Raw genomic sequence first — 72089 nt, 5'->3', positions numbered from 1 at the left:
TGAAGTCCCAGAGCAGTTTAATTTTATCATTTTCTATGACTTTCTCTATTTTATGATCCCACCAGTTTTTGCTTACAGGCAAATGATATTTTTTGCAGATCTTCCAATGCACCATTGTTGCTACTTTGTCATGCGCTGCTTGTATCAGTCTGTGCAATCTTCTTGCAACAGCTTACCAAGTGGTCCACTGTTTCTTCAGCTTCTTTGCATAGGCGGCACTTACTGTCTGTTGCTGTCTTCTCAATTTTGACTTTGTATGCATTTGTCCTTAAGGCTTGGTCTTGTGCAGCCAGAATTAGTCCCTCGGTCTCTTCTTCAATTTTCCTGCTCTTAGCCATTGCCAGGTTTTATTATTATCTGCTTTCCCAGCTATTTTTTTAATGTATTGGCCATGTAGTGCTTTGTCTTCCCATGCCTCTATTCTGTTCTTCATTTGGTCTTTCTTGTAGGCCAGTTTGGTCTCTCCAGTAGTCAGTAAGCCTTCCTGATATACTAATTTCAGTGCATCTTCATCATTGTTCTTCAGATATTCTTCCAAAGCCATTTTTTCTTCTTCAACCATCTGATGTACTTGTAGCATTCCACGCCCACCTATTTGCCTTGGTAGATAAAGTCTATCAATGTCACTGCGTGGATGAAGGGCATGATTCATTGTCATTATTTTTCTGGTCTGCCTATCCATTGCTTTTAGTTCTGCTTGAGTCCAGTCCACTATTCCAGCTGTGTATCTAATGACTGGGATTGCCCAGGTGTTGATTGCCTTTATGGTATTTCCTCCATTGAGTTTGGATTTTAAGATCTTCTTCACTCTCTTGATGTATTCACCTCTAATCTTTTTCTTGACTTCAGTGTGCTTGATGTTGTCAGCTTGAAGGATACCCAAGTATTTGTAGTATTCTTCCTCATCCAGACTCTTAATGTTATTTTCGTGGGGCATCTTGATTCCTTCAGTTTTCACTATTTTTCCTTGTTTGATAGTAAGTGTGGCACATTTGTCCAAGCCAAACTCCATTACAATATCTTGGCTATATATACGGACAGTGTTGAGCAGCGATTCTATTTCAGATGATGTTTTTCCATACAGCTTCAGATCATCCATGTAAAGGAGGTGGGATAGTCTGGCAGATGTTTTTGATGTTTGATAGCCATGTCCTGAGTTATTCAGTATTGTTGACAGAGGAAACAGTGCAATAACAAATAGTAATGGTGATAATGAATCTCCTTGAAATATTCCTCTCTTGATATTAACCTCTCCCAGCTCTCACCATTGATCTGCAACTGTGTCTTCCATTGTGCCATCGATCTTTGCACAAATTTTCTGATGTTTCTACTGACTCCTGTTATTTCTAGGCACTTGATTATCCAGTCATGTGGCAGAGAGTCAAATGCCTTTTTGTAGTCAATCCATGCCACATTCAGGTTGGTCTTCCTTCTCTTGCAGTTTTCCAAGATCATTTTGTCTATTAGGAGTTGATCTTTTGTTCCTCTGCTATTGGGGCGGTTTCCTTTCTGCTCAGGTGGAAAGAGATTGTTTTCAACTAGATGCTGTTGTACTGCATCAGCTACCACACCAGTTAGTAATTTGAAAGTTGTTGGTAAGCAGGTAATTGGCCTGTAGTTACCTGGTGTTGCCCCTTTTGCTGGATTTTTCATTATTAGGTAGGTTTTCCCAGTTGTTAGCCACTTTTCAATTTCTCCTCCTTGTAGTATATTGTTGAACTGCTTGGCAATGAGTGGGTGTATAACAGTTAGATGTTTCAACCAAAACCCATGCAGTTCATCTTCACCTGGTGCTGACCAATTTTTGATTTTCTTTGCTCTTTTTTCTACCATTTTTGTTGTTATTACTAGTTCTTTCATTTCAACTTCTGTTTTATTTGCATCCACCTCTTTTAACCAAGCCGCATCCTTGTTGTATTTCTTTGGGTTATCCCATATCTGCTTCCAGAACTGCACTGTTTCTTCCTTGTCAGGTACTGACTGATTCCTTGCAGTTTCTCCATTGATGGATTGGTAGAAACGTTTCTGATTGGATTGAAATTGGAGGTTCTGCCTATAGTTTGCAATTCGAGCTTCATATCTACTGATTTTCCTGGCTATAGCTGTTATTTGTTGCTTTATTATTTCCAGTGCTTCCTTGATCTTCCTTGTTTCTAAGTGGTATTTCTTGATTAGGTATTCTTTGGTCTTCTTGTTCTTCAGCTTCTTTTCTTTCATCTGTTCTAGCTTGCTTGCATGTGATCTTAACTTGCTGATCTTATTTTCTAGTCTAACCTTCCATTTTTGTGGTGCACTGTTTGTTTGTTTTTCTTTTTGTTGATTTTGCATCCCAGGTATTCTGTTATAACTGCAGCTGTGCTGTACATTAGTTGGTTTGTTTCTTGCAGTGAATTGGTGCTTATACTTGCTATTGCAGTATTTGCATCTTTTAATGCTTGTGCTAGCTGTTTCTTTGGAACAAGCTTCAATGCAGGCAGCCTTATTCTGTTGTTTTTGTGCTGTTCTAGATGCTCAATTATTCTTTGTTTCAATTCTTTTATTTCTTTAGTTAGAGGGTTTTGTTCTTCCTGAGGAAGAGGTGCCTGGTTTCCAAATGAGAACAGTTGTATATCTCTACTGGATTCTTTCACTGCCAACTCCCCCTGGTTTGCCTCTACATTCTGAATTACTTCTTGTAAGGCTTTGATTTCTTTGCCCTGGGTAAACCTTTGCAGTTCGTCTAATTCTGTTTCTGTAAATTCTGTTTCTGTAAATAAATTATTATTATTATTATTATTATTATTATTATTATTATGGATCATCGCACAGTCAGCCAGATGTTCAAACTGGATTTGGCATTTTGTCTACCTATCGAGTCCTTACTCAGGACCTGGAATAGGCAGATGTGGATGTTTGATGGTATTACAGGTATTGTCGCAGGATGGAAGCAGTTCCTAATAAGGCCGCCTTTTGCAATTGACTAATAGCGAATTTGTCAATGCCAATGGTGTTCAAGAGGTGCTCCAGTTGTTTTGGGATTGCACCCAAGGAGCCTATGACTATTGGTACTACCCTTGCTTGCTTCCGCCACAGTCTTTCTATTTCTATTTGTAGGTATTATTATTATTATTATTATTATTATTATTATTATTATTACTCCTGACATCCATGTTCAACAGCCTTATCTCCATCATTCAGGACAACAGCTGCCAATCAGCGTTGGCTGGACTGAATTGCATCAGTACTGCTAATTAATATGAGGCAACCACAATAGGGTCATGAATTTGGCAATGGATATAGCTCCTGGAAAGGAATTCAGGAATAAATGCAAAAGTGTTACTCTTTTTCCTCTCCAAACTGCAAAACCCTTTCAGGCATATATCCAAGCAAGAAGCTGTAGACTTAGAATGCATTTCTTCCCTTCATTTTTTTTTTTTTTTTTTTTGCCCTCCTTTAAGTTTCTATCCATTATACTGTAGTTTAATTTGAAAATCTTCAGACTTCCTATGTGGGCTGAGAGTGAGAACAGTCTCGAGAGAAACCTTAATAGCAATTAACATAAAGGAAGACTTTTGTTAAAATGTCAGAATTTTTTTTCCCTTGTGAAGTGGAATAATAATATTTTCTGTCAACATGATTTATCTCTTCATAGACAAGACGCTGGGACCAATTCTTGTGGCAAAATGGTCCTGTGCAGGCTTAATCAAGGTTGAACAAGCCAGTTATTTTGCCATCCTTTGTTAGTTTCACGTACATTTCGTCTAAGGCCATTCTAACAGTTACTGCACAAAACTGCAAATAATAATATGAATAACACAAATAATTCAAGAAAATATGAAGAGTTAGTTGATTGGAATTGCTACTGGAATTATGTGAAAATAAATAAAGAAGTAAACAGAATGCAGATTTTAAATGCAATGCCCTAGATGCCTTTTTCCCTCATACACACAGTTCTGTACACATTCCTGAGCCAAAGAATAAATTGCAGAATTAGGAGATATGTAAATTACAAACAGCAAAACATTGCAAAGTGGCTTTTAATCTATAAAAGATTGAATTAGGTAAGCTTGTCCAAAATGTGAGCATGTAACCAAACAGGAACTGAGTGTGTATATTTTTGCCCAGGTGACATAGTAGGACCAAGTTGACTTTGGCTGATCTTGAAAGCTATGCAAGATTAGCCTGTTTAATGTTTGAATAAGAGCTAATTGAGAAATCCCAAATCACCTTGGGAAGTCAAAACAGCATTGCAAATAACTTCCACTTTGCTGCGAAGAAGCTGTATGAAGTTACCAGACCACTAACTTAAATTGAAGGAGAATTTAATTTAAATAGAGCTCGCTGTTGAAACAGCAAATGGGTCTTACCCGGCTGAAACATCTGATTCAGCTTTAGCCTTTTTTCAGGAGAGGGAGTATGACTGGCTGGGGAATTCTGGGAATTGAAGTACAAAGGTATTGAAGTTGCCAAGGTAGGACACCCTGGTCTACATTGTTCATACAAATAATGATGAATGGGGTTGACTATAAGAGTTTGTAGGAACTCAGATAGTTGGAGATTTCTGCCTCATCTCCCAGAAACCTGTTTCTTAACCTAGATCCAGTGGTGGGATTCAAATACAGTATGTGAACAACCAGTTCTCTGTGTGGATGCTGCTTCCAGAAGTCAATTCTGGGCTTGGGCAACAAAAAATTAGCTACTGGTTCTGCCAAACTGGTGCAAACTGCCTGAATCCCACCACTGCCTAGATCTGTCTCCTGTCTTGATGTAGTGGCTTTGCAGTTATTGCTGTCACCACCTTTCTCCTATGCTCAAATGGATGTTAACTATAATTAATAATGGAACTTCTTCTAGATGTTTTTATGATTCATCAAGGCATTGCTGATTCTTCTTAACTACAGAAACAAGTTCACATAGGATTTTTTTTTTTTTTTTTGGCAATGTTTTCAGAAGTAGTTTGCATTGCCTTCTTCCTAGAGCTGAGAGAGAAAAAGAAAAAGGCCCCAAATTACCAAATTAACTCATGGTCTTCTGGTTTCTAATCTAGCACTTTTAATCACTACACCAAACTGGGTCTTTTTTTAATATATATTTTTCAAAATGTTTATTGATCATATTACTATTTACTCATATTACTACCTTGTTATTGGAACATCACCAGATGTGACAACCAGTGTTATTCCTATATGCATATCAATCTAATACACTAGCAAAAACTTGCATTAAGTGGAGAATAATTACTGTGAATTTATTGCCTTTCATTTCAGAATTTTGAAATAGAGCTCTTATTGACTGATTTGGGATTTTTTTAAAAAAAATGTGGAAATCAAAGTAGATTATTTCATATACCATTTCTCACCCCTTACCAGCAAAAGTAACGAACCATTGTAACACTTCCCTATTTATTTGCTGACATACATAGTTCGCTAGCTGAAATTATCAAACAGATTGTAAGGTTTGCTCATGGCATGCTCAACTGGCCTGAGTATAGCCCAGTGGTGGCGAACCTATGGCACGGGTGCCAGAGGCAGCACTCAGAGGTCTCTCTGTGGGCACGTGCGCTGTCACCCCAGTCCTAGGCCTTCAGCTGGGTTTTATAAAACCTTTTTGCTTTAGGCCTCCACCATGTGCAAAAAAAAAAAAAAAGGTTCAATCAATCAATTTCAACTTCTTGCAGGAAAAAAAAAGATCTTGCAAAGTTGGAATTGATTGAACTTTTTAGTCCCACTCAGTCAGCCGTTACCACCACAGCCACGTCCAGCCAATGGGCCACGCCCAGCCAATGGGCCATGCCCACCCGGCACTCGACGATGCATAAGTGGGTTTTGGGTTGCAGTTTGGGCACTCGGTCTCTAAAAGGTTTGCCATCACTGGTATAGTCCATTTTAGCTGAGAAATACTGACACTCTGCTTATATAAGACAGCGCTTTATTTATAGAAACTCAAGGCACCTAATCACCTACTCAGCAATAAAAGTTATTTAACTAATAAAATATAATATTTCCATGTCATTACTGTCATTAATTTTTAATTTTTCTCATGCTGCCTATCTTAATGATGTCATAGCAGTAAAATATTATGCCTTGTTAGCAGTAGAAAACTGAGGCAGTTAAATAGCTGAATGCTTTCTCAGGGAACCATAAAAATAAGATTGTCCCTGGATTTAACCAGAAGGATAAGTCCCCACACCTGAGTCAGGTAAGAAAATGCTCCTTGTCCTCACATTGAGTCTTGAAGTCGGTTTACCAAGTCAGTTGGTAACTGGTTTTTATTCTCATAAGTCTCATAAGTATATTTTAGGAACACATTAAATCCTTTCCTGGATGTGAAATAAATTATGAGTATTGTGATTTAATCTCGGGAAGATTCCTCAAATAAAGTAGACTATACAAGTCTTTTCAAGGAACCAATTTGATGTGTTCCATAAGTTTTGGACCAAACTCTCACATCCCTTATAATTTGCCCTGCTGCTGGGGCTGATAGGAATCGAAAATCCAAATTTGTAGAAAAAATTAACCAATCTCCAATTGTACAGGAACTGTTTACCAAAATGACTTCCTAGTCACTGGTGCAGCCATCCTGGATGTGGCACAGAGCGAATATCAGAAAGTGAAGTGGTATCAATCTACTAATGGAAAGCATGTTGGGAATAAGGCTATGTGAAAGAGTATCTCAGTATAGGTAGAAGCTCTTGTAGGTAAAATTAGGCTTGGTAGGCAAGGAAATTACAAGCCTTATATATAAGCCTTATACATATAAAACCCCTCAATTATTAAGTTCAGATTCACAGAACATGGTTACAGTGAAAAGGTAGGTTTATGTAGAAAACTAAATGCCTGGTAAAAAGTTTTCTAATCAGGTTGGTTGTTGATTTCATTGGCTTTGGTGGTTGTTTTGAAAGTTTTTAGAAAGTCCACCTTTTTTTCAGGAAATGATTATACGTAGAGATATAAAGTTTTTCCCAATAAAAAATAACTCCAAGTGAGCTGTAACAGGTATTTTAATTGTCAACTCATCCATTATCTATTTATTTATCAATTTTATAAAGACATCCATCTCGCCCAAAGTGACTCTGGGTGGCATACAGTAATTTGCGGATGGGCTTATTGTATATGTCGTTGGCTTACAGCAAGAAAAATATATTATCAGACTTTTGGTTTGTCCAATTAGGGATGGAAATGACGTTAATAATGAAGGCTTTGCTAATATGTTATCACACATTATATTTATCTACTCAAGAACAGGAAAGTATTTTCCACCCAATACTTAATTTTCAGTAAATGATTTTTTTCCTCATGTCTGTGAAGGAAGTCAGTGAAAGTGGGGAGCCAATGATTTGCACTTGTATGACTTGGGAGTACTCATGGATAAAACTATTGATAAATCATGACAATTGTTTATGGAAATTTACTTTCAATATTTCCTACCTCTCAGAATTCTCTATCCTGCTCAGAATTCTGCTTTTCTATATCATGCCTTTTGGAATGTTGACTAGATCTCAGGCTAACTTAGTTTTGACTTCAGAATTAATTTATCAAATAGTCTTCTGATGGTTTTTTTTTTTTGTGGCTGTAGAATAGTCCTTTTTGGAATTAGACCTTGAACTGTACAATGACAGTTTTGCCTTTTCTCATCTCATGATTTGGGGATTATGGCTAAGCTTATTTTCTTTACTTGGTCTCACCCACGGTTGGACCCAGGAACCACTGCTATGTATTAAACTGGGTATCAAGAACTGTTGAAAATGAATGTAGATCAGACAAGATAGGATAATGTTTGAAGCCATTTCTAATTTCATGATTCTATTTGATACTATAGTTTACTCATAGTTACTACTTTGAGCATTCAGACAGTTCTTACACACGGCCCATTTTAGTGATCTTAATTTTTTCCCCTTATTTACCGTTTGCATAAAGAATACTGAAAAATGGCTTTGGCATATAGTCATAAAATCATTCTTCGATTTTCCAGGCAATTCTTAACTAAGATAATAAATGTAGAAGAGGACTCAGCTGAAAGCTTGGTATTTTATATTACCCTGTATGGTGTGAGAATTAGCACATATTTTCTGAATATGGAATGCTGAAGAATACCTTGAACTTTGCATTAATGACAAGATTTGTCATTATTAAGCACATTCTAAATTTAAAAAGCAGGGAGAAGAGAGAACCTGAATTGAAATTATTAAGCAAATTGGATCATCTGCTCAACTCAAGGGAAAGGCTGTGAGCTAAGTAAGGAAGATTCTGTCTACACAGGGGGAAACTGTAGTAGCACTCAAGCAAACATGTTCACACAGCAACATGCCATCAGCTGTGGGGGAGATTTTTGACTGGCTAAAATAAATATAAAAACTAACATGCATGTTAATGGCAAAGTATCAGTGATAATGATTTTAAAACCTGAACAAAGTCATAATACTGCCCTAACTGGGCCCTCCCAAAAAAAAAAAAAAAAAAAAAAAAAACACCCCCTCCCTTCCCCCCCCCCCCCGAGCTTCCCAGAGCAGAATATAGGCTTAAAAAATAAAAATAAAAATTAAATTAAAAACTTTATATTTATATATATAAAAAAATTATCTATAATATATATGAAAATAAAACTTATGAAAAAACTATATAATATTTTTGTATACCCAATCTAAATTGTATAAATTTTATCCATTTATCCCAAACAGCAAAAAACTTCTCTTGCGTTTGTTGCTTTAAGAAAGCCGAAATCTTTGCCATTTCTGCCAGATAAGCTACTTTAAGAAACCATTCCTGCAATGTAGGCAAAGATTCCTTCTTCCAGTATTGTCCTACTAACAGCCTAGCGGCTGTGATCAAGTTTAACATCAATACAACCTTTTTTTTTGGGAGGGTTGGGGGATGGGTTTTTTTTTTTTATTTAATATATGTATTGTTTAGTTTTATTTTTCTGTATATGTTGTCTTTTGTTTTGTATTATTTTTCCTTTTTTGTAAAATTTATAAAACTTTCAATAAAAAAAAAAAAAAATACTGCCCTAACTGGGGAAAAAAGTGTTCACAATTTTACTACCAGCTTTGCTTGACATACTGTCTTTAGGAAAGTTTGAAGTTTCTCTGCAACTTTAAATGTGTTCAAATATAGATTGCTTAATTCTTCAAGCAAAGTATCTCAATGATAAATTGGCTTGACGGGCTCTTATTGTGCTATTTTTATTAAATACAGAAAGAGAGAGAGAGGCTAAGACCCCATTCTAATCTTAGAGTACACTTAACAGGATATGAAACACTGTTAGCAATTTTAAAAAATGTGTGACATAAATGCAGAAGAATTCACCTGGTGGAAAGTTTGCCTGGCTCTGTAGATGCTTTTCTCTCGTAGTCACAAGATACCAAAAAGTATCCCATGAATGCACATGTTGGCTAGGGACACTCTGTCTCTTCTAAAGGCATTTTCCAACATGAAAACATCATATTCCACCAGAAAAAACAACAGGGGCCAAGAAAGCAGTTTTGTTAAGTTTCATTTCTTAAACCTCCTTATACCTCCTTTTCAGCTGCTTTACTCCCCACCATCCCCTTTGACGCTTACAGAATGAAAAAGAGGGGAAACCATCTTAAGGTATAAATCAAGTCTCAGATACCATAGGTACATTAGTTGCTCCTAGCTAATGAGATGTGCAAAACCAGTTCTTGTGTTTTACATCCTATAGTTTAATGTATTGCAGTCCTATTCAATTCTATCATATTTAACAAACCATGGTTCAATTTCATGAAAGACTCAAGACATTCCTTATCACTTTGTTTCTAGACACTTTGCTAGCACTAAGGAGAATTTGGAACATCAGGTTATCTTGATCCCAAGACAAGTGTCCTGAGGGAATGTCCTTATCTTCTCACAAAATTCTTCATGTTTTGGTTTTTCATCTAGCTACTTTGACTTCATCCCCCCCCCCTTCCTTCTTTTTCCTTCTGCAGCTTTCAAGAGTTTCAATTTATCCTTAATTTGAGTCAGCAGGATAAGGAGAACTAATAAGGTTTGTTTTTATGCAGTCATGTATGCAGTCATAATCCATGGGAGAAATGCCAGCTCAGTCCAATACTCATTAAAAGGAATTCTTCTGTCTCCAGAATCTGGTTTATTTTCAATAAAAGATGACAAGGCAAAGAAAGTAACTTAAGTGGAATTACAAATGAAAGGCCAAGAGAATGATTTGGAAAATCGTTTGCTAGATAAACAAAAGAAACTGGCTGGAGTTTTAAAAATTAAGAGAAAAATGCAAACAAACTAAGAATTACTTGGAAAATGTTTTCTTATTGGATCTATAAAGGATGCTTGTTAAAGCCTTTAAAAAAATCTGTGTGATGGGATAAAGAAAAATTAACAGAAATCAAATCCTATAATACTTGCATGAATTAAAGATTAAGAATGTTAGAACTAAAAAGGAAGAAACATAAAATTGGTTTATTTGGTCAAAGTTAAAATAAGACTTCTTTTTCCAAAAAATCTGGCAATCATTTATGGACTTTTTGCTGAAAACTGAGATTGAAAATTGATGTTTTATTATTTGCTTATAGATAAGACTCAGATATGGGATGAAGAGATATCTGTAACCTATAGGAGGTGAAGAGTTACTATATTTGTTTATACATGATGAAAGTTGGAAGTCTCTTCTTCATATACAGTATTTCTTTTCTTTTTCTTTAGTACTTCTTTTCTTCTTTTCTCTTATTCTTTGTATTCTTTTGTTACATTTTCTTCTAAATTTTCTCTAAAATTGGTTTGTATCTATTTTTTACTACTGTAATCAAAATTCTTAATTAAAAAACAAGGTTCTATACTGTGATGCTATCTGATCTGCACAACATCAGCAGCTTTTTCCCAGGCAAGGAATTGCCTTATTGGTGAGAGGGGCAGCATATATCTTTAATAAATAATTAAATACATTATTAAATATATTTATTATACATTTATTATCATATTATTAAATATATCTTCCTCTCAGGTAAAACTGCATTGGTTTTAGAGTGGAGGCAGCAAGCAGATTTCCTCCAGTCCTTTCTCTTTTTGCTACTTAGAAAAAAAAGTATCTTGTTTGAAAAAAATCAAGTAGAAGTTATTGAAGGAGAGCTTAGAAATGAGTGGGATTTAATCTTCAGCCTCAGATTTAAGCTGGGATTTGCAAGGAGAATTTTTCCAGGTAACTAATTGGCATAAAAATAACATCTATTCCAAGATTCATGTAATTTCCACTGAATGGGGGAAAATGGTTAATTTAGAACTGTGCTAAAGTTACTCATCATTTGTGGTGTCTAGTTTTTAATGCTTTATTGTCTCATATTTATATTCTCTGCACATGGGCAGTAAACAGTATGGTTTTATGCATCTTGGAAATCCTTTGTAGCAGAATTCCAATAAATTAGAGTCAAACATTACCTTCTGTAATATTATCTTGCTCTGCACAGGACCTAATGATGACGATTATCTTGTATCTGCCAAGAGCCTTTTATTGTCCTTTAGAGGTTTTCTACGGGCAATTCTGCACTTTAATCTCCTTTGCAAGTGAATATTTCCATATGGCTATTTTGCATTGTTATGTCTTTTATTTTCTTAAGTTTATTTATGCAAGATTGGATTACCTCCCAAAGAGGGGCTAGGACAGAGGTCCCCAACCTATAGTACACAGCCCAGTACTGGGCCAAGGACTGTTGGTAACAGGGCCCCGGGAATAGCTTGCAAGCCCCCCACCCTTACAGTAGCATCGCTGAGCGGTGCTAGCAGCCCCATTTGCGCATGTGTGTGCGTGGAAGCACAGGCGCCATGGTTGCATGTGACCCGCTTCTGCATGCATGCACATACTAGCACCACCATCATGCGTGCACCCATTTGCTCATGCGCATGTGGGACCATGTGAACCCACACATTTCCCTGGTCCTCCCTTTCCTTCCAGGCTGCCAGGCCCGAATGGTTGGGAGCTCTGATTTCTGAAAGTCAGAAAGTGGTACCATAGAATTTAATGCCCTTTTGTCTTGCTTTTGTTGTGTTTTGCTTTACTTGCCAAAAAGGCTGTGAGGACCCTTTTTCTCCCACTTGCAAGCTTAGGCGCTTAGGAGATAGGTGAGCTTAGGAGATAGGTGGTGATGGCAGTAATTACAAAGCCACTTCACCAAGACAGGAGAAAGAGCTAGGTTAAGAAATGGGCTTCTAGGAGATGAGGCTGAGACCTCCAACTGTCTTTTTGAGTTCCTACAAACAGCCATGCTGTGATAGTCAATCCCATTCATCACAATTTGCATGAACGATGTGGACCAGGGTGTCCTATCTTGGCAACTCTAATACCTTTGTACTTCAGCTCCCAGAATTCCCCAGCCAGTCATGCTGGCTGGGGAATTCTGGGAGTTGAAGTCCACAAGTCTTAAAAGTTAGATACGTCTGATGGAGGCCATTCCAGCTTTTGTGAGGTTAGATACGTCTGATGGAGACCATTCCAGCTTTTGTGAGATTATACCATAATTATCCACAAGTCATCTTCTTCTCCTCTACTCAAACACAAAGTCTATTTAAATGAATTGAATAATTTGAATAAATTCAGTTAACTTACAGTTGAATTTCATACTGATCTTCCCATAGATTACTTAACTGAGAAATATATTTCTCACTCAGTGTTGAGTTTTAGCAAACAGATCTATTTTTTAGCTATCTTCTATAAGGAATTTCTGAACTGAGAATTGGCATCAATGAATGTATTGAAGGATGCATCTGGTTAAGGTCCTAGGTTGGACAGGATTATTATTGATCTCTCAGTCCCCTGACTGCTTGTAAAATCCAATATCGTGCATTTTTCATTCTCTATTGATCCTATGACAGTGGCTTTTAACTAGGACTTTAAAAAACCAGAAATGTCAAAGAAGTTCCTTGAGTTTATATTAGTTGCATAACTATTTCTGCTTCAATACAGAGTATAAAATAGGTAGACTCTGAAAATCTCAAATATAACATGGAGGTAGGGACAAATAGGTGGGGATCTCGGAGTCCTAGTGGACAGTCACTTAAATATGAGCCAGCAGTGTGCTGCAGCTGCCAAAAAAGCCAACACAGTGCTAATGCTGATAATTATAACTGACAGGCTCTTGGTGGATATGAGGACAAGTCCTATCACTTCTATCCCTGACATTTCCTTGTTGAGAGAAATCTATAGAGAGAAATCTCTACCATCCAATGTTTTTGCCTCATAGTCCCTAAAGGAACAGCATACAAGTAGCCATGTACAAAAGAACATGTCGACTCTAAATGACATAGATCCTCCTTCAAACTGAAGCTTGCCCATTTCAAGATTGATGGGGAAGATGAAGGACCAAACAAATTTATGTTTCACGGATGAAGGCAAAAATACATGTCCCAGGATAACATACAGTAACCAATAGGAAGGCACCACGTAAATGCAATGCATAGAATAACCCAAAGCACATTTTCTAGTAGAGAGAAGTTCCTCCAGCACTAGTCCAAAAGTTCAGAAGGCCAAACCTCCGGTCCTGGTGACAAAGCCAGATTGCAACTTGCAAATTTGTGTTTCTTCCCCTTTTTTCTCTACAAAAGGAGAGAGCTGTAGTTAAGAACACAGTATATATCATCTAAGTTGTAAACCACTTAGTGCAATTGATTTAAATTCTCAGAGTTCCACAAAGAATATATTCTGAAAAGTTGTTAATGACACCTGAATATCTATATTTTATGAAATGCAACTAAATGGACATTATTCAAATATTCTTTTTCTAATCCAGCTTTAAACGTTCTTAATAAGAAAACAGGTTTTTCCTTTGCAGGTCTTCCAGGGTTAACATCTTCAGCAATGTCTCATTGTATTGTACATTATACAGACTGGCCACTAGTGGAAATGGCCATGATAGAGCACTTCAGATTCCTGGGATGTTAATATAATCTTCAAGATGGTCTTCCTTGAGTGAAAGACATACAGTGGCCAATTATATTGTGAGACATCTGGAATTTCTTGAGCCTTTTAACATTTTTCTCTAATGCTAAACACCGGACAAAAATATGTTGTAATTGACCTACAGTACATGTCTTAAGCAGCCCATTGGTACAAGAAAAAAAGAATCTGTCACACCCAATAACTCTATGTCAGGGGTGTCAAACTCACAACATCACCTGACGTGCCGTGACATATCCTGATTTTTTTTCATTGCCCGCAATGGGTGGGCGCAGTTTCACCATGATGCATCTGGCCCGTAGGCCGGCAGTTTGACACTCCTGCTCTATGTGAATGGATGCTATTTATAGGTGCTTTTCTCTGCCTGCATTTTCAAAACTCTGCATCCTAATGGAGAGGAACTAAAAATAATATGTTTGTTAATATTTGGGATGCCATAAAATTCTTTATAACTTCCCAAGGCGAATAACATGTACATCCAGACACAAGCCATTTGGAAAAAAAGTATATTTTTATCTAAACTACACATTTCTTGGTTCTAACCAATCCCCTTTCTTACGATTAAATAATTATAGTTGTATTATTCAGGTAAAGAGGAGTAACTAACTAATTAGTTATGGGCCTGTTTCTATCCTGTGTAAAATAAAGGACAATTAGGTATAGATATATTTGTTCCTTAATATTTCTTTTATTTGTTTTTGGAAAATGCTTGTATCTTGCCAAATGTGTACATTTCTATTAAGATTACAAAGATTTTTTTCCCCTGACAGAAGAACTGGTAAAAATTAAAGTATAAATTTAACTCATGGCTAACAAAAGCAATGGTGCATTTAGCTAATAGTTTTCCCCTACTACATTTTTTTAAAATCTTACAAAACTAATGCAAGTTGTAGAATGTCAGTAAAAATCAACATTTCTTCCTTTCACTAAGCTGAACAAATTGTAATGTAACAAGCTACATACAAATACAGCATATGTTTATATAGAAAGGCAATTGATATAGTAGAAGTTGTATTCATATGCAGTGTCTTGATCCACCAAGGTATGATTGTGCAGATAATGAAGAATATTCTTATAAATTTCTTTCTCCAGTCCTCCCTAAAGGCAACCATGTTCTGAGCAAATAACTGAAGGGACGAATGGAAGCAAGAATGGCTGAGTATTCATAACTCTTTCTGAATAATGTAAACCATGATTTGAAAAATCTGGAAAAATATCTGTATAGAAGCTTTAGTTGAATGATTCAGAGAACATTGGAGTATATAGAAATTTTTAATGAACTATGTCTCCAAAGAACCCATCAAATGATATGCTGTGTTCAGATTATGGTAGAAATTAGATAAAACAAAAAATGAAACAAAAACCTAATATTATCGTCTTACATGGAAATCTCACTGTTCCTCTAACTAAAGAATGTTCGTTGATTAATGTCTGGATTTTTCTCATGGCTTCCCCTGAATCTTGGGATTGAAGGAGATAAAATATTAAGTACAGTTATTTGCAAGAGAAAAGGATATATAAATATTAAATGGCTAGCATGCAATGACCGGGTAGTTTAAAGAAAAGTGAAGGAAGAAGCATGTACCTTATTAGAGCAAATGTACCAAAATATTGAAAAATTCTATATTGATGTTCACAATTAAAGCTTTTTGCATCCTGCAATGCAAAACACTGATTTCTAACTGACTTTTTAAAATATTTATTAAAAATGGTCATCAGTGCATCAATAGTCATCACTATGTTAGTTCTCCAATCTCCTTTCTTGAAACTATTTATTGGATAATTGAATGGAACTGAATGTACATTGCATTGCTTGTTAATGAAGTCATGATGGTAATGAATCTTCATATATATCTTAGTTACATTACACCAGCTACTATTTTCTTATTTCTTCAGTGGGATAATAAAACAATCACTTCTCTGCCATTTTAGATCCCTTAAAAGAGTAGCACAAATAGAAACAGAAGAAATAATGGGAAAGGATGGAAGGAGAGAAGCAATTTGATCTAGGAATTACAGGAGCTAGAAGCCAGGAGACCATGAATGCTGGCCCCACCTCAAAGTCAGCTGAGTGACCTGGCCAGATCTTGGGCTGGTCACTAAATCACAACCCAAGCGTCAAGACATAGCACTTCTAAAAAATAAATACAGAAATTTGACAGGAATTCAGAGTGATTACAGTAAGATAATTTTGCAAGACTGAAAGTATTTGTCACCTCTTCTCATTTTACTCTGTGGAAAACTAGGGAGGGTCAGTTTTAAAATGTTTCCCATGCCCTTTCTGGATAAAATAATAATAATAATTGCTGGTTATCCTGTTTGTGGCTCTACCATCTGCCTCCCAAGATCATTCCCATCTACCATCATAATCCTAGAACAGTGTTTCTCAACCTTGGCAAGTTTAAGATGTGTGGACTTCAACTCTCAGAATTCTCCACCCAGCTGTGCATCTACATGTCTTAAAGTTGCTAAGGTTGAGGAAACACTGTCCTAGAAAAATAACTGTCCAAAGTCCACCAAGCTACAACTATTTTTTTTTCTGCACAAATGCCTATAAACAGAGAGAAAACCCGACACTTTACTAGCATTGATGATGTTACTTAGTAGAGTAACGAATTAAACATCTGCAAGCAAACAACCAAGCTCCAAGAGCACCACAGATTCCACTGCCCACAGTTTGCTTTAAAACCTCCAGTGGTGACCCATGACTTCAGGAGACAGGCTGTTCCCCTGCTTAGTAGCTACTCTCTCTTCCTTATTATTTCAATTTTGGATAATACTCTATACCTCATTAAAATTATTATGCTATATTCACAATATGATATATGTTTCGATAGCCTCTAGAGTCCTTACAGTATTTACTTGTGACAGACAATATTCCTGGGGAGAGAATGGAGTAAATGCCTAAATATCCAGAAGGGCCAATGGATTCGGCTATGCAGTTCTCAAGCTCCGTTGGATACAGCCAATAAATAAGACACATTCAAAAAACTGGAGCAACACTCTGATTAAGATCTGCCAGCTGCTGCTACTCCTCAAATAATGACAGCTTCTGCAGGGAAGAAAGCCTTGATAGGAATCCTAGCTGTTCTGGAAGGCACTGCACACATGCACACAGCCACTCATCTTGAAATGGCATCTACTTGTACCGAATGTAACCATGGGTATATTGGAGTGTCTGCTACTTTGAATAAAAGTGTAGAGTATAGGTATCAAACTCAGTCATATCACGTGATGTATCGTGATGTATTATAGCATTTTTTACCTTTGCAGAGCCAGGGTGGGCGTGGCCTACGCATGAAGCATCCGGCCCCGGCGTCCACTAGTTTGACAACCGTGGTATAGAGATAGCTTTTCTTAAGCCACCTCACCTTAGTCTTCATTTCTAACGTCACTTGCACATTCATGCTTTAAAAATGCTAACCATGAAACACCAATCCATTGCTTTCTTTGCAAGTAAATATCAGAAGTAAAGTTAAAAGAGAGTTGGGAATTATAGCAATAGCATTTAGAATTTTATATATCACCCCATAGTGCATTACAGCACTCTCTGTAGTTTACAATATAGAAGCATTCTTTGCATAGTGCCCTCCCCCCCCCACAACAATCATTTTACCTCATTTTACCCACTTTGGAAGGTTGGAAAGCTGAGTCAACCTTGAGCCATGTCAGGATCAAACTCCAGGCTGTGGGCAGAGTTTGTCTGCAGTATTGTACTTTAACCACTGTGCCACCAGGGACTTTAACATAATAGTTTTGGGGAGTAGAAGGAGAGGGGGAAGAACAGATCCCCAAGTTTCTTTCTAGCATTTTGTGGCCAGCCATTATTTAAATAATAAAGTCCTCACCATCATCCCAACGGGTTTTAATACTTATTTTCATCTGCCTTGTATTCCTGGAAGGGTATAAATACATTTCAGAAGCAAAAGACTTGGATCAAAGTCATGTTGGAATTAATACAAGAAAGAAAAAGACTTTTGATTTCAGTGTCAAACAATTCAGAAACAAACAAACAAACAAGCAGGCCAGTAAGTTTCTTTTTTAAAAAAAAAAAAAAAAGACCACATGGAGGACTTTCCAGCAATCTCTCACACAAACAAGTTAAAATTGCCGACTGGCAGCTCTTAGTTCCAAGTTGGAAAGCCAGTTGGTTCCATTTTTCTATTTTTTTTTCCTTTCTGTTAACTACATAATCATTATATTTTGGAAATATCATCCTTCGTTTACCTATTCTTCTTCTGTAAAATGAATTTGTGTTGGGATGGCAACCAATATTTCTAAAAGCTGGGGCAGGAAAAAAAAAACCTGGTTGCCTCTGGAAAGGGAAAACGATCAACTTAAAAACAAAAAGATAAATACGAATATGACGATGGGGAGAAAAAGCCATTGAGTCTTGGATGACATGAATGGGACTTTGCCTCAAGGGGAGAGCAAAGAACAGGTCCAAAGGCCAAACAAAACAGCTTTGGCATTTTCTGAAACAAAAATTAACCCCCCAAAGTCTTCCATCTAAAACATGGATAGGGAGCATGGCATCAGCTCTGCTCTAAGAGGAACATGCAAAATTACTGCAGCTGATACTTTAATCATATAGCTATTTCTGTTTCTGAAAAAGTATTGGGTTGGTGGTGGAATAAACCATTCAAGATGAAATATTTGACAGGGTGTGAATTTGATTATAACAACATCATTCTTTCCCCCTCCCCTTAATTATTATTTTTTTATTAAATTTCATATTATAAAATAAAAATGAAAATAAAGATAGGGAAATGGGAAAGGCAAAGGAGGCAAGAAAAGGGTGGGGCATTGGGAAAAGAAGAAAAAAAGCATCAACTTCCAACTATTTTCAGCGCAGTAGAATAAAAGTAATAAGATATAGCCTCAGCTTCTTACTTTTACCTATTTAATATGTTAGCCATTTCTACAACAGACTTCTCTAATCAGCAAAATCCCAAGTAAAACTTTCATTATGGTCCTGCCTTGAGCAGAAAAATCATAGCAACATTTTTGTTGTTGTTGTTAGTTGTGAAGTTGTGTCCGACCCATCGCGACCCCATGGACAACATTCCTCCAGGCCTTCCTGTCCTCTACCATCTTCTGGAGTCCATTTAAGCTCACGCCTACTGCTTCAGTGACTCCATCCAGCCACCTCATTCTCTGTCATCCCATTCTTCTATTGCCCTCAATCTTTCCCAGCATTAGGCCCTTCTCCAGTGAGTCCTTCCTTCTCATTAGGTGGCCAAAGTATTTGAGTTTCAACTTCAGGATCTGGCCTTCTAAAGAGCAGTTGGGGTTGATCTCTTCTAGGACTGACCGGTTTGAATGCCTTGCAGTCCAAGGGACCTGCAGGAGTCTTCTCCAGCACCATAACAGCAACATTACTCTTGCTTAGTTCTGAATCATTCCCGCTATTAAAAAATGACTATTCAAAATGCTACAAATTAAGAATAATTTCTAGAAAAAATCAAAAACTTACACAAAGTGATTGATTTTTTTTTTAACAAAATGCCAGGTTTTTTATTATATATTGGAATAACTCCATTGAGTTGAATAAGTACCGAAATTGATAGACAACTGAAGTATTTATATATACTTAAAATATTGGTAAAAATAAGAACAATAAATAAACAGCTGTGCAGTAGGAGAACTGTCTTTCTCCTTCATTTCCTGGCAAGGGGCTCCTAAGAAAACAAAACAAAAGAGAAGTGTGAGTTGCCAAAACCAAATGTGTGTGTGTTGGGACAGCTATTTCCTAAAAGGCTGAAACTCCAGTACTTAAAACAGGGAAATCTTTGGTATAGCCAATTTATAGATAACTGTGAATCGATATCTTATCCTTCCTTTCACCAGCTAGCCAGAATTTCTGCTGAGGTAGACAGCACTGTGTGTTTCAAGCATTCAATATGAGCAATCAAGTCGGGGATTTAATAGCTGACGGAAATAGCACTCTAGAACAGATTGACCTTCAGGAAGCTCCAGCTGGGCTGTTCTGTGCAATTCACAACACATTTGTTGCCACTTGCATTCATTTGGATAAAATTAACACTATTACAAAGAATCAGTGCCCAGCTCTCTGTGGAATAACAGAGTAAATTAAGAATCGCTGTATTATTTAGCTCCTAGAAATGACACAGGTGGTATAATGGCTTCAAAGCTGTTTTTCTTTCACCTAGTTGTATTGACTAGAAAGTTAAAAAATCTGGGAGAACCGAAAATCAGTAAAACTGAAAGGCTCCATGTCTACTTTTTTTGTTTTAACAGAACACAGCAATAAGAAATTTTTGCAAAAATTGTGGATTGGGAAAGGACGTGCAACTATGGTGACAATTAACTTCAACTGCTCAGGTGCTGGATTTGAGTGGCATGGTGGCCTAGTGGTGAAAACACTTGCCTCCCACTCGGAAGGTTGAGAGTTCAATCCTAGATAGTGGCAGATGTTTCTCTCCTAGGGCACAAAATAAAAATATCAGTTGCTAACTCCATGTGGCATCAGGAAGGGCATCAGGCAGTGGTGGGATTCGGCCAGTTCACACCACTTCAGCAGAACTGGTAGCTAATTTTTTGTTGCCAGAATGGACAGAATGGACTTCCAGAAGTGAAATCCACACAGAGAACCGGTTGTTCACATATTTGGATCCCACTACTGGCATCAGGCTAATAAAAGCTCAGCTCCATCCAGTTGTCCCTACTCTACCCTGAATTAAGGGACTACATCTTGTAAAAAGGGGAAAAAAACCCAAAGCACTGGATTGACGCCTTAAAATAGCTTTACCAGGAACTAAGATATGGGGGCATCTGAAAGCTCTTACATATTATTAGGAAAAAAATCTGGAGTCTTTGGAATATTTTTAGTAAAAAAGATCCTGTTTGGGGGAAACAAAATATGCCCATTCACCAGGAAGAAAATCGCTGGCGTGATTTTGATCTTCCACAATGCGACCAAAGAGCGTTTTCTATTAAAGAGAAACGTAAGGTAGAACAACTGAAATTTGAAACAAGTTAATCAATGGAAATAAACATTGCTAATACTTACACAATGCCTAAAGAGAAGGGGGAAAAAAGTCTTGTATGCCTCGAGATACGTGGAAAATTATTCCCCACCGATTCTGGCATGATGAACCAATATGAAATGGTGGCTTCACGTGGCCAGCAAGCACAGAATGGCTACCCTGGTTTGAGCAATAATAGTGTCTCATTTTCAAAGCTGCCACAAGTAGCATCTAAAGCCTGGAGAACGTCTCCCGTATTCTCCCAGCAATAAGCCCCGAGAACATTTCAAACTGCATGGAAGAACTGTCGAGTCAACCCTCTTGATCACAACGGTTGGTGTGTGCTTTTCACTACAATCCCGTTTTTATCTGTTACCGAGGAGGGCCCCATAAATAGCATCAGACAATTTAGAGCACCTTCTCTTCTCTATTGTGCCTTTGTCTGAGGATGTGCTGGAAACGTGGCACATCAGTTTTAAGTGGGCTGGCTCTTCACTTTCTGCTCAAGGGCTCTTCAGTCTTGGGCTCAGCAGGGAGCCATCCTTCCAATATGCATTTCAAGTGCATTCATAAAAGCAAACACAGCCATCGCAAGTCACGGAGAAAAGTCGCTCTTTTCACGGAGTGTTATTTCCTGACCTAAATCAGTCTTTGCTTTTGAATTAGTTTATGTTGCTAGTTATTTAGTAGATTGATTGCTGCTATGGCAACTGCACATCCCACTTGGCAGCCACACACATTAGTCCTTGATGTGTGTTCCCGGTGAAACGTCCCTTTTTTCCAAATGCATTCTTTTATTTATTTTTATTTTTTTTTGCAGTTGCTCAAAATTAAGAAAATATTTGGGGAATTGATTTGCTTTGACATTGCCGATATCAAGCTCATACTGTTTTGGGGAAGGTAAAAATAAGCCTTGAGGTTTTTTTTAACAAAAAAATAAAAATAAAAAATATAAATAAAAAAATAAATTTAAAAAAATGGGGAATTGTTTTTCTTTCCAAATAGTGGCAAGCTACCCAGGTGGAATTGAAAACAAGCATCGCCACATCAATATTCCTTATCTTACGCTTGCAAAAATTGTAAATAACTGCCAAAATGGGAGTATGCTTCACAGAGCAGGATAAAACGGTCTTGTTTCCAAGATATCCTAAGCAAATACGTTTTTCTTTCTCTTTTTCCTTCACTCTCTACAGCTTGTGCTAATATTTTAGTAAGAAAATATGTACTTTGCGCATCAATCCTTGGCATTGCCGGTTAAAGCAAGAATGGCTAATTTGTAGCCTTCCAGAAAGCATTAGACTACAATTCCCATTATTGTTTGGGTCATGTGACTGCAGCTGATGGGAACTGGATTTCAACAACATCTGGAGAGCCACACATTGTCTATTCATAAGTTAAGGTTTCTCTGGGAGCAGAATGGAATTGAAAGATTGTGACCATCAGACCAAATAAAACTAGAATTCACAAAGAATCGATTTAATATAACGTAACATACATTCCCAAGGAAGAGATGTTGTTGGAGCATGGCACAATTCCTTGCAGTTATAAAAAAATATATACTTCTTTAATAAATCATGATGATCTGGCTTTTTTTCCCTCTCTCCAACAAGGCTAGAAGGAAGTAACAGAAGCCAATAAAAACCACGTGGAATTTAGTCTTTACTTTTGTTAAAATGTAGCATTTTTTCAATGATATACTGTTGAGAACTACTGTTTCCGAAGTCCGAACAGACAAGATGTCCATATATAAGATGAGAAACATTTATATTATCTTACTCTGGTGAGATTGAGAAGTCATTGGGTGATGATTAAAGATGGAAGAGACTCATCAGCCTTGGAGTTCTACAACAAGTAGGAGTATCAAGATCCTGAAGAACTTTGAAAAGAAAGACCATGCACTTAATATAAAACACATGTTTTTCATCAAAAACATTCCAGATTTGATCTCTAAGTAGGATGAGAAAAGAATTGTACAATTCGGTGTTGACAATATTAAGTAGATGGAGTACAGTTGTTGTCTGATAAGGCATAAATCTGTCTTCTGTTCTGTGAATACCTAAATCCCATTCCATAGCTAAAAACTAACAGGGATTTAAAGAGATTGAACATTAGGCTGAGAACATCTCTTTATAGCCTCTGGCTATGTCCTTTCTTCTCTCTTGGGAGCATGAAGAGGACTGAAAGGCTTTCATTTGTGCTACATTGATACTTGGATCTAAGTCTTCAAACTTGGCCCTTTTATGACTTGTGGACTCTGGCATGCTGGCTGAGGAATTCTGAGAACTGAAGTCCACAAGTCATAAAAGGGCCAAGTTTGAAGACCCTTGATCTAAGAGAATTGGAGGAGTCACTTATCTAAGAGCCAGGTTAGTTGTAGAGCCCATGAAGAAATACAAAGTACAGATTCCATTAGTGGACCCACAGGCATGTACAAGTGACTGTCTTCACACATTATGCTGACTCCTAGATAAAAAGCTCACTTGTTATTACCAAAGGGTATTTCTGACCAAGCCAAATCACCAGGGTAAAAGGTAATGAAGGTACAGTAGAATGCATGAACTATGGTCAGTTTTAGACAAGTCTGGTAACTCAGTAACGGAGCAGATGTCACCATTTCTAGGGTGGAGTGGCTCCTAATGTGAGAATGTTTAGCCAGTTGAAAACAACTATTAATAGCCAGAAGTGATCTACTGTATGCTGGAAAGTGTGGAGTTGGCAACCTAAGAATAAAGGCTCATTCAAACCAAAGATCAAAACTAAGAGCTGTTTTAATGTCTTGAGTATGAAATCCTGTTTCCAATGGAGAACAGGGCAAAGATAAGAGCTATGAGCTTCCCCCAGATCCATTTTGGCGATGAATGTATTGTCTGCATGTCTATTATACCAGCTCACCATGAAAAGGGGGGATATCTATTTTTTTTACACAAAGTATTCACTAATCCTGAGAATGAAAATAATAATAATAATATCTAAACGCTATCCTTCAAATTAATAAGTGAAGAAGACAATTTATCTAAAGGTACCATTAATTATCCTAGACAAAAACAAAGGTAAGCTTCACATAGGAACCAGGCTCAATGAGTAAAGGGAGAGAGATTCATAATACTTTTAAGATTTCTTTGCTAAAGTTAGTTAAAATATCTGTGATTAAGGGAGCAAACGTTTCATACAAGGTTGTACAGACCTGTTAAAATTCACTTCAGATTCCAAAATATGTCTTGGATTGTATACAAGTGGGTTATAAAGAAAACAATACATGATAGAATAATAGAGAGTTGGAAGGGACCTTGGAGATCATCTAGTTCAGCCCCAAGCGGGAAACCCTATACCATTGCAGACAAATGGCTGTCAATCTCTTCTTAAAAAACTTCTGGAGGCAAGTCGTTCTACTGATTAATATAATATAAAATAATAAATAACATAAAATAAAATACTAAAGATGGGAGTCCACCACCAAAAAGCAGTTTTCAAGAACTTGATTGTTCCATTAGAAAGTTTTGCTTAAGAACTGCTGCTTTGAGGTATAATTAGTTGTAGTGGTTGATTAAGGTAATTAGCAAGAGCAAGTGCATCAGAGATATTATCTCTTCAGAGCAGAACTTCAGCAAAACTACTAATGGATCTTCTTTTGAACAATTCCCTGTGACCCAGCGTTTTGTAATACTGTCTCCTGAAATAGGGAACATTTTATCATTTACTCCAGGAAATGTAGATACTTGCTTCAAATAACTACCAATCTATCTCACTAAAGCATCTCCCATTGTTTTCTTAACAGCAGGTGAAATCAAATATCACAATGAGGTACCACGAAACTGTTGGCCACGGCATTCATGAATAACCATGCCTGCTTGAAAAGAGAATAATTTTGGAAAATCCACAGTTCTTCACCTGGAACAGCAGTATTTGACCAAAAAAAGGCTATATTTGTTCTTTATGAATGATGGCCTGATTTGCAGAATCACTTTTTTTGCTGCATGTAATTGTGCCTTTAAATGGATGTACAGTTCAGGTCAGTGGCATCCTTTTCGGTGATTGTATATATTGATTATTTCCCATTCATTGATAAAGGGAATCAGTATAAAAGTAACCAACTTTGGGCATATGAAGTGTAGAAATGACTAAATCTAGAGCCAGACTAAAACTATCAGCACTGCACATTGATACAGTTGGCATAAGGAGTGTGAAATCAAAACTTATCTAACATCAAATGATCATCCTGGCATGTTTAATCTTTATCCTCCCTTCCCCCTGTATCTCTAATCATGGAGGGGGGAAAGAAGGGACACAGGAATAGGTTTTTTTTTCTCCATTGTCTGTTCTTCCTTTTTGCTCATTCTGCAGAATTAGGGATTAGGTACTTCCTTGTGTAACATTGCTGGTACATATACTACCAGAAAGTAAGACTAAATAGTCTCAAGAAGTCCAGTTGAGGAGGAACTAAAACTGCTTAGCTAAATTCATCTGAATCACAGACACAGATGGACTCAAGAATTTCTCCATGTCTATGATTCCTTACATATGAGCTATGTTTTCCCTTAGGGGAGAAATGACAACAGTCTCTGCAGTACCTCTTTGTACCAATAAGGCTTCAGCTGGAAGGATGATTCACAATAAACCTTTTAGGAAGGTCAACAATGTAGACAAGTGTCTATCTTGTGTTCTTTTTTGTTTAATCAGAGAGAGAGAGAGAGAGAGAGAGAGAGAGAGAGAGAGAGAGAGAGAGAGAGAGAGAGAGAGAGAGAGCGCATATGTTGAAGGCATCTTTCTGCTGAACATTACACAGAATTTTTATTCCCGTCAACCTTGCAATGAAAAGCAAAAAAACTGCCCTCATGGAAAAGAGCTAAAGCTAAAACAATCCAACAACATACAGGAGCAAAAACAATATAAAGGTAAGACAACTAGAAGTGCAAAGGTCCTGGATATATTGTTGTGATGATCAAGAGGGGAGACAAATAGGAATCTTTTATAGGAGTGGGATTGCATGACTAGGTATCTCTATTTAGTACACCATCAGTGCACTACTCCAAACCAAAGACAGCAGACTTTGTGGCTTAGCACAATGTGGGAATCACCAGGGTCATGATTCATTTTTGATGACCAACGGGCACAACTGGCATAAAAACAGCATGAAGACCACAGGTGTCAGCAAGTAATGGATTATGCCTTTCATATGAGAGTGCCAGAATTTACATCAGATTTCTTTCACTTAGGAAGCCACCATTAATTAGTATAGTTCTATACATGCCTACTGCAAGCACATGTGAATTTTCTTTTCATTATCCCCTATAAAAACCCACAGCTTCAGAACAAATGGCAAGCTCCTGCTACATTCAGAGATATTGTCCAGTGATTGTATATCAACTGAGAAGACATTTTTCCCCAGTGTCTTCCTGTAAGAAAACATATCAGCGCTTAATATAATCTCTAAACCACAGGATGGGAGGAGAGAAGCAACAATTCCCTGAAGTAAACTGCTTTACTGACTTTTATTTTGATCAAATAAACTGCGTAACACAACATACACAGGAACTGAAAACAATCCTTTGGAGAAATGTAATCTCTAAATAAGTACCCCAGCTCTGCAGCTTGTTTTATGGAAGCAAAAAAAGAAAGTCGGCCACGCAGCTGCCAAGTTATAAATAAGCGATATAGATAAATGCAGAGATGGAACAGGATGTAGCTGTGACATGTTACTCTGTTACAGCACATTGCACATTGTCACAGCAAACCAGCCAGTATTAAAAAGAAACAAGCTCAACATGATATTCTCCAGGAGTCAAGGGTTATAGCTCCCGTCACTAGCCAACATATGTTTTATAGGAGCTGTAATTCAACATAGAAGAAGAAGCATCAGGAATGAAAACTAAACTGAAATAAGTTTAAACCAGTTGTCCAGGCTCTTGAATTAGAAAGATGGTATAGAGAAGAGGGCCAGCAACTGAGGTCTCTGCTAGCATGGAGAGAAGGTAAAGAGAGAAAAGCAATGAGTCATCCATGCAACTAGGCTTTTGAGACTCAGGATCAAAAAAGGGACAATAGGTGGAAACATTTGAGGGTTGGATCCATCTCCTCATCTTTTAATCAGAGGACTTCTGATCAACCTATTCTCCAGAGCACCTGAAGAACAAGAAGCAAAGGATGGAAACAAATCGAGGAGGGAATCAACCTAGAACAGTGGTGGCGAACCTATGGCACGGGTGCCAGAGGTGCATTCGGAACCCTCTCTGTGGGCACACATGCCATTGCCCAGTCTGGCCTCTGCCCACGATCCCCTCCTCACCAGCAGCCTCCCTGGAGGAGAGTCGCCCCTGAGTGTGGCCCACACGGAGCAGCGCAGCCAAGAACATGGCAGCCAGGCAGCATAGACAAGACTCTGCCCTCACACCCCAATGCACACAGTTGATGCTGCGAGGCACAGGCAGAAGGTGTGGCCGCCATGGTGCTTCTGGACTGCCTGGGCAATCTGCGGTGGGCCCTGGAGGCAGTGAGTGGCCCTCCGGGCAGGCAGGGTGGGGTGGAGCAGAGGCATGGCAGGGGGTGGGGCAGGGATGGGGCAGGGGTGGGGCAGGGGCAGGGCAGGGGTGGGGCAGTTTTTGGGCACTCGGTTTCTAAAAGGTTCACCATCACTGACCTAGAACTAAGGAGAAATTTCTTGACAGAACAATTAATCAATGGAATGACTTGCCTCCAGAAGTTGTGGGTGCTCCAACTCCACTGGAAGTTTTTAAGAATAGAAATAGACAACTATTTGTCTGAAATGGAAGAAGGTTTCCTGATTGGACTAGAGTTGGACCAGAGTTGGACTTCTAACTCTATTATTCTGACTTAATTGAGAAATGCTATCTCTTGCTTTTCTGTTGCTGTAGGGTGAGAACCTTAAAATATACTTGATTCTAATTTATTTTTGAAAGATGGATTGGATTTAGCACCCAAAGGGCACTTCAGGACTAAAGTGACTGGAGAGTGTATTCAGCCCTCAGGTGGCCTTATAATTTGCAATAAAGAAGATGTCTTGGGGACTAGTGGAGATAGAAGACCAAGCAGACTATCTTCAGAGAAGAGTTGGGTCTGCTTTCTTTATGCTTATTCTAGTACTACTTCTTCAATCTTTATGGCTTGTCACATATGCATAAACGCACTGTATATGAAGAAAATAATGTGGATTTGGAAGAAGTTGTTTAAAAGGAAGAATATTCCCATTTGTAGGGTGGTGCCGGTGTTTTTTTTTTCCTCTCCAGCCAAACCTTTAGGAATCCTGTAATTGAGAGGGGAGAAAATATTACTTGGAAGAACCAAACAAAGCCAAGTCTGCTTAATCCACAGCCCTGTTGGAAGAAACTGTAGGATGCCATGAAAGATGCCTGCAAAGTGAATAACTGTAGGATGTCCCTGGCAAGCTATGTATGAATAGTTGTTATACATTCAGATGAGTGGCTCAAAACTCCCCAGTTTTATGCAAGAGATCCATGCCTGAATATCTTTGTATAACTTACTATTGTGATTCTGGATAATTTTCTCCATCTTTTTTTTTCCCTCTATGGATACTTTAAAAATGAAACCAGCATGCGAACACAATTGTTTTTAACAATATGAAGTTTGATTGCATCAGTGGTGGGATTCAGATATGTGAACAACCAGTTCTCTGTGTGGATGCTGCTTCTGGAAGTCCATTCTGGGCCTGGGCAACAAAAAATTAGCTACCAGTTCTACCGAAGTGGTGCGAACTGGCTGAATCTCACTACTGGATTGCATGTAAAAATAAAAACAAAAAAGCCACTTTCACATCAAGCACCAGAGTGACTGAGAGGCAAGCATGTTTATGCAAATTAATGGTGGGACCTGACAGATTCAAGAATGGATGCCAGCAACTTTAAGCTCTTTGGAAAAAATAAGAATAAATAATAATTAAATGAAACAATTGCTAAGGGGGCCATCAAAAAAGAAAAGGCTTCATAGTCTCCCCACCATCCCTTCAATCTGAGCACTGATGCATACTGCTCTTCACTGACAACTTGTCATCTTCCCAAATGCAAGAAATATTCTTTCACAAAAGATGTTTAAATGGGAACACAGGTGTTTTGAATACTTACGAGCACACTGCTGTAGTTATGCAATTAAATGAAGACTCTCCCCAATTCCCTCTTTCCTGCCCTGAATAATACATCATTGTCCCATTGGGTTATAACAAAATGTAATTTATCATCTCAATTAAATTATTTTGTCCATTACATCCAGAGCTCTTTAATTGCTTGGGACTGATAAATCCACAGAGAGAAAATGGAAAATTTCCAGCAGAAATATCCTATGATTTTTCAACCGTGATTCTTTCAAGACCATTAGCCTGAGTGATACATCATAGCTTTAAACATGTCGCCAATGGAAGAAAACCCCTAATAGGCCACACCTACCATCCTTTACTTTCAATAAACTCCCATTTATTCCATTTTCAATTAGAGGCAGGTAAACTAAATAGCCTTTCTATTTCCACCATCTTTAAATCATGCAAAAGCAAAAACTGAAGAATGCCTAAAGTGATTCTGCTCAACCCTTAATGAAATGACCACAGCTTGCAGTTGCTAATGAGACACTTTTTCATCTGAGCTCTTTAAATGCAAACAGGATATGCTACCCATAGTGTTTCTTTTCAGAGTACCAGATTAACCCTTTTCTTTCTGTATTTTGACATCCTAAAATTACTCAAAAGATTCAAGAAAAACTTGAAGACCTTGAACTTGTTGGAACCTCGATAGGGAATCTGCAGCCTATATGACATTGATATATTATAATTCCCAGCCTCCCTCACCATTTCCTGTGGTGGGGATTATGTTTCTTTTCAAAGCAATTGCAGCCATTATTATTTTTTTAAGAGGCAGCTGTAAAAAAGTACAGCTTTTCCTCAAGAGGTTGGACATAAAACAGGCACAAAAGGCCTTCCAAGGCACAGGTGTTTTCAAACAGTAGAATTATTGTAGAATAACAAATGAAGCCATTACAAAATAGTTCCACCAACAATTATGTCTCAAATGCAACCAAGGTTTGTTTTTGTTCTCTTTGCAGTGAAACTGAGTTGAATTCTCTTTTTTTTTTTTAGGCAGAGGAGATGGTAGATGAGAACAATCTTCTACACCTAGATGTATCTTTGGAAAATAAAGAGAGCATTAGAGATTATGGCTCGGTGACATGATAGCATCTTGTTTATTTAAAATAAAATAAAATAATAAAATAAATAAAATAAAATAAAATTCAAACCAGCTGAAACAGGGAGGCAGGTGAGCTCAAGCTGTTTACCAATCCCACTGTAAATGCTTCATCAGTAGATAATTTCTTCTTTAAAACTGTTATTCTTCCAACATATCCCCAGTCTGTAGTATTAACTTTCTGGCTGGGGAATTCTGGGAGCTGAAATCCACACATCTTAAATTTGCCAAGGTTGAAAAACATTACCTCACCTTATCTGCTTTCCTCCCAAGCCCGGTTGTTTCAAATTCCCTAAATATTTATTCAGGTTGAGACAACTTGTGAAGAAAACTCAAAGAATCAGATAAAAGTAATCAATTCCTCTGTCAAATGTAACCCAGGACAATTTTTTATTCTGACACTCCCTTACCCCAAGGTGCCACTACAGTTCTCTCACAAAAATATCTGATTATGAAAAATAGCACAAGCTGCTCTATAAGAAGGCTTTTAATGGCAATCATAGTAAAAAATTGGGCAAGTTTGGACCACATTTTCCAAACTCTCTCAAATTGAAATTTTGATTAAGCATGATAAATTGGAATAAGCCAGGAGCTAAAACGTTAATGAAATGTTTACAGTCATTTCCATTGAATAATGTTGGCTTGATCCTGTTTGCAAAATAAGGTTGCTTTACTTGGGACTAGTAGGGTTACTCTTTGGGTGTGGGAGGCAATCTTATTCTAATTTAACAGCAAAATGGAATGCATAGCTAAAATACCTATTATACCTGGCTCTCTAGCTTCTAGAAAATTGCTTATTGCAAAGAGAAGGAGGCATGTCAGAGCTTGTTAAACTGCTGGAATTAGCATGTTTAAACTTCATTTACAGTGTTTGCATTATGATTCAGTCTATGAGAGCCCATTAAGAGAAATAGTTTTTAATGAACACCTTAAATATATTTCTAGATGGGAAGCACTGTCTACTCAACTACCTTGTGTGTAGAAAATCGAAAACTTTAATATTATGTAAGTGAGAAAAAAATGCTATGTATGCAAAAACAGGGCTTTTTCCACTATTCTAAGAATTATAAACTAGCCAGTTCTTTAGCGGTGCAAATACTGTTTATATTTCAGAAACAGTGATGTGGACAGATAAATTCACTAATGCCGGTTTCACTCAGTTTTTCATTTCTCCAACCTTTGTGTTTTGGTTCTGAAAAATTCCCAGCATATCAAAAATAGTTTTGCATTGTGTGTTTCTTCTAGTCTGCACAGTTGTGCCTTTGCTGTCCAATCATCATCATCTTTTGTCATATCCTTTAAATTCTTGCAATATTTTGGGAGGATTTTGAAGTCACGTCAGAAAAAGAAGAGCACAACTTAATTCAACAGTAAACTAGATTTCTACTCCAGTAGTTGAAATGCTTGAACTTTTTAAGACTGACAGCTGTCCTCCAAAACATAGTTAGAGCGAATCTATTTTAGCCAGTATGTCTGCTTCTCCTGTAGCTAACCATTACCTTCTTCTGTTACTTTCAGAATTTTAACTTTGTAAAATTTTATCTTTCCTATGATGATGATGATGATGATGATGATGTCTTTAGAATTCAGGCATTCAGTTTGTGTCCAACATTAACTGAAAAGAAACACAATTGCAAGTTACTCTCAATTATGGGAGAAGGTATATGTATATAAATGGGTTGTTTATGTTTACTTATGCAATTTGTACATGGCCTAAGTCCAAATGAATTCCAGGTGGCTAGGGTTAAGAAGTGGGCTTCCATATATAATTTTCAATCTCCAATGAGCTTAGCTTGTCCCACAAGAGCCAGCATAAGAGGCTGTCAATGGATCTTGTAGTCAAGGAATTTTGGCTACTAGAATCAAGGAGAAGAGCCGTGGCCCACGCTCTTGTATATCCTACCATCTGAGGGAGATCCACTTTCATCCTTCTGGTCTTCCAGAAAACTTGGCTCTGCCAGTTTTTTTGGGACCCTGTTAGGAGCATGATACATTGGAGGTGATTGACAGAGGAGAGATCAATGTCCACCTCTTAGTTTCAATCTTTTATTTATATTATAAATAGACATTTTTTTATTTTATTGTTACTTTTAATGTTTCTAATGCTTTTATATCTATGATTTTGTCCTACTGTAAGCTGCGCAGAGTCACTCAAAATAGTGAGATGGGTAGCATATAAATTTACCAATTAAATAAATGCAGCCGTCAATATTAATCCATCTGTCAAGCATGAGAAATTGGGAAATCCAGGCAGTTCAAATGAATATAAAGGTTAGGGTTTACAGAGTCAGCATATCGCTCCCAAACAAACAAGGTCATTTTACTGACCTTGAAAAGTTGGAAGGCTGAGTCAACCTTGAGCCGGTCAGGATCAAACTCCTGGCCCTGGATGCAATACAGCATTCTAGCCATTGTGCCAATATGGCTCAAATAAAGAATTAGAAGTTCTTTTAATGCTTAGACTAGAGGTCACCAACCTTTCGAGCACCAGGGACCGGTTCTGTGGAGAGAGAGTTTTCTGTGGACCGGACGGGATGTGGTTTCATGTACTGCCTGCATCCTACAGATGGCGATTTGCTTGTTTGCGTAGACCAGTTTCTGGCATGCCACGGCCCCGTACCGGTCCACAGATGGGGGTTGGGGACCCCTGGCTTAGACAATAGGACAGTATCTTAACTTAACTTCTATACCTATGGTGTCAATAGACCTTAATGTATGATTTGTACAACAAAAAATAATATTTAGAATTTATTGTCTAGGGCAGGGGGTCTGCAACCTTGACAACTTTAAGACTTGTGGACTTCAGCTCCCAGAGTAGCTGAATAGCAGGCTGAGGAATTCTGGGAGCTGAAGTCCCCAAGTCTTAAAGTTGTCAAGGTTGCCGACCCTGGAAGCATTCATGTGCCTCCAATCCTTTGCTTGCTGTCATCTGGCTTTGGAAGGGATCTGCATTCTGCATCAAATAAACTTTAAAGAAAGTTAAACAGTCTGGCAGCAGGGCAGTGTGGCAGTCTGACCCCTAGGACAATATTTTGCTGGAGATATCATAAGGACAATGCTTATTAAAACACATGTTTTTAAAATGTCCTGCGAATGTGTGACAGAAGCTAAAATTTTCAGGCAATAATGTTCTGTTGAATTACATACCTAATACATGAATTTTGACAACTGGACAACGTAAAGGATTCTCTGTGTCCTTATTAAAGTTAAAAGATTTGAAAAGATATAGCTCCATGTATTCAACGGATTGAAGACATGATTACACTTTTTATCTGTGAGCAGATTGTCTACAGATGAAGACTTTGATGGATAAGTATAAGGAAGTCTGGGACTTGTTTATACAAAATACAATAGGTTTTAAACAAAGCATGATAGTTGCATAACTGTGTTAGAAATAAATACACTACAATTTAATTTTTGACTGCTGAAGAAATTATCGTTGGAACCCAGAAACAAAATGTCAGTCTATAGAATACTATCCCAAAGTTTCACCTTCAATCAATCAATTTACAGCACCGGCTCCCAACCTCTAGAACACTTCTGATATATTCTCACACCCCTTACAAAAGTTTGAAATAATGGCAATGAATTATGCATATACACTATAATTTTGAAAACCCAAGTTTTCGCACCCCCTGGAATATCATCTCGCACCCCCAGGGAGTGCAAGCACCCCCAGTTGGGAACCCCTGATTTATAGGGTCTCGCAGGAAATCTGTAGTTACAATTTTGGGGGATGTAAATGGTATTATTCTTGAAATTGGCACCACTATGAACACGTGGAAACAAGGATTAAGCAGTTTGGAAGCAGAAGTAAAGTTTGCCCCCACATGAAGTGTTAGGCTTCACGTGTCGTAAAGCACCCAAGAGGAATTGCATGATTGGATCTTTCTTACCCCTTCTATCATGTGATCCAGATAGTGTCATCACTGCAATGAACTTGAATTGGGGCAGACTTAGGGAGACAGTGGAAGGCAGGGCAGCCCAGTGTGCTATGGTCTGTGGGGCTGCAAAGAGTCAGGCATAACTTAGCCACTGAACAACAACAAGAATTGGTGGGCAAGTGTTTCAGATAAAAAGTTGAAAAGGATTATCAGGTCTTGGTTGAAAAGCTATAGTGTGGAATTCTGTTATTATTGGTAGAAGTGTATAACAAATTGTGGTTATTATATGGAAAAAGAAAATAGAATCAAAGAGCTCATTTCAAGGATTATTTTCCAGTTTCATTTGTTAAAATATTCCATTGAAGTTAAAGTTATTGAGATGGAGACATTCACCTCTCTCTCTCTCTCTCTCTCTCTCTCTCTCTCTCTCTCTCCCCCTCCCTCCCTCCCTCCCTCCCTTCCTCCCTCTCTCTCTCTCTCTCTCTCATCTAATCTCTCTATCTATCCATCTATCTATCTATCCATCTATATCTAGCTAGCAAGCTAGCTAGCTATCATCTATTTATTTATTCTATTTATTATTTGTTGCTCTTATGTATCAGCTTGTGTGCTTTTTCTAGAAGCACCTATGTAGAACAATGGAACCAGTGGTGAGATTCAGCTGGTTCGCACCAGTTCGGCAGGACTGATACCTAATTTTTTCTTGAGTTCAGGGAACCGGCTCCGAAATGGGCATGACAAGCATGTATTCACGTGCCTCCAATCCCTTGCTTGCTGACCTCTAGCTTTGGGAAGGATCCGCAATTCTGCATCAAATAAACTTTAAAGAAAGTTAAACAGTCTGGCAGCAAAAATCCTTCCTCATACGCGAGACTGGGTTTTTTCCCCCGCACTCCTGGATTTTTGCTGCCAGACTGTTTAACTTTCTTTAAAGTTTACTTGATGCAGAGTGGGAAGGATCTGCATGCTGCATCAAGAAACTTTAAAGGAAGTTAAACAGTCTGGCAGCAAAAATCCAGGAGCAGAGAAAAAAACCCTGGTTTTTTGAGACACCAGGCTTGTGTGCTTCATGTGCTTCCAACCAAAGCCAGATTGCAGCAAGCAAGGGATTGGAGGTCCAAAAGTGAAGGGAATTGTTCCCACCCTACCCAATCGCTGTGGGGTTTCTTTTCCAAAGACCCTCTGCATAGGCTCCGGACAAAATTCCAGGACTGAAAAAGCAGCAACAGGAACAAAGGGCTGTTCAAAGGAGGAGGAAGAAGGAGAAAGTGGGACAAGTCACTGCCAAACAGCCGAGGCACAACAGTTGTCGGAGCGTGGTAAGCCTGGCTGTGGGGGCCTTTTGGCACAGTAAGTGTTTGCAGGGTGCATGGGGCAGCTCTCCTCTCCTCCAGCTGCCTCGTGGCAGTGGCCCCCTCGACTGCCCCCTTCAGAGAACCAGTTGTTAAATTATTTGAATCCCACCACTGAGCGGAACCCAGGGTTCTGAACCCAGTCCCCAAGCTATCTAACTTCTAAGAGATCCACTGGTGTTTTGTAATTTCATAAATTGTACAAGTAAAATTGCAGAAGTAAAACTGTAAAATTGTCCGTAATTTAAATCCCACCATTAAGTAACGGAACTTCTGGATGATTTAAAAACAGATTTTACAAAATGACATTACCAATTATTTTAATGGGAAAATGTATCTTCCCGTGTATTTAATGTGACTGAATGCAAAGTGATAAACTCCAAACAAAGGGCTCAACTAATAAGTACAAAATAAATTTGTACTGATCAAAGGACAGATCTCTACAAGCTATCACTAACCACTGAATAAATAGAACTTACTTTATGTGGAATCAAATGCCACCTCTGCAGAATCTTGAAGAGCGCTCATTAAGCTTTATGCACTATGGAGACAGAATTGACAAACTGCCAAATCTTTTCAAGAGTTGACTTGAGATATTCCTCTCCCTTCCTCCCTTTTCCATTTCCTCTAATGACAAATGGTAGTTACATTCAAGTCATAAGTTATTTGATAGATGTGACTCAGAATATTTTTGCTCGGATATCAAAGGTGGAATTATGCAGCTTCAAAAGACAGTGGTTTCAAACAAAAAATTATAAATATGCTGAAGTTGTAGATATTCAAACACTAGAAGGAAATACGGGACTGAGACTCCTGGTTGTTCTGCATATGACTCAATTCCTTCTTCAGTTATAATACATATTTTAGCCAAGACATTGCTACATATTTCTAAATAATTTCTTATATTCAAGCAGCCCATGTAGTCACTCACTGTTAGGAGAAGTGAATTTCATTTTGATTTAAATGAGAAATAAGCAGGACGTTACACAGACTGTAGTTAATACAGAAATTCATCTCTCACTCACGTCCTGACTGAACCAGCTCTACAGATGACCCAATATTATTTCATAGAGACATTAATTAATATATGGAAAAAAATTAAAATTAATTGCTCTATTACTTTACATGCAAGGCTAGATTCTAACCCATGAAATTTTCATATCTGTACAAACTTGAGAAAAGCCATATCCAAATTTTGAAGCGATAAGGCATTTGTCTGCAGTGTAATATTCAGACACAAACTTGGAACTCTTGTTAATATATTTGTTTTCAAATTTATATTTCTAGCAAGTCAAAGACAAAAAAATGTCAGTGGATCCATTTATATTAAAACTCACTTTCCCAAAGGCTTGTCATGGCTAAATGGCATCCTGCATGGAAGCCTCTACAAGGAATTTAAGTAGGTTCGGCTAGGCTATCTTTTAGAGTTTTATCCATGATAAATCTTATTCATTGACATTTGGTAAAGTTTATTTGTATCTAGAGATACTGGCAATTTCTTGAAAAATAGATTGATGTTGATAATTCCTGAGCCAGTATGTAATTCAGTGCTCAACAGAGGACTGCAAAAATGTATTGGAGCTGCAAAAAGCTTGTGAGCAATGAATACTTTGAATTTTCAGCTGCTTGGAATGAGAAATCTAAAGAATGCTTGGCTTTACAGACCCGCTTTGATACTTTTTTTTTTTTTTTGCAACACATGAATTTATGGACAGGAATAACAAAATGCTTAGTCTGCAGCTCATTTCCCTTGGAAGGATACAGAACTGTAGTATTTCTTATTTGTTCCTTTTTCATTTCTTCCTACTTGGGAGAAATTGGAAGTCGCATATGCATTCATCAAGAAAAGATGCATAGAAAATTGGAGCCCCTTTTAATGGGGAGAGATCAGACTTTATATAACAAGAACGGCTTGTAAATTACATTGCTTACGGTATAAAAACCCATTGTTAGGAACACTCCTAAAAGGATGAAACAAAGAACTAGTCGTTAAGTAGTGATATCCAATTTTTCTGAACCTGAGAGAACCAAGGCTGTAAAAATTGACATGGAAGAGATAAATAAGCAAGTAAATCAAGTGCTTAATCATTTAATATACATACATAAGCACTAAAATACAGTGACACTCATTTCCTGCATTACATATTGTCTGATTTCTATGTTTAAAGTACATTAAGTAATACATAATCAGGGGGAATAATGATATAGTTGCTTTAAGAGTCACGTTAATGTGATGTGACTCTTCGAAGCAGCTTCCCTATTGGTCAGGCTTATCTGGAAGCCTGAAAGGCAACCTCAAGGCTGGGCTGCCTTAATGAACTATAGAGATTGAAGTATACACAGCCCCATTATTTAAGACCTATTTCACCATCCTTAGGACTCACTACTGCCATTGATGAATGTCAAACATTCTTTGCAAGTTTTGTGCTCATGAAAAATTCCTACATATATGAGGAGGAACTCATTGGTTAAATCTCTCTCTGTAGAAATTCTCTCATTTGCATACACAAAGAATATGTGTATACATCTACATATTTAAACAAACATCCAAATTAATGTCAAGTGAACAACGGCTGAAGAAGTAAATTGTAGAGGTTTGCTTATTATTTGTTTGTTTGTTTGTTTGTTTAATATACAATGGCGGTAGAAGCCCTGCCATTAGCTGTATCCCTGTTTCATTCTTTTCATTAGATTTTTTTTATCCCCCTTTATTATTTCATAGGTAACTCAAGATGGTGAACATGCATACATTCACTAGGTGATGTAGTATATGAATCTTCTTACAGAATATTGTGTGAGTATTATAACAATGTGGGCATTGTGACATCACTGCCTCCTGAGTGGGATTGTCTAGAACAGTGGTTCTCAACCTGTGGGTCGGGACCCCATTTGGGGTCGAATGACTATTTCATGGGGGTCGCCAAACCATGCTGTCCGCCATTTTTTTCCCTTTTCCCTAGCTGTCCTACTCCCTCTTATTGGTGGCCACACCCACTTGGGGGTCACCACAACATGGGGAACTGTATTATGGGGTCACGCCATTAGAAAGGTTGAGAACCACTGATCTAGAATTATTAAACAAGGTGGTTAAAAAAAGGGGGGAATGGTGGCAATTACTTACTGTATAAGTGGAAATGAATACATAACTAAGAGAATATCCACCACCACCACCACCACCACCACCACCACCACCCGGTTTCTTTTTCCTTGAACATATTTATTTGTAAACATCTGGTGTAGTCCAAAATAATATACCCAAAGATAGGCTTTTCTAAGGAAAACTTATGTCTAGAGCTTCTGCATATAAATGGAATCTAAATAGAGAATATTTAGGATTAAGGTAGACCCTATGAGTAACTGCCAGATTTCATATTTAACCTACACACACTGTCAACATCAAATGTGATCAGCGATTTCCTCCACCCACAAACCCAGCCATTTTCCAACAAACCATACATTGCAATTATTTCAGACCAATTAAAATTCATCATAGAGCTGGCAGCAGCATGAATTATTGGTCAAGCAGCTAGCATATCGTTAAATTTTATAGTTAAATTCAAGATTACTGTTGTCCATAAATATTCATGATTAAACTATGCTAGTTAATTTTCATGCATAGTCAAGCTTGGAAACAAGGCTAAAATTTGTGAATCTTTAAGGATGATGAATGCTACATGACCATGTTGATATTCTACACCTCACCTCACTAAAAAGCATGGTAAGAAAATAGATTCATTAACTGCGGGGAAGAACTGACTATCCAAAGCATAAGACAAAGCTTATTTTAAGGGCAGGGATGCAGATATGAAAAATCAGAAGTCTGAACAACCAGGAATTAAAACAGAGGATACAGAAAAGCAAAGACGCAAATATAGATTTGGGGCAGCTGTCAATCATTGCCTTCTGGTTTCTACTTGTCATGAACCTGTTGGTGATTTAGGATTATTATTATTATTATTATTATTTAAAAAGAAAATAGTGTTTTGTTATGTAATTTCACTTTGTTTTGTAGTTTCTGCTAGCTTAAATTATATAAGAAATAAAAATAGGGACATTAAAGTTGTCTTAAAGGTGAAGATGAAAATAAAAAACCTACCAGGAATGATTTAGTTGAGCTTTATGGTTCCATCAGATCCAGTTTTGCGTAGTGGTTAAGTACCAGGTGAGAAATTGGGGACCAGGAGTTCTAATTTTGCCTTAAGCATGAAGCCAATTGGGCAAGTTTGGGCCAGTCCCTCTCTCTCAGCCCTAGGAAGGAGACAATGGCAAACCACTTCTGAAATCATGGCAAGAGAGCTTCCAGTCAAAAGTAATAATAATAATAATAGTAATAATAATAATAATAATAATAATAATAATAATAATAATAATAATTACCAAGGCAAATAGGTGGGCATGGAATGCTGCAAGTACATCAGATGGTTGAAGAAGAAAAAATGGCTTTGGAAGAATATCTGAAGAACAATGATTAAGATGCACTGAAATTAGTATATGAGGAAGGCTTACTAACTACTGGAGAGACCAAACTGGCCTACAAGAAAGACCAAATGAAGAACAGAATAGAGGCATGGGAAGACAAAGCACTACATGGCCAATACATGAAAAAAATAGCTGGGAAAGCAGATAATAATAAAACCTGGCAATGGCTAAGAGCAGGAAAATTGAAGAAAGAGACCGAGGGACTAATTCTGGCTGCACAAGACCAAGCCTTAAGGACAAATGCATACAAAGTCAAAATTGAGAAGACAGCAACAGACAGTAAGTGCCGCCTATGCAAAGAAGCTGAAGAAACAGTGGACCACTTGGTAAGCTGTTGCAAGAAGATTGCACAAACTGATTACAAGCAGCGGCATGACAAAGTAGCAACAATGGTGCATTGGAAGATCTGCAAAAAATATCATTTGCCTGTAAGCAAAAACTGGTGGGATCATAAAATAGAGAAAGTCATAGAAAATGATAAAATTAAACTGCTCTGGGACTTCAGAATTCAAACAGACAAGCACCTGCAACATAACACCCCAGACTTAACAATTGTCGATAAGAAAGACAAAAAAGTCTGGATAGTGGACGTGGCAGTGCCTGGAGATAGCAGAATAGAAGAGAAAGAACTGGAGAAGATAACAAAATACAAAGACCTACAAATAGAAATAGAAAGACTGTGGCAAAAGCAAGCAAGGGTAGTACCAATAGTCATAGGCTCCTTGGGTGCAATCCCAAAACAACTGGAGCACCACTTGAACACAATTGGCATTGACAAATTCTCTATTAGTCAGTTGCAAAAGGCGGCCTTATTAGGAACTGCTTCCATCCTGCGACGATATCTGTAATACCATCAAACATCCATATCTGCCTATCCCAGGTCCTGGGTAAGGACTCGATAGGTAGACAAAATGCCAAATCCAGTCTGAACATCTGGCTGACTGTGCGATGATCAATAATAATAATAATAATTCTTTGGCCTATGCAAAGAAGCTGAAGAAACAGTGGACCACTGGGGAAGCTGTTGCAAGAAGATTGCACAGACTGATTACAAGCAGCGGCATGACAAAGTAGCAACAATGGTGCATTGGAAGATCTGCAAAAAATATCATTTGCCTGTAAGCAAAAACTGGTGGGATCATAAAATAGAGAAAGTCATAGAAAATGATAAAATTAAACTGCTCTGGCACTTCAGAATTCAAACAGACAAGCACCTGCAACATAACACCCCAGACTTAACAATTGTTGATAAGAAAGACAAAAAAGTCTGGATAGTGGATGTGGCAGTGCCTGGAGACAGCAGAACAGAAGAGAAAGAGCTGGAGAAGATAACAAAATACAAAGACCTACAAATAGAAGTAGAAAGACTGTGACAAAAGCAAGCAAGGGTAGTACGAATAGTGATAGGCTCCTTGGGTGCAATCCCAAAACAACTGGAGCACCACTTGAACACCATTGGCATTGACAAATTCGCTATTAGTCAATTGCAAAATGCGGCCTTACTAGGAACTGCTTCCATCCTGCGACGATATCTGTAATACCATCAAACATCCACATCTGCCTATCCCAGGTCCTGGGTAAGGACTCGATAGGTAGACAAAATGCCAAATCCAATCTGAACATCTGGCTGACTGTGCGATGATCAATAATAATAATAATAATAATAATAATAATAATAATAATAATAATAATAATAATAGTAATTGGAAGGTACCTTGGAGGTCATCAAGTCCAACCCCCTGCTCAGGCAGGTAACCCTATACCATTTCGGACAAATGGCTGTCCAGTTTCTTCTTAAAAACTTCCAGTGTTGGAGCATTCACCGCTTCTGGAGGCAGGTTGTTCCACTGGCTAATTGTTCTAATTGTCAGGAAGTTTCTCATTAGTTCTAGGTTGCTTCTCTCTTTGGTTAGTTTCCATTCGTTGCTTCTGTCGTGCCTTCAGGCACTTTGGAGAATAGCTTGACTCCCTCTTCTTTGTGGCAGCCCCTGAGATATTGGAGCACTGCTATCATGTCCCCCCTCATCCTTCTCTTCATTAAACTAGACATACCCAATTCCAGCAACTGTTCCTTATATGTTTTAGCCTCCAGTCTCCTGATCATCTTTGTTTCTCTTCTCTTTGTACTCTTTCTAGAGTCTCAACATCTTTTTTACATCATGGTAACCAAAACTGGATGCAGTATTCCAAGTGTGGCCTTACCAAGGCATTGTAAAGTGGTATTAATACTTCACATGATCTTGATTCTATCCCTCTGTTAATGCAGCCCAGCACTGTGTTGGCCTTTTTGGCAGCTGCAGCACACTGCTGGCTCATATTTAAATGATTGTCCACTAGACTCTGAGATCCCTCTCATAGTTACTACTACTGAGCAAGGTAACCCCTATACTATACCTGTGCATTTGGTTTTTCTTGCCTAAATGTAGAACCTTACTTACTAAAGCAGTGGTTCTCAACCTGTGGGTCGGGACCCAATTTGGGGTCGAATGACCATTTCACGGGGGTCGCTAAACAATGCAGTCCGCCATTTTTTCCCCTTTTCCTTAGCTGTGCTACTCCCTTTTATTCTACTGGCTTTTGAAAGCCAATAGAATAGACTCTCTTGAATAGAGTCTAATACTATTGGCTTTCAAAAGCCAATAGGAATTGTCCAGGCTGTCTCTGCCCTGCTGAGCCCTCCAAAAGTCCCATTCTGCAAACGGTGCTGCACCAGTTGAGTAGTCCTCGACTTACAACCGGTTGAGTAGTCCTCGACTTACGACTGGTTGGGGGTCGTGGCATTAAAAAGGTTGAGAACCACTGTACTAAAGTACCTTTCCCCAAAAGGGTCCTGGGGATGAGGAGGGGGGGGGCAGACATTTATCATTCAATGTAAGTTATTCCATCAATTTTTAAACAAGGTCTATTCAAGATCAAAATCAGCCTAATCAAAATAAAAAAATAAGACGTCTTATTGGGGTGTGCAGTTTGTCCTGCCCCATGGGGCTCCTGACCTCTGCCCAGATGGTACTACTACTCTGAAACCTAACAAAAGCAGCAAAACTGTCCAAAATCACATAGACCCATCAGACCTTCAGGGGAAAAATATCCCTCAAGCAGCAGCAAACCCAAACTCATAACTGCGTACAGAAGTTCTATGATCTATCATACACTTGCACTCTGGAAGTGTGAAAGAAAGGGACGAGGCATGAAGCTCCATCTGGGAGATCGCCATGTCTTTGTTTCTTTTTTCTTTTTTTACCGATCCTCCTTCTTTGTAGATATTGGTGTGGCAACATCTATTTTGTGGATATGACGTTCATTGTCAACACCCTTCCTACACTAGGGCTACCATAAGGTAAAAGTAAAGGTAAAGGTTTCCCCTGTCTGGTCATGTCTGACTCTAGGGGCGTGTTTGTTCATTTCCTTTTCTTAGCTGAGGGAGCCAACTTTGTCTGACAATGCTTCTGTGATCATGACTATAGCCGGCATGACAATATGCTGAGGCACACAGAACGCTGTTACCTTCCCACCAAAATGGTACCAATTTATCTGCTTGCATTTGTATGCTTTTGAACTGTGAGGGTAGGCACATGATGAGGCAAGGAATGGGAGCTCACCCCATCACGCAGTGCTTGGGGCTCAAACATGGGCGTCAGCTTTCCAGCTGGCAAGCTCAACATCTTTAACCACTGAGCCATCACATACACCCTACCTTGGTTACGTACTATACCTGAGCTGCAAAAGTCCAAATCACCTCTAGAGAGCAGAAAAGAGGCAGATTCTGCCACCTGGTGGTAAAACGCATCCTTGCTTTAGGGCGGGAGAAGCAAATTGATCTAAAGTGGAGAGAAGCCTCTAATGGTTTCTTCAAACAGCTTTCTAACAAATATATAGGCAGTTGTTTAGGTTTAATGTGCTAAGATTCCTTTATGTATGTTATGCAGGCCTTCAGTAAACTCTGTTTATATAGCAATATTTCCAGCAGCAATATTTTTGGTCTTTAGAAATAATCATATCTGACAAGTGTAGCAGAAATATGTATTCTTTAGTAACACACTCCCTGCAGCCTCCTGCAAAAAGCTGCTTGGACAAGAATTAAATGTAAGTCCTTTGGGGAACCCAATACAAGCCTATAGCCTATGTTCCTGCCTTCCAAAAAGCATGAGTAATGTCTTGTGTGAATGATAAGTCTGCACTTTATCTCGCGATGCATTTACACATAGAGTGCCTAATGGAGAGAAGGAATGGAGAACTTCATAATGCAAATTCTTAAAGAGAAGAGGCCTTTTACAGAGTGGGTCAGAAGGAGATTCCATTTCAGAAAATGAGGAAGTCAAATCATCTTTTGGGAAGAGCCATCAGATTGGTGGAATGTCTGTTTTCTCTTGCAGGATGGCGCCAAGTACAAATGAAAACTCTTGTCCAAAATTCAGAGGGCTTTTGCCAGATAATAAACACAATGGAGAAGGAGAAGAACCAAGAATCTAAAGCAGCCTTCCATCGTTACATCATTACATACAGAATACATTGTTATTATATGGAATAGAATAGAATAGAATAGAATAGAATAGAATAGAATAGAATAGAATAGAATAGAAATATTCTTTATTGGCCAAGCATGACTGAACACACAACGAATTTGTCTCTGGTGCATAAGCATTCAGTTGGACAATAAATATATGTGACGTGTAAGTGATATGTGACCATATTATGATATAATTTGAAAGAACAAAATGCATGGATAATAAATGATGCTATGTTCTCACTTAAAAATAGTACCAGTCCTGTAACAGGAAGATACATTGTGTTCTGGACAGCTGTCAATAAAAGTGGGACTCTGCAATTTTCCAAGGCCACCTTCAACAGAGAGGAAACTCTCCAGGGCAGCCAACGTTGACCACTTAAATATATGTAGACTTCAACTCCCAGAATTCCCCAGATACTCATGTTGGCTGTGGAATTCTGGTAGTTGAAGTCCACATATCTTCAAATGGCCAAGGGAAACCCTGCTCTATGGAATCAAGCATGACATTAAAAACAAGTTCCAAATTAGCACAGATTTGTGCAAGACCTACTCAGTTTCTAAGATTCCCAGTCCAGAAAACATTGATCTAAGAAACTTGGGAAACTTTTTCCCCAAATTTCTAGTATGGGGCCTTTACTATAAATTGGTCTTATATTCCATGGGGCACTATTAATCAGACATGAAATCTGCTCAGAGTTTAGTTCCTAGAACTAAGGAGGCATTCGGTTATACCCCTCCCAACCTACAATTCACTGCAAACATAAGGCTCTATTGCCACAAATATAAAAGAGACCAATGGTCTTTATGTGCAGGGTTAAGTGATCTGTATGCTGGTGATGTTTGGGGCTGTATCTCTCTGAACTACTATAGATTAGGCAAAGCAACATTACGAGATTTTGACCCAGGATTAGGGAAAGTGAAGAAAACCCTGCAGTTTCAATGAGTCCTTCTACTAAGCCAATTGATCTAAGCCACAGGTGTCAAACTCGCCACCTCATGTGACGTGTCACGAGGCATCACGACTTTTTTTGCATTGCCGGAGCTGGGGTGGGCACGGTCTCTGCATGATGCAACCGGCCCGCAGGCTGACCCTGATCTAAGCAGTGTCTTTCCAAAAGGGAAAATTAGGGCAATATTTTGGAGAGATTTGGAGGAGTCCATTGAGGGATAGTGGGGGCTGCAAAGAGAGTCATTAAGTAGAGTTGTGTTTTAAAAGAGAGATTTTGTACTAAAGGAATCCCTTGCTTCTCCCACAGTGGAATGTTCCCAAGATCCCAAGATCCATCTCCATCCAAACTGAAAGAAATCAGGTCTTAATGTGCATTTGCACGTAATAAACCCCTTTGGTTCCATTGAATGAACAAGTATAAACCAAGATGGGGACTGAAGCTGTGCAACTACTGTTCCCACCCTGTAAGGTCTGGATAATCAGCATTTTGCAGATGTAATGATGGAGGGCTCCCAATTCACAGCTTACAACTTTGCAAGCTCTAGCCACAAAGCCTCCCTCCTTCCCGTTGCAAATGCTCAAAATGAGTACAAAGCCAGTAGGGATTTAACATGAGCAAATGCGAGAAATTATGAAGGTAGTTCACTCAAGAAGCATAACCAGGAGTTCTAGCTCTGTCTTTATTGTAAGGTTACATTAACAAAGTCTTCTAAGTCTGAAAGTACCCCTCCCACCTCTCACTTTTACTCTCCTAAAAACTAGAGAGGATCCCTATTCTGCCCCAGACAGAATAGGCTACTTTTAATCTCATCTGAAACAGACAGATAACTCAGTGGAATAAGCAAAGAATATTGCTTTTATTTCTAGAAACTCTAAACAATAACTCACTGTTATATAAAGATACATTCAGAAGCATATTTAGCAATGTAGCTCATTCCACAGGTAATTTGATAATGGATTTTCCCCTCTTCTTCTGCATAAGACTCACATGTTGGCATAGGACCTCCAAGCCATGGGGCTAGGAGCCATGAGGCTGGATGAAACAAAGGCATTCCCAACTGGCCCCTGGCCAGGATATCCTGTGATGAACTTTAGTGGCTCCTTCTTTCCTCCCACTACTGACCTATTAACATGGGATAGCTGGCTAGCTAAAACTACATTATCCATAAGCCATCTCTTAAGGAGACAGCACTTAACTCAATAAATGCAAAACATTCTAACATACAGATCTACATGCTCTAGTCAGGGTTACACAGAGTTACATGATCCAGAATAATCCCCTCTGAGGCATGTTCACCACCGGTTCTCTTTCAGACTCAAGTTTTGTTTATCAGATGGTTATCTAGATTGTGGTTCTTCCTCCTACCTCCCACAGTTATTCCCACATACCATTACAAGAAGGCAATAGTATTATGTTGGAACAAATACTTTTTTGACTCCACAGTTAGTCCATCCTATTCAGGGGAGATGAGGATGGTTAAGCCAACTTTTTCAGCTGGTTTTTCTTCTTTCCTGTGTTGGAAGAGCAGGCATTATCACCTGCTAAGTCAACCAGCAATAGACAACATTTCCTCTGGAGGTCTTACTTTCAGGTGCTGTGATGAATCCATCTGGCAGTTTGATTATCACACATCACTGGAGGGCCAGCAAGATTTGGTAGGATCCTATCCATATGATGTCAGGCAATCTTTCCTCTTGTATTTACAGTTGAGAATATAGTGAACAGGCCTCAGGGAATAATAACACACCACTAATATGCGAAGCCGAAATATAGCTTTTACCTTTCTGGAAACAGACTGAAATTGTTTAGAGGACAAACAATAGGACACTAGCCTTTCACCCAGGCGACCAAGGTCCTCCTTTGCAATTTCAAACACAATCTTAAGGGGAGAAAGATCATGCTTTCTGTCAAGGTTGTGTGTATCTTGATCCTATAAGAACTGTGGTGGCGCAGTAGTTAGAATTCAGTACTGCAGGCTAATTCTGTTGACTGCCAGCTACCAGCAGTTTGGCAGTTCCATTCTCACTGGCTCAGGGTTGACTCAGCCTTCTATCCTTCCAAGGTCGATATAATGAAGACGTAGATTGTTGGGGGGCAATATGCTGACTCTGTAAATTACTTAGAGAGGACTGTAAAGCTCTGGGAAGCAGTATATAAATCTAAGTGCTATTGCTATTTTTATAATAAATTGGAGAGCTGCTGACCAGGAGAATCAGGATCACTACTGACTTTAGCTAATGGAGTGTTGATGTCTCAGTTCCATCACTCTACATAAATAGAACTTTGGGGGGGGGGATGAGGAATTTGGAAATTTAAATTGGTACTCAGAGCTTTGCAAATGGTTTTAGTTACCTGACTGAATGTGAAATGAATGTTGTCTATGTCACAATCTGATCAAAGTGATAAATGCCATCTGTAAATAAAATGTTGGTAATCTCTGCCACCATGGTGGCATTAACACCATGACAGGCACATGCCTCTATCCACCTTGAAAAAAAATAAAACTATAACCAACAAACAGTGAAAACTATTCTTCAGGGAGAGGTCTGCAAGAAATATTTATAAAGTACAGCAGATGATTTGCCTGTGATCTGACTATGGCAGGGCTGTCAAACTGCAGGCCTGCGGGCGGATGCATCATAGCAAAACCGTGCCCACCCCATTGCCGACAATGGCAAAAAAGTCAAAATACATTGTGACATGTCATGTGACATTGCAAGTTTGACACCTCTGGACTATGGAAACCCTGGGTTGCAAAATGTAATTCCTTGGGGAAACAGAGAAGCACAGGGACAAAAGGGGTATACCAGATAGATAAAATAAACTGAATTGTCCCTTGTTTCTTCATACTGGTATGGGATATCTGGTGTGTTGTCAAACTATCTCATCTAGCTTCTCATGGAGCTTCAGGTCCTTTGGGAATCCATTGCACAATTCCATTGGTAAAGTTTGTGAAGGTAGGCTCTTGCTTGGAGAAGTTTGGGATCCTCTAGAGCAGAAGTCCCCAATCTTTTGGGCACCAGGGACCGGTTCCATGGAGAGAGGTTCTTCCACAGACTGGAGGATGTGTGGTTCTGTGTGCTGCATCTTGTGGATGGGCTTTGCTTGTTTGTGCGGCCCGGTTGCTGGCAAGCCAAGGCCCAGTACTGGTTCACGGACTGGGGGTTGGGGACCCCTGCTCTAGAGAGGATAAGCCTTCACACAAGAGCTTGGATTGTACTGCAGCCAAAATTACGGCTGGCCCTGAGCACAGCTGCAGTGTACCAATTTGCATCAGCAAACTCCAAGCAATCTGTGTTGTGGGCTTTATACCAGAGAAAGCTAGAGGGCAAGAAAAGAGCTCAAAGCAAAGCATGTATCAAAGAAATGTGGTAGATAAAACTTCCCCTGGGATAACTATTTTGTCACCAAACAGTACTCAAAAACAAATGGCAAACCTCAGAAGCATATTTTGAATCTGAGACAATAGTTGCCATCTGCTGTGTTGCAAGCTTGCAGGCACAAAAGCCATCAGAGAAAGGGTTAAATTGGAGTTAGCATAAATACTCCAAGATCAAAGAAGAAAGAACTCAGAGGTAAGAGGTCCAGCGTCACATGATAATTTGAATGAAATGGCCTCTATTGAGTCCAGCAAAAGAGAAGCCAGATTTGGGATAGGCACTACCCCAAAGTTACATTTTTAACACTAAGAAGGATGATCTCAAGCTGGTTTGTCTTCTAGGAAAAAATATTTGCAGATGCCCATTCTTGAGGAGTGCATGGACTTCATGGGAGACAGCTATAATGAAGGCATCTCACAAATTTGATCTTCTGATTTACCTATTAAACAGAGCTGCTGCTGCAATATTGTACAAGCGAGATGGGAAATCCTTAGCAACTGGATCATGTTCTTTTGAGAGCTACGCCGCTGGTTTGGGATGTGGGCTGGCAGATTTGTATAGCACCTCATTTGCCCTGCCTCCCTTTCATGGCAACACAGAAGGAAAGATGTTTTGAAGGCAGGGACAAGAGAGTGTGCTTAAAAGTGAGCTGAGGTTCCCTGTCCCAAAATAAAGGATGAGAAGCGTCTTCTGTAGTGAGAGAATAAAGCGGTTTAGTTAATGCAGAACACTCAGGAAACCCTTGAGGGAGTAATCCCCACAAACCTTCTTAAAGCCCATTTAGCTACAGGACAAGGTAAGAAAGAATAGCAGAAATGCTGGCAAGTTTCAACTTACATTTGTGAGCAGGAGTAGGAGACCTCTGGAAGCCAATATTGCAATTTGGCTTGAGAGGCTTTATGACCCTTGGGCATCAACAGTTGGGGCCACAAAGATAGGGGAGTTTTCTAGCATGACTCCTCCAAAGAAGCAGTTATCAAGAAATTGTCATCATATTGCATCAGTGTAATTTCTTCTGGGAAGATCAGATCTAGCAAGGTCAGAGAGTCCCAGACCCCCGATGGATGGTATCAAATGCATCAGTGTTCCCAATCGGTGACAGCAAACTGATATTGTGAATTAGACTCTATAAGTACACACACACAAAAAGTGGAACAGAGATTCACAAGAGTGAACTGAGTTGCATTTGCAGGAATGGAAGCAGTAATTGTGTTTGGATTATGAATAGCAGGGTGAATTGGTGCTATAGTTCCTAAATCTTGAACGAAACACAGAGTTTTCCTTGTTCGTCCCCTCCTCACTTTTAGGGGTTTAGAACAGGCAAGACAGAAAAGTTAGCAGGTGAGAGAGAGTAGATTCCAAGATCCCTTGACTGAGGGACCTGTAGAGGAGCCAGATCTTCTTCTGCTTCCTAAGAAACTGGATTTTGAGCAATGGAAGCAATCTTACCACAGGGAGGGATCTTAATTTGGATCTGTGTCACTCTTCGCAAGAGACTCAGACCACGAGAGGAATTCATTCCCAAAGAAATGAGTAGATAGGCAAGATCCTCCAGTTGGCCACCAGATTGTCCTCCATGTCCCTCTCGGTAGCAAACGCTAACAAAATAGTGAGCAAAGATTTTTCCTGCAAGTCCAAACCAGCTTTGTCTAGGTCAGGGGTAGGCAACCTTGGCTCTTTTATGACTTGTGGACTTCAACTCCCAGAATTCCTGAGCCAGCCATGCTGGCTCAGGAATTCTGGGAGTTGAAGTCCACGAGTCATAAAAGAGCCAAGGTTGCCTACCCCTGGTCTAGGTTATAATAAATTGTTCTATTCCATTTGCATGAGATGTTTCATCCCAATATTTTTACAGGAAGGTAACAAGACATGGCCAGAATTAAGAGGATCTAGTTGTATTCTCACAAGCTCAGAAAGAGAGGAAGAAGTATGCTTTCTCTCTATCCTGTCCATGTGGATAGTCTTCCAGGAGGTAGGGAGTCTGGGAGAAGTAGGCTATCAAATAGAATAGGTTGCACCAGTCCCTTTTAACAAAAGGATGTTCTGCTTAGATACAAATAAACAGAACCATCCTGGTTTATGGGTGGGGGGAGATTAGGTTAGCAAAATTGGGGCTCTGGTTGACCTAATAGGAATATGGGATGTTATATATTCACAGAACCTCCAAAGAACTAAAGGAGTTGAATTTGCTCTTAAAATTCCCAGGATGTGAGCCATATCAGAATGTCTAAGAAGCAGGCATTGGTTTTTCCCCCACCTCTGTACATGGCAGTAGAAACAGATGTCCAGGGGGTTAATAGAGGATGGTGTTTTGGAGGACAACACTATAGATTTTACTTGAGCTCAGGACCCATGAATCTTCTTGCAAAGTTTGGATAACAGCCAAAATTTGGACAACAAGAGGTCCCCTGGGCCAAATCCAGCTCAGAATACTGGAAGGAGTGGAAAAACAGGCTTAGTAGTACCAACAAAGGAGAGAACATATATTGCTCAGGGTTGAAATGAAGGGTCCTTGATGCTCTCTCAGCATGGTTGTCATTTTCATTACCCAAAACTAGGTAACATCTTCAGTGCTAGCAATTTTAGCTTTTCAGTTTTGCTCAAGTCATTCTGAGCAATGACTAGGAGAGATGCCGATAGAAGTGACACCATCTCATCCATGTACCCTTTATCCCAGGGGTAGGCAACCTTGGCTCTTTTATGACTCGTGGACTTCAACTCCCAGAATTCCTCAGCATGGCTGGCTCAGGAATTCTGGGAGCTGAAGTCCACGAGTCATAAAAGAGCCAAGGTTGCCTACCCCTGTTCTGGCATCAAATTATAGGGGAAATTTGTCCAGAGAATTCTTTAATAACAGGGATGAAGCAGATTCTTTTATGAAAACACAAATTATGGCAGCAGAGGCTACCATAAAAGGAGATAGGGATACAAACCTCATATTTTTTTATTTTTATTTATGTTTATCCCACCTTTATTATTTTTATAACTCAATGAATTCCCTCCTCCTCCTATTTCCCCCCAAAAAACAACCCTGTGAAGTAAGATGGACTGAAAGAAAATGAATGACCCAAAATCACCCAATTGATTTTTTATATACCTAAATTTAAATGTATGTTAATTGCAGAATAATTTATTGGATATAGCACATTTTGGTTGTATATGCATGTTGTTAAAATGATAGTTAGGTATAGTTATGATAGTATTATAAAGACAATAGCTTAAGCTAGATTAAAGCGAACCTCTACAACTAAGAGTTATTAACAATATATTATTTTTCTAGGAGTTATCTCCCAGCAGTCTTGTTTCCCAATGCTGCTTCTGTCTGCTAGTGCAACATTATTTGTGTCTAAAAGTGTACAGTCCAGGCGACAATTTATTTCCCTTTGGGAAAGTGAATTTGGGAGAAGAGGTAATTTACTAGCTTTACCTAACCTCTATTTCTTTCAATTACACTGTCAATCAGATTTCACATTTCTCCAAATATTTTGTGGCATGTCTTCACTCTTTGAAATGACTTCACCATTTAAAAATGACACTAGGTATGTATTTGGACTGCATTTTTCTTTTAAAAAGAACTGTTTGCATTTTATATAAGAATAAAGTATGGGCAACACTAATTGAAATAGGCAAGGAGGAAATTGTTCATTCTATCAGCCTCCATCCTGATAACAGCTTTTTTTATTACTACATCATCATGTATTTATTTCTGCTTTGATATTACATTTATTACCACACTCTTCACATCTTCATTGGGCTCTTGAAATCAGAGACCCTAGTGTGTGTTTCAAGAGTCAATGCTCTAAATATCTAATGATTGACTAACGTTTTACAGGTGGTCCTCAACTTACAACCACAATTGAGCCCAAAATTTATGTTATTAAACGAGACATTTGTTAAGTGAATTTTACGACCCCATTTTACAACCTTTCCTGCCACAGTTGTTAAGTGAATCGCTGAGGTTGTTAAGTTAGTGAAAGGATTTTTAAGTGACTCTGGCTTCCCCATTGACTTTGCTTGTCAGAAGGTTGCAAAAGAGGATCACATGCCTCTGGGACATTGCAACTGTCATTAATATGAGTCAACTGCTAAGCATATGAATTCTGATCACATGACCACGGGGTTGCTGCAACGGTTGTGTGAAAAATAGTCATAAGTCACTTTTTTCAGTCATGTTCCAACTTTGAACAGTCACTAAATGAACTACTGTAAGCCGAGGACTACCTGTATTTAGAAAAGAAGCCATCAAATATAAAACAGGATCATTCGTCAAAAATAATATGTTTTGTGGAATAAAAGAAAGGAATATCCTTCCATTCCACAAAACTACGAAGATAATGAGTTGTGACTTTGAGCATTAGGCATCCAATTCAGTGGATTTATTGTTGCTTGTAGCCAGTTATAGTGGCACTAGAAAACTAGGTAAGGATCATCTGTAACTCCAGTTGGTGGGGTGGGGTGAAATGTGGTATTACTTCAAGAAACTGGACGTGTCATCATCAAACAAGCTCTTTTTCCTAGATAAGATAGTGAAATAGGGGAATGGGAATGGACTTCCAATAGGAAGTCACTTATTTTTGGACCTCCAGAGGAGACAGTGTAAAACTGCCTTTGCAGCATTTCTTCTGGAACCATGGCTGAGCAATTAACAGAATAAGAGTTAGAAGGGACTTTGGATGTCTTCTAGTCCAACCCTCTGCTCATGCAGGAGATCCTATATTATTCCAGGCAAGTGGCTGTCCAGTTTCTTCATAAAAGCCTCCAATGATGGAGCACCCAACTTCCGAAGGCACATCTAGTTTGGTTGATTAATTGATGAATCTTTTTAAGCAAATTAGTTGAATAGGAGTCCTATGATATTATGAGAAGGCAACATCTGTCCCACAGGGGATGAATCCCCTGGATATGAAAGGGTGTTAGTGAGAATTATTAAAAAAAAACATCTGCCTTCATTCTGATTGGAATTAATATTTGTTCTTTCCTGATACTTCTCTCTCCTTTGTGATATCTTCTCCAGATGACCATTTTTTAAAAAAATAACCCCTTCCCATCTCTGAAAGTTATGAAGTTGTAACTGTAACAAAGTTGTAATCCAGGCTTGATGTGTAAGCGGGGCTATTCAAAACTTGTGAAAATGATGCAGTGTTGAGTATGCACATGCCTGTGGGGACCAATTGGAGCAACCTCTGAAGCAGTAGCTACAATCTTTGCAGATGATGCGTTGGTTTCAATGATTCAAAAGAGTATGAGCCTTGTGAAGCACCTGTTTTGCAAGGAAAGGCAGTTGTAGATGCCTTTCCTTGCAATACAAATATTTATATTTCTTTGCACATACACATACACTCTAGTAATATATCTTATGTATTATATCTGCTAATATGACTCATTCTAAGAACCATGGTGGCGCAGTGATTAGAGTCCAGTACTGCAGGCTACTTCTGCTGACTGCCAGCTGCCAGCAGTTTGGCAGTTCGATTCTCACCAGTTCTGAGGTTAGTATAATGAGGAGCTAGATTGTTGGGGACAATATGCTGACTCTGTAAACTGCTTAGAGAGGGCTGTAAAGCACTGTGAAGCGGTATATAAGTCCAAGTGCTATTGCTATATCTTATGACATACTTTCATTATAGCAAAAACAAAATGGCATCCGTAAATTATACAAACTGCAGTCAACCAGCATCCATTCCAAAGAGTTAAGGCATCACTACCTTTGTTGGAAAGCAAGCAAAGAGTAGACCAAACATGCTACTTGGAAGAGATAAGCCAACAACAGTCAAATGCTTGCAGGAAAGAACTGAGAATTTCAAATGATGGCAACCTGAAGAGCAAATCTTGTCAAGAAGATTCCCATCTCAAACGTTTCTGTGGTTTCACATTCAACAGAGAAGAACGGTGCCCGTATTAAGAGGGGAACATCCTCACATACTGAATTCCACAGGGCAGTCATTTCTGTTGATAGTTTTCTGTCAAAATATATGATTGGAGGAGATGTGTGTGCGTTTTGTGTGTGTGAACATCCTTTTGAAGTTCTTAAATGCATCAGGAGGTACTTCATTTTTTAAAATGTAGCTGTCTAGTTCTGACAGACACTAGACAATAACTTCACATCATCAACATCTCAAGCAATATGTCTGTGGAGATTCTCAGTCATCCAGGTCAGAGTTGTCTCTAAGGTAATTTTTTTTCCCTTCAGATTGTCCAGTTGCCTTTTGAACACCCCCCCCCCACCTTTGAGATCTCAAGCAAGCGCATCCTGCATCATGTGCCCTCCTGAAAGAAAGCTGAGGATAATTCTGAAGTTCCTTGTGGTTTTTCTCACGCAAGGCTCCGAACTTGTTTTGGTCTGCAGCTTCCATCAAGTGCATCCAAAAGAATCAGTGGTTAGCTTTAGCAGGAATTATCTATTGTAACTGAAAAATCAGTAAATAAGTGAATGTTTTTTTTAAAAAAAACTATGTAATCTTTAAATGTACACATAGTCCTCGATTTACGACATTCATTTAATGACCGTGCAAAAGTACAATGGCACTGAAAAAAGTGGCTTATGACCATTGTTCTCACAACTGTTGCAGCATCCCCTTGGTCAGGGGTAGGCAACCTTGGCTCTTTTATGACTAGTGGACTTCAACTCCCAGAATTCCTGAGCCAGCATGGCTCAGCTTGGAAACCTCTCCCTTTTCCCTCAGCATGGCTGGCTCAGGAATTCTGGGAGTTGAAGTCCACAAGTCATAAAAGAGCCAAGGTTGCCTACCCCTGACCTTGGTCAAGTGATCAACATTCGGATGCTGGGCAATTGGCTCATGTTTAGGACCATGGCAGTGTCCCGGGGAATCCCCTTTTGCGACCTTCTGACAAAGTCAATGCGGAAGCCAGATTCACTTTACAACCGTGTTACTAACTTAACAACTGCACTGATTCACTTAATAACTGTGGCAGGAAAGGTTGTAAAATGGAGCAAAACTCACTTAACAACTGTCTTACTTAGCAAGAGAAATTTGGGGCTCAATTGTGGTTGTAAGTCGAGGACTGCTTGCATTGTTTTCGTTTTATGGTAGATTATTTTGTTTGCAGAAAACGGCAAAAAAACAACAACCAAAAACCCAGGGCGGCACTTCCAAAAATTACAGTTATGGAATTGGGTGGAGGACTGTTTCACAAATCATGTCAATCTGATCCTTACAGAATTGTTCTCTTCATCTTTTCTATGTAAAAGAAGAAAAAAAAAGGATTTAAAAATCTATTTTTTTATGGTAAGCATAAAACATTTAACAGTCTTGTTCAATTATTCATTAAGCATTGTCTGAATTTACATTTTTACAAATCTGTATGTTAGAACATTTCAAAGGAGCGAGGTTTTTGTCTCCTGTTTTAAAGGAAGTGGGGGAACACCCATCAGTGATCACAACAACAAAGTGCTTTCTCCAACAGTGAGATTTCCCATTAAACAACACTTACTTCAACTGCAAAGCTCGGTCGGAGCAAGCAGCAAACAGCAGAGGGTTTACACTGCATACAAAATGGATTCATCTTTGAACAAGAATTCTAAGAGAAACGAGAGAATTTGCATTTCTTACAAGCGTACTAAGAACCAAACAAATCAGATACAGATGGAAAATTTTACTTGCATTGAAAGTCTTTCTGGAAACAAAAAAGACTTCAGAGGCCTCTTCCTTCCATGAAAAATTAATTGCTCAGAACTCTTTAGACAAGGAACCTCTTGACACTAGATAGTGGGAATGGAGAAGATGGAAAAGTAGATACAGCAACAACGCTGAACTGTATTCACAAAGGGGGAAAAACACCCCATTGATTTCATTGAATTTAAATGGACTGACTTCACCTAACGAAAGACAATTGTTTAATACACTTAAAAAATACAATGCTGATATTGTTCATTTACAAGAAACATATATACTTTTCCAAATTAACATATCATATTCATTTATTGAAAGAGAGAAAAAAATATCCAGCAGTAGGAAAATGAAGGAGTAAAACATTTTTTTCCTTTTTATAACTGTGTCATCCCTTTTTTTATTATTATAATTTTTTACAATTTTACAATGAAAACCCCTTCCCCAATCCCTCCCAACCCTCCCCAAAGCCCTCCCCCATTCTTCCCAGAGCTAGATACAGAGTTAACTAAAACTTAGTAGAAAAAGCTTATAAACTCAAATAAACCACAAACAAATATGATTATATCCAATGAGCAAATTGTTAAATACATTAACTGTATTATGTATAAAAAAACAGAAAGAGAAAAAGAAGAAAAGAAAGAAAATAAGAAAAATAATAAAAGGAAAAAAAAGAGAGAAAAACTAAACTATTCTACACTTCTAAATAATATCTTAAACTTTAAATATAAATTATTCAAAAGCTAAATGATATTTTCTAATATCATACCTATATTGTATAAAATTTATCCATCTTTTCCACACCAAGAGATACTTTCTTGCGATTGATGTGTCATCCCTTTTATAGGGGTGGAATCAGGGTGACTGAATGGAGCGGAGCATTTACTGGGCGGATGCCCCTTCTGACACCTATGTGAAGTTCGCAGCAGATATTTTCTCTTTGTGCCCTGATAGAGAAACAGCTGTTGCTACCTAGGATTGAACTATCAACCTTCTGAGCAGGAGGCAAGTGTCCTCACCTCTAGGCCACCAGGCCACTCGAAGGAGTAAAACAAATACCTGAACCAAAAACTTCACGATCACTGAAGTCAAGTAAGCCTACTTAATAGCTTGCTTGGGCATTTGCAGATGCTGGCCCACCAGTTATATTAAATCAGTACTTGTGTTTTTAAATGAGAACTGGCCTCAAAAACTGACTAGTACCAACCTTCACTTTATTATTGTGCTTATATCACTGAAAGCATATAATCCTAAACCTAAGCCATGTGATGATTGGCATTTGGCATCATTATTGATCAATGTTTATTATATGACAGTACTAAAGTTGTATATTTCTTCAGTGGAAAGAACTCTATTGTCTGTCTCCAGGCTGTTCAAATAAACTTGGCTCAAGCAGCTTGCATACACAGGTAGTCCTCAACTTACAACTATTTGTTTAGCAATCATGACTGGCCCTCACATTTATACCACTGCAGCATCCCTACGGTCATATACTCAAGGCTGTAAAATCTTAGCAATGGAAATTCTGGTCCCAATTTTAGTCATAAGTCAAGGACTATCTGTAAATTGGATCATGGGGAATTTTGCTCCTTCAACCACCCAAAACACAAAACAAAAGAAAAAAAGCAGCAGTTTATCTTGTCACCTGCAGGGGAGGAACTAGAAAAATGAAAACATAATGGAAGAATGTTATTCCCGAAATTAAGAAAAGAAGTTTATAAATTAATGTTGGCATCCCTTTACGTTTGAAATAAAAAGGAATAATTTTATGAACTACTTTTGCAAATGCTTACAGAAATTATGGCTGGTGCAATAATGATTCTGGAGACATAAATAGAAAGCTGGACCTAGACTTAGTAAAATTTTCTCAAGGAGGAAAGTTCCATAAAAATGTTTTTCAGTATATGGACATACTGGCTTTGACAGGTGCTTGAAGATTACAAAATCCAGATGCAAGAAAACCCTGTACTTTTTTGTCAGCAAAATATTCTAGAATTGACAAGTGTTGGCTCTCTAAGGCTCTTACATCACCTATCAAGGAAAAAAGAGATTCTCTCAGTGACATATGTGGATCAGAAAGCAACATGATTTCAGGGAGAAAGACTGCCTCTTAAATAAAGCATGAATAGCAGGATGTTACTGCAAGAAAATATATTGCTGAAATGCAAAGAAGAATCAAAATGCTTTTTAAAAACTAAATACAGTTTCTGGGATATTAGAAACAACCATTTGGGAGATTAGTAAAGCTTACATATAAGAGGCAGTATTGTAAAGTTTGCAAGAAAATAGAAAAAACATGGAAATTACAACTGGAAGAAAACAGAATTAGAACAAATTTGTAACATTAATCCAAAATAATAGGCATTGAGAATATTAAACAAAGTTAAACAACAATTATACTTACTAGAAACAGAAAAACTCCAAAAGGAGATAAAATGCATCAAATAAACCAGGAAAAAAAATGGCATACAAAATTAGAAACAGAAGGAAAGAAGAGCAATAACAGCAACAAAGAAATTATTATATATAGGACCAGAAGTTATAAGTGAAGTTTCAGAATTCTTTAAGAAATTATATGTCAAGAACAATGTTGATAAAGAAAGCTTGAAAACCTACTTTGGGCAGTCAGAATTTAGTGACCAATGTAGACAAATACTTTTTAAAAAATCCATAACAATTCAAGAGATTAAAGAAATTAAAGATTGTGGAAGTACCAGGCCCAAATGGGTTTATAACCCAATACTACAAAATGCTAAAGGAAAACTGGTAAAACAAATGCTAATTAATTATGCAAATTGTGAAGAGATGGGAAGAAGCATAGCTACAGTAATTTGATTTACAAGAAGGGAATGATCTAGTGAAAGATCAATCTTACAGACCAATTTCTCTGCTGAATGTTGATTATAACAGGGCTTTTCAACCTTTTCACCCATTGTACCACTTTTAGGATATGGCAATATCCGAGTACCACCAGTCGCCTAGCAAGGCGTCAAAAACTTGATGAACCCCCCCCCCCCCAAAAAGGAAAAAAGTGATGAAGTACAGGTAGCCCTCGACTTATAACAGTTCGCTTAGTGGCTGTTTGAAGTTCCAATGGCACTGAAAAAAGTGCCCCCCAAGCCACAAGACACCTGCCTGCCCCCCTGGTGGCGCTCTTCCTCCTGTCCGAAGTTTCCATTGTTGTGAACATTTCTGTTGAGGATTGGCAGCGGGGGTGGGATGGGGTGTGTGTGGTTTTTATTCCCCATCTGCTGGGTGGTCGCAGCAGGTTTTGGTCACTTCACATGACCCTGGGACACTGTGACCATCATAAATATGAATCAGTTGCCATGCATCTGATTCACGAGACCCTGGAGATAAGGCTGGATTATAAGACAGTAAATTTAGCAAACAAGGTAGTTAAAAGTGAACCAAATTGGAGGGCAGATGTGGAGATTTTAGTTTCAGCATCCAGTGGGGGTGGAGAGAAAATTCAATAAATCTGTCCCTCCAATTTTTGTTTTGTTTATTGAAGAAATGTGGGCTTTGGGGCGTGTGTGTTAAAAGCAAGGGAAAGATTCTGAGAAGCTCATCTTGAAACTGATGCCTTTGCGGTTTTCCAAAAAACCTAGCAAGAGTCAGGAGAGGGTGTGTAGTCTCCCAACAGCCAGCTGATCCGGGTAGACAGCTCTGAAACCAGATACCATTTCTAAAAGAAATTGTCAGAGCAGAGAAAATGGCACCTGCTTCCATAAGGCATGAGACCAGGCCCAAGCCTTGCAGGGTTCTGGCAAGGTTGAATGAGGGAGGAGAAGTGGTGGGGTGCTGTAATGTCCCTGTGGTCAGTGATAAGGGTGAATGACTGCCGGGACACTGTAACCACCATAAAGTTCACATGTAGAGGGGGGGGGGATTGGGTTGAATGGCCACTAAGTGACCAGTCATGTCTCAAGGGCTACCTGTATAGCATCTCTTCTTCTATTTTATTGTTCTGATATCCGGTGTCAGTTGGAATTGGACAACCCTTTTAAGCCTATGTAATAAATCAGAAATAAATATTTCTTTTTTAAATTTACAGTGTTATGCTATGTATTTGTTATTGTTACATATATATCCACAGAGGAGCACGCATGCATATATTTTGTTTAAGAAAGCACTTTTTAAAAAAATCATTCAAGCAGTTGTGTGAAGAGGATTTTTAGATAAACTCCCCCCCCCCTCGCAAAAAAAAATCAAATAGAAAACTGGGCTGTGTTTTAGTGGGTGGGGAGAAAGATGTCTGATAGCCTTAACCCTTCCCCTTTGGCTGCAGTCTCCATCAGTTTCATCCCTCCCTTCCCCTCCCCCACAAAAAAATCTGCTACTTACAGAGTCACTTTTATTCATTGGTAATTTCCTTCCCAAAAGCAGCAACAGTTGTCAGAAAGTTGAGGGTGGAATCAGAGTATGGTTAGGACAATAAGATGAATGTTATTCTACTTTAACCTTAATCAGGTTCTTAATTCAGATTGGCCCCTGGAACTTGTGAATTTACTCTGGAAAAGCCATTCTTACTACTGATTATGTTATGAATGATACAGTATTGGATTGACCCTCTGATAGGAAATGAAGTGTGCTGACCTCATTTACCTTGTCCAGGTCAACCAGTATGTTTCTGATCAGGGAAGCAAAACAATATGGCCCACCAGCATTCTTTCCAAAGTGAGTGGAGGAAGAATAGCAGGTCTTCTAGTCCAACCGCTTGCTCAAACAGGAAACATTTCAGACACATGGTTGTCCAATCTCTTTCTAAAATCTTCCAGTGTTGGAACACTAACAACTTCTGGAGGCAAGTTGTTCCACTGACTAATTGTTCTATCATAAAATTTCTCCTTAGTTCTAGCTTGCTTCTCTCCTTGATTAGTTTCCGCCCAGTGCTTCTTGTCTTGCCTTCTGGTGCTTTGGAGAATAGGTTGACCCTCTCTTGTTTGTGGCAGCCCTAGATATTGGAACCCTGCTATCATGTCATCCCTAGTCCTTCTTTTCATTAAATTAGACATACCTAATTTCTGCAACTGTTCTTCATGTTTTAGCCTCCAGTCCCCTAATCATCTTTGCTGCTCTCTGTCTTTATTTTTACTTTTGGGGGGGAGGTATATGGTTTTTGACCTAAGAGAGCAAAAACACCCATTTTTTCCCTTAAAGTCTCAAAGAATTTAGGACCCTGGACCCAGCCATATTTGAAAGCAGATTTCAATAATTCACCAACTACAACTCCTACAATAATCCACCTTGCACTGACCAAGACTGTTCTCATGAAAAGCTCCTGCAGGGAATTTTGTCTGTGACTTAGGCCGCTTGTGGGCATAGTTGCAGGATTCACGGCTGTTCCTTGATCATTACTCTATCTTTCACAGCCTGTGTATTTGAGAATGGCTCTGCATATAAGGTAAAATCCCATATCTTCTAACCTGTCTGTTATTTTCCCTGCTGGCCATTTTACAAGATGTGATGGGCTGCTATAACTACACCAGCAGCTTCTATGCCTGGCAAAAGAGCAAGTATCTTGAGGGTTTCTTGAAGCAGCTAATACACACCTGACACAAGTAATGTGTGTTTTTAGGCTAGCATCACAGACTGGAGGATAAAGAATACTGTCAGAGCTCTTCATTAGTGAAGACTGACAGGATGTTTTCATGGCTCTGGAATGGCTTCCACGTGCATTTCAATCAGCACATTTGCAGCTCCTGAAATTATGCAGAAAATGTCTTCTCTCTGGAAGACATACAGAGGAGAATCACATTCATCATCCTTTAGGCACAAGGCAAGCTAAATTTTAGCATGGCTGCTGCATCTGTTAGCAGCACATTTGGTTCTGTCTCCCCTTGTCACCACTCTGAAGCAGCCCTGACAAAGAAAAGCAGACCCGTCGGGCACAACAGAAACCAAAGTGCAAATTAGAATCACATCTCCTTGTCTCATTTTGGTATCACTTCCCCTCTTGATAAACAACACTTAGTTTCACTTTCCAACTCATGGCAAGTAGCCACTGCTAACATGTGCATTGGGGATCAGTCACAACAAATTATAGCTACTGTTTCTATGAATCAGGACAGGGAAAAAAAAAAAAGAAGCATCAGCTGTTCAGTGGATTTCGATAAATATTTTTTTTTAGAGACAGGAAACCTGCTCTTGAAGAAAGAAGTTAAATAGGAGTCTGAAACACGTGGAATTTATTAGTCTAGACAGTTTTTTAAATCCAAGATGATAAATAATAATGTTATTTATTTTTAAAAATAAATTTATATGTGACAATTCGGTTGTAAACAAAGTCTCCAAGTGGAAGCCCCAAGTTATCACTGGCAATGTGGCATCTAATACTTAAATTGTGATAAATTGAAACTCCTCTCTTAGGGATAAACTGCCAGGCTGGCGTAGTGGTTAAGGCGCCAGGATAGGAAACAGGAGGCTGTGAGTTCTAGTCCCACCTCAGGCACAAACCCAACTTGGTCAACTTGAGCCAGTCCTTCTCTCTTAGCCCTATGAAGCAGGCAAGGCCAAACCCTTTCTGAAAAATCTTGCCAAGAAAACCACAGAAGAGAACCAACCTAGAAATAAGGAGAAGACAGAAGGAACAGCTTGCCTCTGAAAGCTGTGAGTGCTCCAACACTGGACATTTTTTCAGAAGAGATTGGACAGCCATTTGTATGGCATGGTATAGGGCAAGGGTAGGCAACCTTGGCTCTTTTATGACTCGTGGACTTCAACTCTCAGAATTTCTGAGCCAGCCATGCTGGCTCAGGAATTCTGGGAGTTGAAGTACACGAGTCATAAAAGAGCTAAGGTTGCCTACCCCTGGTAGGGTCTCCTGTTTCAACAGGGAGTTAAATTAGAAGACCTCTAAAGTCCCTTCCCACTGTTATTCAGGCATTCACCAAGGGTGAAAGTTGACTTGAAGTCACACAAAAACAGAGAAAACCTTTAGGGATAGGCTTTCATGGACTGGAGTGGCATTAAAGTGCCGGCAGGCTCACAAGAGTAATTGGTAGTCAGATAGTAGAATAATAATTACACTTTTTGCAGTATTGCAATAGCATGGCTGTTTCTTTCAGAGTTGCTACTGTGGAAAAAAAATAAGGCCCTTTCCGCAATTGCTAGCGCTGCCTGCTCAAATGTAAACAATCATTTTCACAGCGCTAGCAGATCGTCCAGTTGACTCCATCTTGCCTTCCTCATCCTGTCCTGTCTTCTCTCCATTCAACCAGCTTTCCACTGTGAGGGAAGGAAAACCCCCAAATCCACCATGCCCAGGGAGAGGTCAACCATTCCTCAGTTCAACAGGCAGGATGATAAAATCCCTGGCTTCTGGAGGCCCAGGGAATTCCAGAGGTGCCAATTCCTACCAGAGAAGCTGTTCTGATCTGCAGCTTTGGAGGAAGCATTTCCTCCGCAGTGAGAGCTGAATAACTTGAGGAGTCAATTAGCTTAGTTTTCCAAGATGCCCAGAAGCCCCACAGTATTGTGGGGACATGAAAGAATGTTGCTGAACTAAGATCACTGTATTCCTTCCATATGGAAAGTCTCTCAGCATTTAAACAATGCTACCAGTGTATTTTTTTTTTTTACAGAAAGGGGAAACAAATAGGACTACCTATTTTTGATTCTTTCACACTTGACAGTCCACCCGAGTCTGAAAAGATTTATTTGAACAGTTCTGACAGCTTGAACTGCATGTAGAAATAAAAAAATGAAAGAATGTGAAGGTTAGGTGTGGTTTTTTTTTCCCTTGCAAGTCATCTATTTTTAATTACCTACAATCTTACATACAGTATAGGAAACCAGGGAATATTTACTAGGAGGAAGGTATTACTAAATCGTAGAGACTTAGGATTACTTTGAGCATTCAAGAGATGTGTGCTGTATCAAATAAAAATGGAGCCTGTCATGTCTCTCAAGAATACTTGTCAGTCATAGTGCCTGCAAGAGTCCCTCCAAATCCCCCGTGGCTCTACGTTTTATGCACTGTTAGGTTTGCCTTGAAGACATTTCCCTTCACTTTGTTTGCTAAGCAAAAGACTGGGGTGCAAAATTAAGCCCTTTTCTGTGCCTTCTTGTTGTTAATCTTGTCTTGGAATGGACTAGACTAGAATAGTGGCATATTATAAGAGTTGTGGTGGCACAGTGGTTACCATGCAGCATTGCAGGGTGATTCTGCTGACTGCCAATAGTTCATTTCTGATCGGCTCAAGGTTGACTCAGCCTTCCATCCTTCCAGAGAAGGGTAAAATGAGGAGCCAGATTGTTGGGGACAATATGCTGACTCTATAACCGCTTTAGAGAGGGTTGTAAAGCACTGTGAAGCGGTAGATAAGTCGAAGTGCTATAGAACAGAATGGAATGGAATAGAACAGTCTATTTGGCCAAGTGTGTGCGTGTGTACAAGTGCTCTCTGTGTACATGCAATTCATCATATGGTAGCTGGTAGTTACACTGTGCCTTAGATTTGGTCTTACACTGAGTCATGGACACACACTTTCTCTGCGTGGGAAGACAAGACTGATGTTTTTATGACAGATTATCTCAAAAAATTGCACTTGAAGGAAAAATCCGAGTTAGAATTCTCTCTTTCAATATCCAAGCAAATTGTGAAAGCTGTTTATCTGGAAAAATCTTGTGCTCTGTTACCAAGAGGGTTTGGTGGTCGTTATGGAGATAGATGAGCTAGTTGATCTTAGATGTAGGTTTTACAAAGGCAATGTGTTTGTAGGCTCCTGGTATGTAGCGCACTCCTCTTGCAAACACCAACAATTCTAAAACACACGCAGGGATGATACAAGCTAAGCTGGCTTTGTCTTATATTCACAAGTAAGAAGATACATAGTAAATACATGCTCTGTTGAAGCATGGTAACTGAATAAAATATTGGAATGCTTGCAAAAAACACAGGATAACTCCTTGTCAGACTTTCCAGTGCCAATTATGGAATAACACCTGAACAGAGTGTTTAGTTGGGCAAATATCAGCTGTAGGCCTATCTTTCAAATAAGATGCTCAATTATTCCAGACTGTAGACTGCTCAAATGTGTGTGTCTCTCTGTCTCACCCCCACCGTTCATTTAAATTTTGAAATCCAGGAGTCAAAAGAAAGATTTCTTGTTAGTGTCTAGACTTTTTCCTGATATCTCAATTCCTCTTTCTCTGCATATATGCCTGTGTGTATATTTTGACGTATGAGGGAGTGAGACAGAGAGAACCAGAGAGAGCATTCAATCAAGAGCCCCATTTGCAGTATGAAGGGCTATAGCTCATTAGCAAGGTTTAAACCATCATTTGATGTGGGACAGGGAAGGAGAGCCAATCTGAAATTTGACAAAAGGGTTCCGTAAATGTTTGTGCTTGCTTTGCTATGTAAACAAAGCTTCCTTGCACATACAGGTAGTCCTCAACGTACGCCCATAATTGAGCCCCCAAATTTCCATTGCTAAGTGAGACAGTTGTTCAGTGAGTTTTGCCTCAGTTTACAATCTTTCTTGCCATAAGCGAATCACTACAGTTGTTCAGTTAGTTACACAGTTGTTAAGCGAATCTGGCTTCCTCATTGATTTTGCCCTCAGGACACTGCGAACATCATAAATATGAGTCAGTTACCAAATGTCTGAATTTTGATCACATGACCACGAGGAATGCTGCAAGGGGTCGTAAATGTGAAAAAGGGTCCCAAGTCATTCCCCCCCCCCCCGGTGTTGTCATAACTTTGAATAGTCACCAAATGAATTACTGTAAGCTGAGGACTACTTGTACTGGAAGCAAGATTATTTTCCACATTTCCTCACTCATTGGCTCCAAAGGCAGAGTATAGTCATGGACATACAGCAGGTGAAGAAGAGAAAAGGAGATATTGTAATTCAAAAGCTGAACATCTGGCCCTAAGCTATTTTGGGACAGATTGGAGGAAAAGGATTCCTCTGAATGAAGCCACAAAGAAATTGGTTCTACAAACATGGGCTTCAAATGTCAGTCGTAGCACTATAAGCATGCTCATAGGCCAAGCCCCAAGCACATTTCAAGGGCTGTTGCTGGTTGACAAGTATTTTCCTCCTGCTACCTTGAAAATGGAAGATTTCAAGGGATGGGGAGAAGAAAGAGCATTTATACACATGTCCACATAAGTTCCAGAAAGCCACTCCTCTCTTTTTAATTGCCTTTGGTGGCTTGGCTATGAAACAGCTGCAACCGCAACAGTTCCAGCTAACTGCTCTCAACTACCAAAAAAAAAAAAAAATTAGAACAAGGCAGCATCACGGGAAGATGCTTTATCAGTGAAATATTAATGCATCTTTCAAGCCTCGTGGCCTTCCTCTTTTCAAGTGCCCTGCTGACACAATGGAAGGCTTTTCTCAATATTCACCCATGCTTTCTTAAGACGGGGGGGGAGGGAGAGATTTACACCCATTATTTCCAGTTTGGATGGATCCTTGGAGCAGTACTTAAACTCCAGAGAGGTGACCGTACTAGTCCATAATAGAAAAGGGAGGAAAATGAGCAAGAAAGCTGGCAGCATGTCAACAGACTGACGGAGACAGGAGCCAGCTTCACATCCTGCATGACAATGAAGTAGGCTCCCAGATTCACGACAGCTTTCATCACAGTCTGTCTGTCCATCTTTAAAGGGGTGCAAAATCTTAAAAGAGTAAAAAAGAACACCAAACCAAAACTGCAATATGATTCTGATTGATGACAGATAGTTCTCAACTTACCACTCACACACAGCCCAATCGTAAGTCAAGGTATACGAGCAGACTTGATTTTAGAGCCATTTTTAAAATGTTCACAAAGCGAGTCACTGTGGATCATGTGGTCGTTAAGCAATTCAACATATCTAATGGGCATTTTTTTTAACCATTTTCTGCTGGGAGATTAAATTAGCAACAGTTGAAGAGCACAGGTTCCATCTCTGCGGTTATTACCAAACTTGCTGGGACTTCTGCGTGTTGCAATATGGCAGCATCTGAAGGGCCAGAAGTTTCAACATTATCACTATGCAGGTAGTCCTCACTTTGTGTGCCTGATTTGTATCTTGTAATTCCTTCATCTCCAATTCCTCTGATTTCAAGGAATGGGAGAAGAATAACAATAGTTCACACACATGTGAGTAAAGATGGTAGCTATAAGCACCTTATGCAAACAGTCTGGAGTATTCTATTGTGTGCCTGTTTACTCTCTTGCGATTCCTTCCCCTCCAATCTCACCACTCTGCAAGAGGTAAGAAAAAAATGGGTCAGATATAGGAAAGATTGCCTACAGAAATTTTTTTTCCCCTCAGTTTCTCATAGAACAGAGATTGGAAAAGAAGAATGTAGATTAATTCTTTTCTTTTAATAATCCTAGCACTGAGGTGAGTATTCAAAGGCAGGGAGGGGTTAGGAAGTAAATAAAAGCAGAAAATGAAATTGATTAGTCTTGCCAGTTTTAAGCCAGCTATCCCAGGATTCCAAAGGCAGGGAATTGGGAGAAAAGGAAAAGCACAGTTGTAGTCATATGATTTTCTACTTAGTGTCACTTACCACAGAGCTGTTGATCCACACATACATTCTCTCTTTTCTGATAATCTTAGGGAACTCTTTGGAAAATCTTTATTCCATTTTTGATCATGTCACTGACACATTATATTAAAATGAGATCTCATGCACATGAACTGGGCATGCAACTAATCAAGATTGGGTAATCGCCATACATGACTTTTAATTTCACATATATCCACAGAACTATAGTTTAAAAATTATGCCAATATATGGCTTCTGTCAACCATTATTAAGAAGCCATACATCAATGAAGCTGAATCCAGTTTACAGCATTAAGATTAAAAATTCATATTTTACTAGCTCTTTGCATGTGTTCTTCTACATCTTCTTGTATGTCCCCAAATTTAACACAATGCTGGAAGAATTATTGCAAGCTATCAATATTTAAGAATGCTTAAAGTTAAGCTGATCTTGTTGATCAAAAAATAGGAAGTAAGAAAAAAACATGAGGTTGATATGTAATCCATGTCTATACATGGCCTGATGAAAATCCATTGTAGGTTTTAAACAGGTTAAAATTAGTGTCAGCATTCTCCCAGTCCTGGGTGGAAAGAAGCAAGCAAATGTTTGTAAATTCTCCATTTCTGGAAATACATCTTTCAATTATTATTAGTTAATTTATTACTATTATAATCTTTTAAATAGCATGTCCTTTTGCCATATACACAAAAAAGCAAAGCAACATGAAAATCAACATCCCAAAACATTTCCTTACCTGGAAGTTAAGTTTCATTTCTTCAGATATAACTTGAAACCCAGATCCACAGCTAGAGTTCTGAACCCCAATAGGACAAAGCTTGTTTCAAAAATTCCAAATAACTATTTGCCTGCAAAAAGTATGAACTTAAGCAGATATTAAGCAAGTTTCTAAGATGAATCATAAATTGTATACGAATAATCATGGCAGTTGACACGGATATCAACCTTCATCTAACAGTTTTTTTTTTCTATATACCATAGTTACCTAATAAATCAAGTATAGGTAGTCCTCAACTTACAACAGTTTGTTAATGACCATTCAAGATTACAATGGCACCGAAAAAAAGTGACTAATGGCCATTTTTCATACTTACAACCATGGAAGCATCCTCATGGTCACATGATCAAAATTCAGACAGTTAAGCAACTGACTGATATTGGAATGTCCTGGTGTCATTTGATCACTGTTTGCAATCTTCTGACAAGCAAAGTTAATGGGGAAGCCAGATTTACTTAACAACCGTGTTACTAGCTTAACAACTGCAGTGATTCACTTACCAACTGTGGCAAAAAAGGTTGTAAAATGGGGCAAAATTCACTTAACAAATGTTTCATTTAGCAACAGAAATTTTGGGCTCGATTTTGGTCATACGCCGGGGACTAACTGGGTACTTCCTTCAGATAATTAGCTATGAAGGGGAAGAAGGGGAGAGAGAATTTACTATTGCTTAAAAATAATAATAATAAAAGGAACTGTTGAAAACAAATGGAGTAATAATGCAAATGACTGCAGATATTGCTGGTGAAAATGTTTCTGAACCTCAGCCAATGCTTAGAAGGAGCTGTTTGCCTGTTAAATTTTAATTCCTGCTTAATACCGAAATAGGACTTCTGTCTTCTTTTCTTCTTCCCTCCTCGCTTTCCTTTGCCTGTTGCTAAAAATGCATTTTAACTCTTGGTTTTCCCCCCATACCTGCTAAAAGGAGGAAGGGGCTTGTGTATCTGTGTATCTATGCAAGAGAACAGTTTGTGTTTGATAGAAATAGCGGCTATCTAGATAAGACACTAATATGTATTTGATCAGTTTCATGCACTAGGTTTATGCAGATAAATCTAGAAGAATACTGATCCCTGCGTATTCCATTTGGGGAAGAAATTAAAATCTAGCAAAAGTTAGTGTATCTAAAATGCAGGGAATGCACACCTCACTCTAATCACTTCTAGAGGGACACAAAACCCCACAAAATAGCTTTTCAGAAGGCAAGAGTGGAGCAAAAATGAAATCAATAAAAATCACCACGTGTCCCATGAATGGGGTACAAATTATGTACAATATCTACAAATTATGTGGCCTTAACCCTAGTTGGATTCTGTTTGTTTTCATTTCTCTGCTCCCAGGAAGTCTGAACATTTTCTAAAGCCCCATCCAATGGATGATCATTATATCAATGGATATGATGGTTTGGTCTAATGGTTTATAAATCCAGACATGACAGCAAATTAAAGTTACTGTAAAGCCAGTAGTTCTCAAGCTGTGGTTCATGGACCTCTGGGGGAGGGGTCACAATGTCATCACAGGGGGTCTGCAAAGGCTTGAAGAAATGTTATGATTTAAATCTTAAGTTAAGTCTTGGTAGTCCATGGCCATGGTCCGTGGCCACAAAAGGTATTCAAAAGGGGTCCGTAGTGAAGAAAAGGTTGAGAAACACTCCTATAAGCTATACTTTGCCATCTCAAATGGTTGCTTCAAAAGGTTTCAAAGACACCTCAACGCATAGGCAACCTAATCTAATTAGGCAACCTAATTTAACAAACCATCGTTTCATAATGCATGTAACCAGACAATGAATTATTAGGAATTTTACAGAAAAAGTAAATTAAGCAACTTAAAATTACAGTACAAAGTGAGGAACCTAAATCACCAGCTTACAAAATGTTTTTCAGAAATTTCCATGTGCATTCAACGTTCTCCTAATTTTAATAAAAGCTTCCCAAAATGAAGGCACTTACCATTTAAATGCAGAATATATAATTTAATCTAATGTCAGGAAACCTGCATGAAATATAACTATTTTGAATATGTGCCTAAAAACATTTTTAAAGATTAGTAATGACCAATTTAAATATATTAAGGTTGAGTTTGAAATCACATATATACCGTGTTTTCCCCAACTAGGTCTTATTTTCGGGGATGTCTTAGGACTGTTGCAGTCAGGCCTCCTACATCCCGACATCTGTTGCATCGTTGCTTGACTTTTTCAGTGGCCACTTGCCACCACTTGTGGCCGGATGCCATGTGGCACATTGCACTGTTGCCGCTGCTCGCAGGAGGCTGCATGGTGCTTCATGCCATTGCCTCCGCTCATGGCAAGAAGCCATGCAGTGCTTTGGGCTGTTTCTGCTGTTTGCGGCAAGAAGCTGCATGGCATTTTGGGCCATTTCCACTGCTCGCAGGAGGAAGCTGCATGGTGCTTCATACCATTGTCGCCACTCGCAGCAGGAAGCCACGCGGCACTTCGGGCCATTGTTGCTGCTTGCGGCAGGATACGTGGTACTTTAGGCCAGTAGCAACGCCATGAACAGCGGCAATGGCATAAAGCACCATGCGGCCTCCTGCCACAAGCAGCGGCAACGACCGAAAGCCCTGTGCAAGCGGCGGCAGTGGTGTGATGAACCACGCAGCATGACAAGTGTTGGGGCATGGGAGGTCAGGCTGCAACAGTCCTACCAGTAAGGTAAACAGGCATGGGGCGTGTGGGGCAGCTCCACTCCCACCTCGATTTTTAGGTGTGCGTCTCATCCCAAAACTAGGGCTTACTTTTGGGGTAGGGCTTATATTAGGTCCACCCCCAAAAATCAAGCTAGGGTTTACTTTGGGGGTAGGGCTTGCTTTTGGGGAAACACGGTATCTTGTCAATAGAGTTAGAAAGTTGTTAATAACATAATCACAGTAGCTTAGTTTTTTTCTCTCTCCTTGTTGATTATCCAGAAAATTACCAGGCTAATCCAGAGTCAATTTGTCTTTTTTTAAAAAAGGAAATGGAACTAACTAAATAAGTTCTCCTTAAAAAGTTTATTTAGTTTTATTTATCTGGTCACAAATCCTGAGATTTTAATTTTCTTGAAATATTATATTATTACAATGCCAGCAGCATCTTCTGCTATGATAGCCTGGGATAAATGCAGTGGTGTGATGATAAATGTATAAAAGTGGCTCTGCTGACTTCAGTCATCATTACCAGACTAGATGATGAGATGCCACATAGCTGATCAACATGGTAGGTGCCATTGTTCAGTTCTGTTCTCAACTGGTTTGCAAAATTCTTGAACATTTAAAAATTGGCCACTCTAAACTGGCTCCAGCAGATGGGTGGACAGATGACTCATCAGGGTGAAATATGAAATAAAATCCTTAGAAGTATTTACTGCTGATGTGATTGTGGGGAAAACTGAGAATAGAACATTCATAAACAATTAAGAAATAATGGGTAAGTTAGTTGACAGCTGATCTCACAAAAGGCAACTTAGCTTTCCTGTCAAAAAACCTGGAAGGAGCATATTAAATCATTTAGAGATGCTGCCTTA

The 72089-nt window shown here is 38.8% G+C and overlaps 1 pseudogene; it reads right to left on the bottom strand.

Moving 5' to 3' along the window:
- Nucleotides 1-24386: 24386 nt before the first annotated feature.
- On the bottom strand, nt 24387-71109 carry LOC120310004 (annotated as a pseudogene).
- Between the last annotated feature and the right edge of the window lie 980 nt (nt 71110-72089).

The sequence above is a fragment of the Crotalus tigris genome, unplaced genomic scaffold (genome assembly GCF_016545835.1).
Source record: "Crotalus tigris isolate CLP2741 ecotype Arizona unplaced genomic scaffold, ASM1654583v1 scf7180000018101.4720394464:4744507, whole genome shotgun sequence".
NCBI lineage: Eukaryota > Metazoa > Chordata > Lepidosauria > Squamata > Viperidae > Crotalus > Crotalus tigris.
Note: the sequence above shows the minus strand (reverse complement) of the source record. Positions and strands in the feature narration are given on the sequence as shown.